Raw genomic sequence first — 72,089 nt, 5'->3', positions numbered from 1 at the left:
GTGGTCAACAGGTTCAACAAATTCAATCAATTGCCTCTTCATTCCAGAAGATGGAATGGTTAACACCAGATTTGAAGTCTAGTAATAGATTATTGAACAGATATATTTTTTGAATTTTTGTCATAATTAACTACACTATATATTTTTGGCTACTATGGAAGATGCATCTCCTCGAGTTTTGAGACCCTTTATGTGAAACATATGTGAAAGATATGGGAGCAATGTCTCGCGTGCTTTCTTGAGGATCATACCACTGATCTATGCAATACCAATAGAATCTACAAAATGCTATGTTGCAATGTTGCACTAGCTTTGGGGGCAAGGGAATCGCGGGGACGAGTTTCCAAGGCAGATAGAGTGCAACCCCAAATTTTTAAGGGGACAGCAAGTTGAGCACAACAATAATAAATATAAATATATAGATATAGATATATAAAAATATAAAATTAAGAAATCTAAAATCCATATTTACAATTTATTAATTACAAAACCAAATACTCAATTGGCAAATTGAAACAAATACATTATAGAGTACAATAAATAGTTTTAGTTTTTGTTGCTAGACCAATCGAAAATACACCATTGTCTCTTTCATTGGAATTATAGTTGCATCATAAAAGAAATAGTTGACTTGCCTTTGAGATGGAAAGAAAATCTAAACAGGGGAACAATGTTATTGCAAGACAACTTGCACTACGCTGAGCATGCAGGCTAATGTGTGCATCAACGTTACTCATTAACAAGAAAACGTATTCAAGCGCACAAAAAATGAACGAACCTAAGTTTTCCATATTGTTGAACTCTTCAATGCTTTGAATGGTGATATAATCATGAAAAAGGGAAACGCAATTGTGCTACATTTGAGCGCGAGCACCAAGTTTAAAAAATAGTGCATTGTAGGAGAAGCCAACTGGTGTGTTGTACCATATTTTAGCACAAACACCAATTTCAAGAAATAGAGCTTTGTAGGAAACACTGACTAGTGTGCTCTAGGAGAAGTCTATTGGTGCACCTATAACCTGTGAGTACCCACAGCAAACAGAAGAGCAATTGAGCATGAGGAGAAGAATTGAAGAGCTAATGAGTTAGGTTTACATTTAGGCATGAAGGTTTAGAAATTGGCCAAGTCTAACTTTTCTACATTTTTTACTTTTTTGTCATAATCAAGCGATACAATTCTTGGTGAGATCACTATTTTTCATTCCTTGAAATGCATTTTTGAATACATAAACAGATTCAAATCCCCAAAAAAAACCCAGGACACTCCATATATACAGATTTAACAATTGAAATCTGCCATTACAACAATTTTTGGCCAAATTTTGAGTATAACTCATCAAAAAAATATGCCAGAAAAAAGCAAAAACATAGAAAGTTTAGACTATGTTTTAGAGTTGAGGTGGGTGAAGGCTTAGATCTAGGTTTTCTAATTTATTTTTTACTCTTAGACGGCAAGTGGAGTCGAGGGGCAATTGACAGCCCCCAATTTCCATAGGGGGCAGAGTGGGAACGACTTAGAAGTCCCTGCATCCCTGATGACGTCCCCAACCATTCTAGAACGTTCCTAACCCATCTAGAAGTCTCCGTAACATGGTAACACAATTTATAAGGGGTTTTCCAGAGGGGGCGCGTACCCATACAACATAGACAAAATGTATATTTTCTTGTCATGGAATTAAGTAATTCCACCTATTTCATATCAAAAGGGCTACGGTTTACTGAATAGAGACCAAGTGGTATTTTAAGGAGTAATATGAGCAAAATATGATATTTTAACTTTGAAGAATTGACCTTCAATCAGAGGTTCTAAAAGTCCATGCATGGTTAACCAGCCTAAGTAGGTTGCAGGTGAATGTGGAACAGGACTTTAAAGCGGCCAGATCCATAGAAGTTTTCATACATCATATGGATATGGATATTGATATAGATCGGATTTTTTATCGCTCGCCGTGGTCTAAATGCCTTCAGTTTTATTATACACACATCATTTTTTTTTTCTGCTGACAATAATATTTCTGTCATTGGGTAGAGTTTTACAGGGTACTAGGCCACCCCTTGAAACTAAAAGCTTTGCAGATGATAGTTTGAATACTTTTTCTCATAAAAGAGAGTCAGAGCACATTGAAGAAATCCAACCTTTAAATTGTAATTATCGATGCGTTTTAGTTTGATGGTGAGGTGGGATGTTTCATGCCCATAAAGGTTAAAATCCCCTATAAACATGTTAACAGTGGAGCGTATCATCTGCAAAAGCAGAATATTCATACAATGTTTCATAAAGTTAAAGCCATGTGAATGTCCAAACGACTTTGGCCCCACCTAGGGGCATCTAATTTGAAAGAGATTCTGTCAATAATCTGGCTAAATTCCATTATAATAATCGGAAAAAGGGCATTCTTCTTGTCCAACATAACCCGACAAACCAAATTTTAGTTCATGTCACACACACCTTCTCTACGCCAAGGGCATCAAGCAAGCCGATCAAGTCCCCAACAATATGGAAATAAGTGTAATTGTGAGCACCAAGTGGGGCATCTGTGTATCCATATCCTCGCATGTCTGGAGCCACTGCATGGTATCCCGCCGCTGCGAGCACGGGAATCTGATGGCGCCATGAATACCACAACTCCGGAAACCCATGTAGCAGCAGTACAACCGGACCACCTGTTCACCATCCATATAGTTTATTTCCATCAGAATTCACAAAAATAGACCTACAGTCTTCCTTCTTCCAGACATAGACATACAGTAATCCTTCTTCCCTACATCCCTGAAGTGCTCGGAGTTACAATGACCACACCATGTATGCAAACAGTATAATAAGCTGGCATCAACGAATGAATTAGATGATGCACCTACCTGATCCTTGCTCAGCAATGTGCATTTTGATGCCATTTGTCTTTATGATCCTGTGACTTATCACCATTATCATAGAATTAGATAATGCTGCATCTGCCACATCCTTGCTCACCGATGTGGTTGTTGCCATATTTGTCTGTATGATCCTGTGAGTTTTTTTTGTAAACTGAAGCGGTATTCTATTACTATTCTATTACTGAAAATAAAAGATATGTATGATCCTGTGAGTTATCTCCATTATCACACTTTCTTTTCGCTAGGAGTATTCCAGGAATACCGTTGGTTTGTGATAAATGCTCACTTACCTTTCTCCGAGGGGTATTCCAGAAATACCGTTGGTTTGCGATCAATGCTCTACGATAGTATCAGTCTTGTCACAAACATTTTAAGTCGGTGGGATGTTATCTTTCTATTTTAAGTGGGTGGGATGTTATCTTTCTCTATTTGTTTTTCTGGTCAGTCGGTTTCTCTATTTGGATCACTTTGTGGTTGGGATATTATTATTATTATTATTTTTTTTTAAGGAAATGAAAATAATGTAAAATTTTAAGATTATAAATAGTTTATTGGATTATTAGTTCTTTTGTTAAATGTTTTTTTTTAATTTAATTTTTTATTATTTAAATTAATGATGAAATTAAGAAATTTTTTTTTTTTTAATTTCTTTAGTTATTTTCATCTTTCAGTTGTTTGTGATAAGATTTAATTAGATTTTTCATTGTTTGTGATAAGGTTTGATATGTAAATTACTATTTGGTTTTTTTTGTTGTTTTCTATTTAATTTTTTGGTAAATAAAGTTTAGTTAAATTTTTAGTTGTTTGTGATAATGCTCAATCTGTAAATTACTATTTTGGTTTTTTTTTTTTTTTTTCTGGTTTGTTATAAGATTTAATTAATAAAATAAATAGATTAGAGAAGTAAGCTCCACCTTCGTATAGTCTCAATTCCAACAACATCATAAAATTTCTCAATACAAGCACTAAATTACCATGATAAAATTTAATGGTCGTTATGTCCTTCAGCTATTTTTACAAACTATGTTCATGTTCGTTTTTATCCTTTAGGTATTTTTACGAACTATTATGTTCATGTTCGTTTTTATTACTAATTTCAGATTTACATTCATGTTCGTTTATATTAATTCCATTTAGATTGACTTGATTGGGTTTGAACATTGTTTAGTATTTTCTCATGATGGTAAGGGAACCATTCTCAACATTTTTTAAATTCATTTGCATCATTTCGATTTTCCATGGGATTTGGGAATGGTAACTAAATGTTTTCAAATGATTCGAAATGATATGATATTAGAAATTTCGAAATTAGTGTTTGTTTTTTATTTGAAATTTTTAAATTAAAATTTATTTTTTAATATTATTAAATTAAAATATAAATATTTTTATGTAATGATGGCAAAATTAAATTGTAAATATTTTTATTATATATTTAAAATATTATTAGAAAATAAAGATTAAAATTTATTTAAATAAAAAATTCAATAATATTTTATAGTTGTAGACATGAATAATTTTTAGTGTAAGTATATTTATTTTTGAGCTTATATTAAATATGAAAAATTAATAAATCATTTTTTTACTAGTAACAAATATTTGTTTCAATGTGTTGTTGTTGTCAACCAATTATATCGTTTTATTATATTTTCATATTCTAATGATGATGGGTGTTGATGACAAAGAAAGTGTTTTAACATGAGCCCAAGGAATGTGTGAAGGTTGTCTCAACTCTTGGGGAGGAAATGACAACTCCACAATCCTCCTCAAGTCTATAGTTGAGTAGGGAACTATATCTACTAAGCTTTGTAGGAGCATCCTCATCCTTTGTATTTCTCAACTCAATCTAAAGTTGGGGTGGCCTATTGTTAGTGGACAGAGGATTTCAGTTGTTGAGTGTGGTTTTTGGGTCCTCTTTCTTTTAGGGTACAATGGAGCTTTGTATGTTTCTAGATTTATGGTGGTTAGAATGAGGACAGGGCGAATGCGGAAGATGAGAGGCAATGTTTGTCCCACACAAGGATCCTCTAGCTCCAAACATATCATGGAAATGATGGAGAAGGAGGCAATGAAAGCTAAGGGTAATTTCAAGTAGTGTCGTTCAAGGGAAGTCAAATGGGAGATGGAAGAAATTGAGGTTGTGGTGAAATACAAAAGATTGGGGATGGATGATTCTCATATTCAAAGGAAGGTTGAAAGGCGGTTGAAGGATCCTTTCCATTCTTGCACCCAAACACCAAGTATTTCAGGTTGTTGGAGACTTATTACTTAGTGAAATCTATGATTGCTCAAGCCCTAGAACTAAGTAGGCAAGAGAAACAAGATATTAAATAGTCGATCTATGTTTCGAAGGGCAAGTTTGAAGCCTTCTTCAAAGGGCTCTTTAAGGTTAGCATCTCAGTGAAGTAGGTGCACAACTAGGATGACATAAACAAGAGTAAGGATGGTTCCCATGACTTCGTAAGTACACCAACCATATTGATCTCAATGAGGACACTCAGCCATCTGATCAAGCCAAAGCTACCCTTGGAACTACCAATGAAGGAAAGTCCACCATCCCCTACTATCTAATTTATGTTTTAAGTTTTAATTTACTAATTATATATCGTTGTCTTAGGCGTGTAGTAGTTATCATTTTTCTTTACATATATTTAAATAGCAGTACAACAACATATGATAATTAGATAGATATCATGCTAGGGAGATGTCGGTTTCTTTGGTGACAGACATCCACTGGTAACAAATTTACCCTATTTTTGTATTAATATAAATTAGTACATTTTCACACACACACACACACATGGAGAGAGAGGAGTAAAATTTTCAATCCATAAATTTTATTGGTTAAAAAGATACCTACCTGCCATCTTCTCCTTATAAAAATAGAAATACCTTATGAACCAACTCTCTCTCTCTCTCTTTCTCACACACATTTAATTTTAAATGTCTCATACCTTTTGTTCTTTTATGGTTTTCTCTTTTGAATTTTTAGTTCATGTATATTAAATAAGAATCTAAGAAGTACGTAAAAGAAGAAGACACACACACACAGGCGCGCACATACACACACACACACATATAGAGAGAGAGTTTTAATTATTTCATGCTTTCTTTGTTTTATGGTTTTTTCATTTGGAATCTTATTTAATTATATTAAATAAGAGTTGAATAAAACTATGAAAGTTTGATATTATTATAGTAATGTGGATTTTCTTCATGAAAACAAATAAATGCTTTTGATTATTTTAAATTATGGTTAACCAACTCTTTGTACTATCTTAATTTTATTTTATCTTATATTTTTTTTATCGCACCATAATTTATCATTAAATGTAATATTAATTTTAATATCATTATTTTTCAAAGCATCATCTGCCTTTGTTCCTAATGATTTAGCCAAGACAAGCATCTTTATGTCACCCCCACTTAAGCTACAAGTGATTTTGATTGGAGTTACAAGCAATCTTGGGAAGCCTCTTATCTTCCATGTTGTTTATATTGTTCTTGTACTTTAAGTACTTAGTCATAGCCACCGTCTCAATGGGCGGGAAACTTGCTTATATGAGGAGGATAGGATAAGGTGTATTGTTTTTTTATTTTGAGTTTACAAGTTATAAAACACTTTTGAATTTGAGTAGACAATCAACAAAAGAAAACTGAGGAAAAGAGCCTCACTAAACATAACTTCACATAAAATGGAAAAAAAGGAAGGTCATCCATAGTAAGAAACAACATGAGCCTAAAGAGAGAAGAGATAAAAATCCAAGTTTGAATGGAAAAACTCACTAGAGAATGCATGATAATAAATCCATCTTAAACAACCTCCAATGTCACTACCATGGGTAAGGGTTTGCATGGAGGAACCAAGGAGAAATTATGCATTCGAGCCAGATGAAATTGCCTTGATTTTGGCATGAACCATATGGTGAAAGAGGTTATCTAAATTCCTAAATGTGTGTCCATAATAATCATAATAATGTTAGTGTGTGAGCGATTTGCTTGTTCGAGGAGGTTGGCAGCAGGTCGTTACTGTGATCGCAAGGATTGTAAAGGGAAGATACCCACCAAGGGGGGATTTGTTTTATTAGTTCCATTTAGATTGATTTGATTTGATTCGATTAAAGTGTGGTTATTAATAGATTAATCTAATTAATTTCACAGTTTCAATGATTTTTTTTTATTTCTTTTCCAAAAATTTTATCAAAAAGTTATAGTTCCACCCGATGTTGAAATTATGTATTTAATTTGAAATTTCTTTATATATTAAGTATATTTTAAATGTGAGGAAGCCATTAACATTTAGGTGAAATAAAATATTGAATGTGAAGTTGTTAACATTGAGGTGAAGTGCCCTAAATTGGGTGTCTGGTCATGAAAGGGAGAATGAAGGGCAAGTGCATCTTGAGATAAACCTACTTTCCATGCATGCCAACATGTGTTCATTCTTTTGGCAAGTAATGCAAGAGGATGATTAGTGTGTTGATAATCTAGTGAAGGTATCCAAGAAATTTGACACCCTAGAGGATACCCATACAAGTGAATCTACAAGTATTAGTGGATATTTATTAATGCAAATGGTGGTGATGGTCACACCGAATGGGCCATCATGCACAAAATTGGCTCCAATATGGTGCAAAACCAATTCAATGCCATAAAATATAGGGAATGCAAGGAGATATTTCAGTGGTGAGTTAATGGATGTTGGTGATAAAGAAAGTGCTTTAATCTGAGCCAAAGTAATGCACAAATATTGTCTTAGCCCTTAGGGAGGAAATAGTGACTCCACGGTCCTTCGAACCTATAATTGAGTAGGGAACTATATTTTCTAAGTTATATTTTTAAGTTATGTAAAGGAATCTTCATCCTTCATATTGCTCAACTTGATCCAAAGTTGTGGTGGCTTCTTACTGGTGGCAAAGGATTTTGGTGGTTGAATGTGGTTTTATGGTCTTCTTCTTTCCAGGATAAAGAGTGGCTCTATGTGTAGGTATATTTTTGGTGGCTAGAATGAGGAAAGAGTGACCGCAAAAGATGAAAGGCAATTTCCACCCCATAATGGAAGCCTCTAGCTCCAGACATGTCATATGAATGGAGGAGGTGATGGAAGCTAAGGCTAATTTAAAGCAACATTGTTCGAGGGAAGCCAAAAGGGAGACAGAAGAAATTGAGGCTACAATGAAATGCAAAAGACAGGAGATGAGTGATGCTTAGATTCTTAGGGTGGTTGAAGGATAGGTGAAGGATCCTTTCCACTCATGCAACAAAACACCAAGTATTTCAGGTTGGTGGAGACTTATTATATAGTGAATGTCATGATTTCTTAGGCCTTAGAATTAAGTAGGCAATAACATTGACATATTATGCATTTGATTATATGTTTTCAAGGGAAAATTTGAAGCCTTTTACAAAGGGATCTTCATGGTTAGAATCTCGATGAAGTAGCTACATGAGTAGGATGACATAAACAAGGGTGAGGATGGCCTCCATGGTTATATGAGTACAAAATTCAATCTTATTGATCTCAATGAGGACACTCAACCGTCTTGATCGAGCCAAAGCTACTCCTGGAACTAACAATGGAGAAAATTCCAGCGTCCCCTATTGTCTAATTTATGTTCTTAATTTTTATTTACTACTCATTATATGGTTGCCTTAAGTCAATAGTAGTAATCCTCTCTCTCTCTCTCTCTCTCTCTCTCTCTCTCTCTCTCTCTCTCTCTCTCTCTCTCTCTCTCTATATATATATATATATATATATATATATATATATATATGGGTAGAGTATATACACATCTATAGCAGTTAAAGTTGTTGCCTTTTTTAAACTATAAAATTTTGGGATTAGAAATTTTACTTCACATCAATATGTGTTAGACATCAAGTCTTTATGGAGCAATTTGACTGCTAAAATCGATAGAGGTACATATACTCTACCCCACTTTGGATTTGAACACATCTTACAAGGAATACATGACATAAATCATTAAGATCACTCAAACTATACATATTAAAAAAGAATCTAAAAATTATATAAAAGAAAAAAAATATTAAACTATAAAAAATAATAATAAACATGATTTTAAATATTTAATATTTTTTCTTTTTATGAAATTTTCATTTAAAATCTTATCTAGTAATTATATAAAATTTAAATAAAACTATAAAATTGTTAATCCATAATTTTATATCTTAAAAAACTATTTATAAGCCATATTCTCTTAATAAAAATATCTTAGGTAATAAATCTCTCATTTTTTATTTTTGTAAATTAGAACAATTAACATTTCATAAATCAAATAAGATTACATAGTTTTTCTTTTCTGATCCCACCCACTGTTACATATCATAAAACTAAAATAACCCAGAAAACCAAGTACCACAAAAACTACTAAACAAAATGCTCAATCCAGATCAACAAAACATAACACCACCAAGCCATTGTCACCACAAGTACATAAATAGCAAAATAAAACCAAATCCACAAAAGACATATCTTCTCTGATCATAGAGCAGTAACATGTACATCTAGTATAGACATATCAAATTGAGATCTACATAATAAGCATAAACTTCATTTGAGACCCAGTGCCATGAAACCAATGTTGAACATGCCACCAATGCCACCAAAAGCATATACCATCACCGTCCAAGATCATGCCCTAGAGAACAACAAAACCTAAGGTGCCTCATGAAGGAAGTCAACATTATGTGCATAGAACCGGAAACAACAAGCAAAAGATCACTATAATGTGCATAGAACCAGACATAAGACCATCCAAGAAATTTAGAACCCATAAATAAAGAGTCAACCATGAAACATGTTTCCCATCATCTACTTACGAAACCATATATAATAACAATTAACCTCCATTTGAATAAAAACATAATAGAGGCATTAGCTCGCCTCCCAAATTCAGAACCAACCATAAGAACACTGACCCATCCATAAATACGTAAAGCCATCAACGAATGCACAACCATGTTCAAAAAGCATACCATCACAAACATTTACTTTTAAATATTTTATAATGGTTTCCTCTTTCCTATTATTTTTAGTTAGTATATATTGAAGAATAATCTAAAGAATACATAAAAGAAGAAGGTATCAAGCTATATACCATATTTCTTTTGTTTTATGGTTACTTTATTTGGTGTCTTATTTAATATATGGATTTAAATAAGTGTATATATAAGTTAAACTAGAAATGGCATATATATATATATAATTTTATATATTTATTTATTTATTTTATTTTTTTCAGAAGAAAAAAAAGCTGTTTTTATTATATAATAAAAATAGTACATATACTTAGTCTATAGCTTCATTCATCTTGTCAAAACATAGTGTTAGATAAGAAAGGTTCTAGAGTAATATCAAATAATTAATCAAACTGTCCAACAAAATTTTTAAAAATGTCCATATCAGCACAAAATCAAATACTATCTAAGTATTGTAATTCAAAACTGCAGCAAAATGCAAATGCTAAACGCCAGAAATTATCAAAATAACTGCGAAACCCACATAGATTCTTGTGTGTGGGGTGACGAGATGTTCAGGGCAAGCTGAGCAATTGCACCATATGTTGTAAAGGAAACGTCGTAAGGCCTAAATTCGAGAAGAATTGTGATATATAGAAGATCACTGAATATAAAAATTAGTAAACAAAATGTCATTGAAAGGTAGAAGATAAAGATAAATCACTTAGATTATGCCAAATTTACAGAGCCTATAACCTTTCCAACATAGATTGTCTCTCAATCTTCAAAGATGCTCTTTCAAGTTCCAATAACAAATATTTGATAAAAAAAGATGCTCTTTTTCAATATTGAACTGTCTCACTTGATCAAAAGCTTATGTTAAGGTACAATGGAGGAGAAGGATTGGTGTCAAACCTAAATTTCATAATTATCTTTAAGTTACTCGAAAAAAATGTTTGATACATAAAAAACAAATAAAAACAAAAATAGAACTCTACATGTGCATTTTTGTACCTTCTCTACTTGAAGCAAATAGTTTTCAATTTTTTCTTCACATTGTTTAATCCACATTCTTTGAAAAAGTTATGAACTTTCACCATGTTGCATGGGGACCCATCTTAGCTAAGATAAGGGAGTCACCCCACGAATGCCTAGGTACAATCCTTTCACAATAGAGTAGTAGCAGTACAATCTTAGGAATGAATGAATCATGAGAAAGGTTACTCTTACATAAAGGAAACTATGGCTCTACCATACCCCCTAAATGTTTTGATAATAAGTTAGGTTTAGTTTTCTAGCTTAAAAAACTTGATGTAATTTTGTAATACATGGTTGATTTGAGCCTAGCAGACTATTAACATACAATATTGATAATTGGTGGAGCGTCCATTTAAAATATTTGTGAGAAAAATTTAATCAGAGTGAAAGAGTATTTAATCTATACGAAAAAGGCTATCAACTGCTCTCATTTATTTTAATATACAAAACCTAGAATAACAATTTGAATAACACAACCAACATCAATTGCAATATAATAAAAAGCTAGAAGTTTGAGTGACAAATCATCAAAAGTGGTTTCTAGGTTCATCTCAAGTAAAAAGCATTGTTTTCAACTATTAATTATGCACCTCAGATTGATGATTGCAACGAAGATAGGAGAAACCATGAACATGGCTCAAACGCTTCTCGATTCCATCAATATTGGAACATTACAAAATGAGTTTGTTGCCCTTGTCTTCTAAACCTACACCTTTGTACTATTGAAGTTCTGGAGAAGTTAAAGATAATGCTTTCCCTTGAACCTTAAGATAGAAAATGTGTTCACATCCATCATGTTCCTCCATTTATGAATTTGTCCCTAAGCCTGAAAAGTGTAGTAATGTTAAGGTGTTGAAATATGAAGCAGAAAAAAACAGTTTGTTTTCTCAATAATACCATAGAAATAGAATTGTTTAGCAAACTCCCGAGAAGAGTGATTATATGCAACATGATGAATGGGTGATTTTTGATGGATTTAGATTGGTTGAAAATGTTTACACTTTATTCCATGATTTCTCAAGTCAACTCAATTGTATTTTAGACACATATGCTTACACAATAAAATCCTCAATTCAGTTTCATCATTTAGATTAAGGAAACTATGGCTCTACCATACCCCCTAAATGTTTTCATAATAGGTTGGGTTTAGTTTTGTCACTTGAAAAACTTGACGTAATTTTGTAATACATGGTTGATTTGAGCCTAGCAAACTATTAACATACAATATTGATAATTGGTGGAGTGTCCATTTAAAATATTTGTGAGAACAATTTTAATCAGAGCGAAAGAATATGTAATCTACACGAAAAAGGCTATCAACTGCTCTCATTTATTTTAATATACAAAACCTAGATTACCAATATGAATACCACAACCAACATTAGTTTCAATACAATAAAAGGCTAGAAGTTTGAGTGACAAATCATCAAATGTTGTTTCTAGGTTCATCTTATGTAAAAATCATTGTTTCCAACTATTGATTCTACACCTCAGATTGATGATTGCATCGAAGATAGGAGAAACCATGAACCTGGCTCAAATGCTTCTCAATTCCATCAATATTGGAACATTGCAAAATGGGTATGTTTCCCTTGTATTCTAAACCTACACCTTTGTATTGTTGAAGCTCTAGAGAAGTTAAATATAATTTTTTCCCTCGAACCTTAAGATAGAAAATGTGTTCACGTCCATCATGTTCCTCCATTGATGAATTTGTCCCTAACCCTTAAAAGTGTTGTAATTTTAAATATGGCCTTGAAATATGAAGCATAAAAAATATTTTAATTTCTCAGCAATACCTTAGTATTAGAATTGTTCAACAAACTACCAAGAAGAGTGATTATATGCAACATGATGCATGGGTGATTTTTTGATGGATTGAGATTGGTTGCAAATGTTTATACTTTATTCCATGATTTCTCAAGCAAACTCGGTTGTATACTATGAAAACCTACCTTTTAACGACACATTGTATTAAACATCATATCCACCCTCTCTTACCTATCACAGCCAAGGAGAAGTGATACTAGAATATTAAATATGTAGCAAATTTCTATACCAAGCAATTAGTGCCCTTATTTATTTGCATGTTTAGTTTTCACTTCTTTATGTGTTTTTTTCCCATTTAGGTCAACCAAATGCCTTGAATGGACACCATGTGGCATGAGCTACTTATTCATGAATTTGTCTTGATTTATGATCATTTCTTCCTAGAAAGAAGTGGGATGACATTAAATGGACACCATGCGGCATGGGCTTATTATTGATGAATTTGCCTTATGATGATCATTTCTTTCTAAGAAGAAGTGGGATTATTACTTTCTTCATTAGTTGGCGAAAGCATTTCTTGAAAAATGGTTAGGAAATCAATCCTCGGTAAATCATCCCTCCCCAATAACATGCTTGTACTCTAAGTATTTCCAATACATAAAAAATAAGTAAAAACAAAAATAAAACTCGACATGCGCATTTTTGTAGCTTCTCTGCTTGAAGCAAATAATTTTCAATTTTTTCTTCACATTGTTCAATCCACATTCTTTGGAAAAGTTATGAGCTTGCACCATGTTTCATCGGGATCCATCTTAGCTAAGACAAGGGAGTCAACCCCACAAATGCCTAGGTACAATCCTTTCACAACAGAGCAGTAATAGTACAATATTAGGAATGGATGAATCATGAGAAATATTACTCTTACATAAAGGAAACTATGGTTCTACCATACCCCCTAAATGTTTTCTTAATAATTTGGGTTCAGTTTTGTCACTTAAAAAACTTGATGTAATTTTGTAATACACGGTTGATTTGAACCTATTGGTTCCAACTATTGATTTTGCACCCCAAATTGATGATTGCATCGAAGATAGGGCAAACCGTGAACCTGGATCAAATGCTTCTCGATTCCACCAATACTGGAACATTACAAAACATGTTTGTTTCCCTTGTCTTCTAAACCTACACCTTTGTACTGTTGAATATCTGGAGAAGTTAAAGATAAATTTTTCCCTTGAACCTTAAGATAGAATATATGTTCACGTCCATCATGTTCCTCCATTGATGAATTTGTCACTAAACCTAAAAAGTGTAGTAATGTTAAATCTAGTCTTGAAATATGAAGCAAAAAAAATAGTTTATTTTCTTAGCAATACCTTGGAATTAGAATTATTTAGCGAACTCCCGAGAAGAGTGATTATATGCAACATGATGAATGGGTTATTTTTGATGGATTGAGATTGGTTGCAGATGTTTATACTTTATTCCATGATTTATCAAGCCAACTCAGTTGTACTTTAGACACATATGCTTACACAATAATATCATCAATTTAATTTCATCATTTAGATTAATATTATTGTAAAGAGCCTGTAGAATGGACATGTCCACCCATAAATATGCCTCTACCTTTGCCGAGATCAAATAATGAAGAACATTGTCACCAATGTAATGAACCCACACCTTTGTACTGTTGAAGTTAATCCAATGATTTATACTTGATGATAATTCAATTTCATTGCTTTAAATTTATACAAAATATTATTTAGAAAATGTTATTTAGAAGTATAATTCAACAATTTCATGAAAAAAAGGTTGAATAGAAATAAAATATTTCAATGTTAAATGATGAAAAGTATGAATAAAAAAATGTAATCAATGCAAAATAGTTTAGAATCTCAATGTATTTTATTCTACTTTTATTATAATAACAACTTTTTTTACAATAACAATCACTATTTTTTCCATATACCTTATTTTCATTTAAAATCATCTAAAAATGGAACTTACAATTATAGACTATGCAAACCAACCTTTTAACGACACATTGTATTAAACATCATATCCACCCTCTCTTACTTGTCACAACCAAGGAGAAGTGATACTAGAATATTAAATATGTAGCAAAAATATGTTTTAAATTTATACAAAATATTATTAGAAAATGTTATTTAGAAGTATAATTCAACAATTTCATGAAAAAGAGTTTGAATAGATATAAAATAGTTCAATGTTAAATGATGAAAAATATGAATAACAATAATATAATCAATACAAAATAGTTTAGAATCTCGATTTATTTTATTCTAATTTTATTATAATAACAACTTTTTTTACAATAACAATCATTAATTTTTCCACATTCCTTCTTTTCATTTAAAATCATCTAAAAATGGAACTTACAATTATAGACTATGCAAACCAACCTTTTAACAACACATTGTATTAAACATCATATCCACCCTCTCTTGTCACAACCAAGGAGAAGTGATACTGGAATATTAAATATGTAGCAAAAATATGTTTTAAAATTATACAAAATATTATTTAGAAGTATAATTCAACAATTTCATGAAAAAAAAAAGTTGAATAGAAATAAAATAGTTCTAAGTTAAATGATGAAAAATATGAATAACAAAAATGTAATCAATGCAAAATAGTTTAGAATCTCCATGTATTTTATTCTACTTTTATTATAATAACAACTTTTCTTACAATAAGAGTCACTAATTTGTCGATATTCCTTATTTTCATTTAAAATAATCTAAAAATGGAACTTACAATTATAGACTATGCAAACCAATCTTTTAACGACACATTGTATTAAACATCATATTCACCCTCTCTTACTTGCAACAACCTAGGAGAAGTGATACTGGAATATTAAATATGTAACAAGAATATTTTTAATTTTATAGAAAATGAAAATGTTATTTAGAAGTATAATTCAACAATTTCATGAAAACAAAAGTTGAAAAAACATAAAATAGTTCAATGATAAATGACGAAAAATATGAATAACAATAATGTATTCAATGAAAAATAGTTTAGAATCTCCAAGTATTTTATTCTACTTTTATTATAATAACAACTTTTCTTACAATAACAATCATAACTTTTCCATATTCCTTCTTTTTCATTTAAAATCATCTAAAAATATAACTTACAATTATAGACTATGCAAACTAAGCTTTTAATGACACATTGTATTAAACATCATATCCACCCTCTCTTACTTGTCACAACCAAGGAGAAGTGATACTACAATATTAAATATGTAGCAAAAATATGTTTTAAATTTATACAAAATATTATTTAGAAGTATAATTCAACAATTTCATGAAAAAACAATTGAATATAAATAAAATAATTTAATGTTAAATGATGAAAAATATGAATGACAAAAATGTAATCAATGCAAAATAGTTTAGAATCTCCATGTATTTTATTCTACTTTTATTATAATAAAAATGTTTTTTACCATAACAATCACTCATTTTTCCATATTTCTTCTTTTCATTTAAAATCATCTAAAAATGGAACTTACAATTATAGACTATGCAAACCAACCTTATAACGACACATTGTATTAAACATCATATCCACCCTCTCTTACTTGTCACAACCAAAGAGAATTGACACTGGAATATTAAATATGTAGCAAAAATATGTTTTAAATTTATACAAAATGCTATTTAGAAGTATAATTCAACAATTTCATAAAAAAACATAAAAAAAATGGAGTAGTCTTTAACGCGACTTTTTGAAAGCCTTTCCGGCCGTTTTTTCCGGTGAAAATCCGGCAGTAATTTATTGGAATCCAAGTTTGATAGCTAATTTCTGCACAATGAAACTGTCCCAGGGGTTTTTCAGGGTGCTGAATCCGAATATGCAGTTAAAAAACCATTTTAACTGCAACAAATCATGATTTCATCTCAATTTCTTCCGCCGGATTCCGTCACCGGAATCTCAAAAAGTCGCATTATAGACAACTCCAAAAAAAATGAATAGAAATAAAAGAGTTCAATGTTAAATGATGAAAAATATGAATTAAAAAAATGTAATCAATACATAATAATTTAGAATCTCCATGTATTTTATTCTACTTTTATTATAATAACTACTTTTCTTACAATAACAATAGCTAATTTGTCCATATTCCTTCTTTTCATTTAAAATCATATAAAAATAGAACTTACAATTATAGACTATGCAAACCAACATTTTAACAACACATTTTATTAAACATCATATTCACCCTCTCTTACTTGTCACAACCAAGGAGAAGTGATACTAGAATATTAAATAGGTAGAAAATTTCTATACCAAGCAATTAGTGCCCTTACTTCTTTATTTGCCTATTTAGTTTTCACTTCTTTATGTGTTTTTTTCCCATTTAGGTCAACCAAGGCCTTGAATGGACACCATATGGCATGAGAAGCTTATTCATGAATTTGTTTTGATTTATGATCATTGCTTCTTAGAAAAACTGGGATGACATTGATTGCAGACAAGTGTCATGTCTTTGGGGTTTGCTTTCTATTTAATATCCTTTTTTGTAAAAAAGTAAATATTATGGAGATTACACTACAACCATTGCTCTATTTCTCTTTAGTCTTTTTTTTTGAGTTTTCCATGTTTTCTCTCTTTTTATCATGCCAAAATATATTAAAAACCAAATTAAATATCAAAAATTCTATTAAAATAATAGAGTTGCCTTTTTACATAATTATTTACTATTTGAAAAAAAAATGAGAAGTAACATACGTTATAGATAATACTGATCGCGCTGCCATCCCTAGGGTTCCCTGCCGCGCAGCCGCTTGGATCTTCAACTATCGATCATGGCCCCTCCGGAGGCTCCACTGGAGGGGGTCGACATTCAACAGGCATTTTCTAACTTAGTGAAATCATTGCCACCACAGCGCCCTCGACCTGTTGTTTCAAAATTTGTCAAGAAGCTAGACGGCCTTCAAGAAGTTCTCTTGCCTCCAGCCCTACCTCGCATGGTTGCTCTATCGTTGGCAGAAAAAGGACTCATTGGTCAGTTCATGGGTCTCTGGCCCTCTCCAAAAACCATCCAGAGATGGGTTGATAGGAACTGGTCTGACAAGATACAAGGGAAAATATCCATCAGATTTTGCGGGAAAGGGTACTACACATTTCACTTTGAATCCAAAGAAGACAAGGATTTAATTTTCAGAAACAGGTGCATGAGATCTTGCACAATCAATGGATTGAGTATGCACATGAGGATTGTGCAGTATATGCCCAGTGAAATAGCCTGTGCTCACGTGATTTTCACCCGGCATTGTACAATAGAGGCAGGCAAAGCAGCGGAGGAGATTTGAACCTGTGACTTGTTCGGATCTAAGCTAGTTTTGTGTGTAACAGGTGAAGATAGTGTTGGATACTTGTGTGGAGTATTGTACTATGTATTGTTACATGTTCTCAATCATTAATATACAGATAGTGTGGGGTTTTCAGCTGTAAGCTTTCCCCGGGTTACATACTATGTTAATGTGTGCATGCGATTGATGTTTCATTGTTTTTAATGCTGCTCAATTGATGATCAACGTAGAGGAGGTTATGTATTATGCATGTATTCCGTAATAGTGTATAATCGGGATAATCTCTATGAATAAGTGTTTATTATTCAAAATTTCTACAAAATTGTTTGGAGACTCATAAAAGGTCTTGGAAATCAAATATTTAAAGTTTCCAAGGCATCAGCTCCTTGATCAAGACATCCCCAACAGAGACTCTACCAAAATCTGGTGCTTATGCAAAAAAGAAATTCCTATAATTGCCCAAAATACTTCCAAAATTACCAAGGTAGGAGCAAGCATCAATATTGGAGCTGACAAAATTATGGGACAACAACCTATTAATACGCAAGTAGGAGTCAATCCTATCCTCTCCTTTTTTGAAAGAGTTGGTATCCATCATTTGGATCAGATCTCTCAGTGGGATCCTTCATCCCTACTATGGTCTGATTGGTCCTTCCCTGTTATACCCAATGAAATCAAAGCAAGTCTGTCAGCCCTCCAACCTCATCTGCATAGTATAGCCCCTGTAAAAAAGAATGCTTTAGATGGGTTCAGATGGGATCCTTCAGGATCTTTATATACCATTCAAGCTGCCCACCAATTCATCTGCAGCAACACTTATCCCATGCCAATCTGGAACCATTGGAAGGTTGTTTGGAAGTTTGAGGCCTTTCCAAAAATCAAATTTTTTATATGGACTCTTCTCAAAGGAAAAACTCTTACTGCCGAAAATCTACAAAGGCGTGGCATCATCGGTCCCTCTCGCTTTCCTAATTGCCTAGTTGCTAAGGAATCCATCCATCAACTCTTTATTGACTGCCCCTTTGCTATCGAATGTTGGGAAAACTTGTCTCAGAACAATCAAATTCCGTGGAGCAACCAAAATACCATAGGAGAAATTCTGCACAAGTGGAAAAAGAATTATCCTTGGTAGTGAAGAAAGAATAGCATAGCGAAGAGGGTCTGGGATATTCTCCCTTACACCATGTTATGGAATATTTGGTTGGCTCGTAATCGAAAAGTTTTTAAGGACAAGGGTTCGACTATTAAAAGTCTCTGCAACAAAGCAAGGGGCCTCGCCCTTGAAACCATATTAACCAAGAATCAGAGGAATATAGACTGTTATATACCTAGGGGGGATAATATGGAGTACCAAGGGAGGTACCCAAGGTAATAATGTAATAATGAGATGGGCCATAGTAATAAATAAGGTGGTTAACCCATTTCATGTAAGGGACCACATGTAGTTAATAATAATGTAATGGGCCCATGGTATTAGTTGATGATATGAGGGAACCATGGTAATGACCCATGGTATTGTATGTATGAGGCCTATATAGAGGCTAGAGACTCCACATGGAGATAGTGAAGGATTATTCTATGAACAGGCATATGGCTTGTGGAGTGTTCTCCTTCCTTAAGGAGTGAGTGTATGGTGTTGCCCTACCTTAAGGGTTTGATCAATAAAGAAGCATTTCTATCTATTTCTCTCTTATTGTTTATGGGTTTGTTTGCATTATCTATAATATTTCTGGGTTAGAGCTACAAATATAGGCCTCATACATACAATACCATGGGTCATTACCATGGTTCCCTCATATCATCAACTAATACCATGGGCCCATTACATTATTATTAACTACATGTGGTCCCTTACATGAAATGGGTTAACCACCTTATTTATTACTATGGCCCATCTCATTATTACATATTACCTTGGGTACCTCCCTTGGTACCGCATATTATCCCCCCTAGGTATATAACATTCCACCCCCCTAAGCATGTTTCGTCCCCGAAACATGGGAAGAACATAAATAATAATATCTACTTAAAAGAGTAGTCCACTGATACCATGCACGTGCATCTAGCCATCCAAGAGAAAGGTGAACCCTCGATCTCGCTGGTGCCTCGCTCGCTTCAGATGGAAGTTGACCGTGGCAGCTCTTCTGTGTTGATGTGTAGTAGGTGGATCTTCTCTGCTCACTATCCGTCATACGTGGTTGTTGTCCTTGTGACTACTTGGTTTCCATCTTGATGGTTGTCTTGCGGGGTGATGTGGGTGATGATATGTTGAAGTTTTAACCCACGATGTCTTTTTCTTTAATTCACCCTGTTGTGGTGCTTGTTGTGGTGTCTTCTTTTCCAATATGACTTCAACCACTGAACCCTCATCAGATGTGTCAGCACCTGTTTCCTTTTCGGCTTCAGCCTCTATTTGTGTTTGATTGTCGACCATCAACTGCTCATCATCTGATATGTCAGTCCCTGGAACATCTTCTGCGTCAACCTCTGTGGACTCTACCTTTTTATTGATGGATATATCCTGTAATGTAATTTTCTTCTTTTTCTACCAAAGCTTCAGGAATTTCTTCTGCACATTAATATTGATAGTACCCACAGATTCCATCCAAGGGTATCCCAAAACCACATCCATGTTATCCATATCTAAAGCATAAAAATCACCATGCAACACATACTTATCCATAGAAATCTTCAAATCCTTATACAATTGAACATCCTCATCATCCACATGTGTGTTTTCAATGTGTTTTTCTGGAACTTGCAATTTTTGTACCAAATTAACATTGATAAAATTATGCTTGCAACTAGGATTTATAGAAACAACGATCTTCTCTTTCTAAATCAATCCATGAACCTGCAATAAGGATATACCAGTAGGAAATAGCCCCACATGTTTCTGCTTATCTTGTTTTCTGGCATAAGACCATCTGTCTAAAAGTAATTTTTCAAATTCTTCATTGGGCAGGTTGGAACACTTCTTTTGGTTAAGTAATCCCCACCATCTGGCTGCCTCATCTTCAAAATTAAACACTACAAAAGTTCTCCAATGATGTGTCCATAATAACTTGTATGTTTTTATGAATTCTTCAATAGTAGGACCATTATCTTTTCCTGTAAAACATTGAACCTTGCTAGAAGCCATGAAGAGAGTTTTGAAAAAAAACACTTACTTGGCGAAAATTTGAAATTGTCACAGTTTAGTCAATATTGCTCAGAATCCCTATTATGACCTGTTTTTGGAAATGGAACAACCATTCTGCATCTGCCCATGTGATAAAAATTTTGATCCAGGCAATGAAATTTCAAATCTGCGCTGCAACTCTCCCGCCGTCACCAAAATTTCTGCAAAAAGAGCTGATTTTAAATCAGCGATATCTCCCTCATCCAGACTCCGATTCGACTGATTTTTTTTTGAAATTGGGTAATTTTTCTCAAACAATTCAGATATACAATTAGATTTTGTAGATCTTGCACCAGGATGTCTAGATCTGCGCCGCAAACTCGCTGCCCCGAAAAATTGTCTACAACACCACTGATTTTTAGATCAGCGATATCTCCTTCATCCGGACTCCGATTCAACCGATTTTTTTTTTTGAAATCGGTTATTTTTTCACAAAGAATACAGATCTACAATTAGATTTTGTAGATCTTTCACCAAAACATACAGATCTGATCTGAAAACTCGCCGCCCCCGAAATCCTGCAAAAATTAAAAAAATTCTCCACTTTTGTGCCCAAGAAAGTGCTCTGATACCACTTGTTATAGATCTAACCCAAGAATATTATAGATTGATATAAACATATAAGACAATGCAAATAAACCCAGAAATAATATGAAATGATTCTTTATTGATCAAACCCTTAAGGTAGGGCAACACCATACATTCACTCCTTAAGGAAGGAGAGCACTCCATAAGCCATATGACTGTTCATACAATAATTCTTCACTATATCTCGATGTGGAGTCTCTAGCCTCTATATAGGCCTCATACATACAATACCATGGGTCATTACCATGGTTCCCTCATACCATCAACTAATACCATGGGCCTATTACATTATTATTAACTACTTGTGGTCCCTTACATGATATGGATTAACCACCTTATTTATTACTATGGCCCATCCCATTATTACATTATTACCTTGGGTACCTCCCTTGGTACCCCATATTATCCCCCCTAGGTATATAACATAGACATTATCGAGCTCAGTGTGGAAGAACGAAGCTTCATTGGACACTTGTTGGACAAAAACAACAGCAGGCAGATAGGCAGCATTGCTAGTAACAGACAAAACACTGTCCCTCATAATTGGAAAATTAGTCTTAAGGAAAATGAGTTTGCAGCTTGGATCCAAAATTGCAACGAGTACTGTCTTTTTTTTTACGGGGCTCCAAAGTCAAATCCTAGGGCTGCAAGAGCTGGAGGAGTGATCTTTAATGCTAATGGGGACATTGTTTTACATATGAATGGGGTCTCGGCCACATTTCCAACAATAGAGCAGAAGCCCTGGCCCTTTACCAGGGACTTATTCAGCTTGGAAAGTTTGGTATAGATGCAGCCTTCATCTTTGGAGATTCGACAATGGTTATTAGTTCAATGGCTCAGAAGAGAAACCCCCTCAATGTTTTCTCCAGCAGATTTTAAGTCGCTGCCACATTCTATCTCATCTTATGAAAGATCTGCGCTTCCATCATATTCTGCGCAACTTAAACAAAAATGCTGACATACAGGCCAACAAGGCATGTGCCAGACCTCTGGGTTGTCTAGTTTGCAACGACATGGAGACTTATCATCATTTGCCATGACAGTGAACATCTTTTTTCTCAATTGACTTTGCAATAAATCTGTAATTCCTGACATGATGGAAGGATTAAAGAATCATAAAACTCTCATTCTGACTAAGATATACAGAGGGATCTGGCGCACTCAAAAAATCCACTTACACGAGATATTAGTCAGGCGATCATTCTTTCTTCTTCCCTAAGGACTTCCCTCCCCTGCATCCTTGTTTCACCTTCAAGATCTCCCCTACCCTCTCGCGATTTCTCCCTTATTCCCTGAGATCGCCATCCTGAGCCCCTTCTCTTCCTTAATCATTCTTTTTTTCCCTTTCTGTTCCTTTGATTGCTCGGAATCTGCGGACCTGCCTTTGTCTCTCATCTCAGAACCCCCCTTCCTCTAGAATATTTGGGCACCCCTCTAGGAGCGTCTCCAAGAGTAGCGTTCCAAGATCGAGCCTCAGGCCTTTCTTTTTCTCGGGATTGGTCCTCATCTACTATTTTGGCGCGGATCAGCTAGGCACTTCAATCAGGCATATCAGGCTTCTCTACAACTATAATAGTCAGGCATATCAACCATCTCAATATTGATTGATAATGTTCTGCAAATGTTGTCTTTTAGCGCTTCAATTTGTCAGGATATATTTCCGTTTAGCTTTTATCTCAAAGCCTAATTGGCGGGAACATGGAGGATTCTGTTGTTGTAAATCCTACTCTCCTAGCACCATTCGACGAATAATTATGTACTATAGGGGAGTAGTCTTCACCTCCTTTTTTCTTTTCGAAACATAATATAGCAACCGATGATGTTAAAAAAAAAAAAAATACGTTATAGATAAAAATTCCATAAATAACACTATGGGATGGGCGTAATGTCCAACACCTCTGCCACAGGTGGCCATTGCCAACTTCAGCTTCAAGATTGTGTTATCTATTTCCTACACTACACAGGCTTGGCTAATAAACCGAGTTAAAATAAATTACACTTCGTATATTTCCTACACTACACGGGCTTTGCTAATAAACGAGATTAAAATATACTACACTTGGTAAATCTATTGGGAAACCCATGTCCATGAAGGAATTATGGTTGGTTTCTTGAGGTGAGCCATTTCTGAAAAGCTGTAAGAGTATTCATGTCTGATCTCTAGTGTGTCTGAGTGAACTCCAAGAACACAGACCACGTGAAATCTGGATATTTTCGAGGATTATCATAATCAAAAAGATATCTGGAGTTTGTACAATTTTTTCATATGGCGGTTTCAGGAAAAATGTCAGTGATTTGTGAGGTGTGCTCTTGTTCACCACTACTCCGTGGATGGATCTCTTGTATTTACCATTGGACAGTGCCTGCAAATCAACAGACCTCATGTCATGCAATTCAATAGTAAATACAAACTAATAACAATAGAATGAGTACAATTAATACTAAGAATATTATTTTCATCTTGCAAATTAGAATTCAGAATTTTAATGAAGGTAATCAATAGGTTGTTTCAAGTTGCAACATACCATAAATGTGTCTTTGATGTTTACAACAATTGCATCAGTGTTGGGTCGCACATAATACCACTTATTATTTATCAAAATCTCTAGACATCCCACTTCATCCTGATGAAGGAGAGTACAGGATGCCAGATCGCAATGGGGGCCAGTCCCAAGTGTTAGATTTGGTTGCGCCTAGGGAGGATAATAGCTCAACCTCATGATTGAATTTCGACCTTCAAAAAAATTCTGAAGATGTAGACGCCCTACCCCGAGACTCATTCCCAACAACTTCATCAATCTTAAAGCCAAGCTTTCCATTGCTTCACAATATTCTTTGAATAAATTTTTGATGGGAATTGGTAACAATATAAAATCAATAATAATATTATAATTGGTTGTATACAAATAAATTAATCAAATTCATTTTACAGTGAAATATAGAAAATAAAAAATACCCCTCGAAATAGTCGTCACCTCCAAACCCTGGTCACTTGCAAGAAAAAGTAGAATTAACCAACCTTAGTCTATCATTGTAATTAAAATCGAAAAAGTAATACAGTGAAAAAACCTGAATCTCAAGTTTGGAAGGGCTGATAAATAAATAAACCAATCCCTGCAAGAGAAACCCTCTTCTAGAACGTCTTCTAGAGAATCAAGAGGGGAATAAGCCTCCACTTTAAACCATCACGAAATTGTGTCTCTGTGTTAACCCACTAAGGAATTGTTCAACAAGAAGCAGTTGTTTGGTTACTTTTTGAATGCCCATTATGTGCCCTAATTATTAGTTTTCTCTTAACTATTATCTATTAACTATTAATCTGACGACCTAAAAATCTTCAATCGTCTAACATTCCATCCAATGGTGCAGATTGTTATAGAGTGGCAGTTGGGAGAGTTGTTCTCAAAGGGAAATGCCTTACGATGTAATAAATAAAAGGCTATATAAAAGGAAGTTCATATATAGATTTTTTTAATAGTTTTATTCAACTCTTATTTTGGATTTTAAATTAATATATAAAAAATAAAAATATATATAAAAGAAGAGCATATTAAACTATATAGAGATAGAGAGAATTTTAAATAATTCATGTTTTATGGCTTCTTTAAATGGAATCTTATTTAACATATATTAAATATATTTTGAATAAAACGATAAAATTATGGGGCACTAAAACCATGTGTCTGAAACTACCACTCTAGACCTAACGAATTTGACTATTTCACCAAGTCAAGTATACCCTAACATTCCCCCCTTTAAACTTGACTTGGGAAATCGACATGTTATCCTTTCATATCACTTAGGTTTATTTCAAGACTTTACCAATAGGGTACGCATGCTTAGCCAAGTCATACATTTGTATGCCAATATACATGTAATTTACAAGTTTGATCTCCAAAGTTTTTTTTGTTATTTTTTTATAGAACTTACACTTCCATTCTCTTTTGTCTACATATCTACTCACACTAGGTGCTCTCCTCACCAAATATTTCTTTTGTGGTTGCATGTCACCCTGTTAGCCACATCTCACCCTGTTGGATCTCTAGTTCTTCTCAGATGATCTTCACTTATGTTAGTCAAATGTCAATCATACTTCTCTATGTTAGCTTCAACTTCAACATAGAATGTACTGGTATTTGCAACCATCACCTCCTTCTACATGCCATTGTCCCTTGGCTCTACTACCACTATTAGAAATAAAGAAATTGCAAGGTATAGCAACCATAACACATAAAACACAAATATTTTAACATGGAAAACCAAAAATGGCAAAAACCAACTAATAGATCTATTATTATCTTATGGCTTAAACGCAACTATGCCTTGACATAAAAGCAACCAAGCCAACCAACATCCTAGCCTAGCCAAGTGAGCCCTCTGCTCAACTCAAGCACATTACAATGGAGAATCCCCAAGCCTTTTAAAGGCTTCATCACATGTAATCCATGGGCTCTAATACCATGGGCCACCAAAACCATGTGCTAGAAACCACTGTTGTAGACCTAACAATTTTGACTCTTTCACCAAGTCTAGTTTACCCTAATAAAAAAGCCCCTAACTTTCTTCATAACGCCTTCATTGTAACTTCTCAAGAAATATTCTATAATATTGAATCTAAGAGCATAGTCGTATTGTGCTCCTTACCTTTCAATCAAAATTGGTTTAGTTACCTATCGACATCATCATTGATGGAGAACCCAGATCCAGAATGATCCATTGATCTCCGTCCACCAATAGATCTTCCATTTTGAGATTCCATAGCACAAAAATATTCCCATTGAATTTCTTGATCCTTATCTTTGAATTGCTTACCTTTTCATTTCACCACAAGAATTGATTTTTCAAATCCTCGCTATAAAAAGGTCTGCAATAGGCCCGAACAAAACCTCTTATCCATAAAAGTGTCTCTTTAAAGCCAAAACTACTCTAATTCCAAATGTAAGGTTTAACCATGTATAGCTAAGTGTTGCAAACAAATTCTTAGTAAAAAACTAAAAATTATGTAATGACACACTCTCTCACACACACACATTAACATAGAGATTTTACTCTAGAAACCCAAAACTTGGAAAACTAGAAAGATTTTCCAGCACATCCTTCTTACAATATTACAAAACAAAATTTATATCGTGCGACATCCATAAATTCCCAATCCATTTACCTTGGATTAAAATAAAACTATGGTTCCTTAACAGAAATTATAAAACCATGGGTTGAACCACCATGCACCACCAAAACCTCTAAAAATGGAAATCATGTGTTGAAAACCACCAAAACCTCTAAAAATGGAATTCATGTGTTGAAAACTACCAAAAATGGACATAAAAAACTGCCAATTTTTTTCAAGGGCATTTTCCCCAAACCCATGGAGGGGGGCTTCTTGCCCCTGTGCAATCCTTGTTACACCTAACAAACTATATAATGTGTGCAAGTAGTCAAGCAAAGAATACACCACACACGAACCAATTTTTAATTAAATGTCTTTTTGTTAAATTAAAATACTCTTGCTGTTTTTTATGCATGATTTTTCTTGTTTAAGGGATTTTTCCATTTTACTCACACACACATACATATAGACACACACACATTAATCTTACCTTTTTAATGATTTTATTTGTAAAGAGTTTAAGTGTTTTAGGTGATGGTCCAAAAAACCTTGCAAGTTTAAGCCCAAAAAGAAACAAATGTATTACTTATAACACCACATTTCAATTGGAAATCGATTTTGTGGTTTTGACTCACAATGATATCAATCATTAAGGTCGAAACCTCCAACAAGTTGTAATACTAACCTTGAATAAAAGGGTTCTATTAGAGGTAGCACCACTTTTAGTTTTGGGGGACTATTTTAAAATTTTTATTTGGAAAGATACTATATGTTGAGACCATGATTTTAACCAAGTTGTAATTTCAATCGTGAAAAAAAATGAGAGTAATGTTGTAAGCACCACTTTTATTTTTCGATGGTTGATTTTAAGGTTTTTTTTCGTAACTTTAGAGATGACGGTTGTAAAATTTTGTAATTTTAACTCTAGAAAAAAAAAGTGCTACTAGTAGCACCATTTTTTGAAATAGAGGTGAAAATAGCCACTAAATGCAACCTCTAAAAAAATGACAACTCTAGAGAGTTCTCGTTAAGTTATTAACTAAGTTAACCAAAATTGGGGGGAACATAGTCTTACTTGCCAATCTCCATATCTTCTACTAATTGATGTATCATGTCATCTTCTTTAAAGTACCCTTGTGTTGAGTTTATTGACATTCTTTGGTTGGATTTTCTTAACTGAGTTCCTTTGTTCAAGTTGACAACCATATTTTTCAACAAAATACATTCAACATCTAGGGTGGCAATTTTTTGCTTCTACTATACAAAATTACTCATAAATGAAGCAAATTTAGAGATGGACTAATGCTCATTTTCATGAACCTTTGTTTATAAAAAATGGATGATTATATAATTTTTCATATCTATTGGTACTTGTTGATCACTTTTTCTTTCAAACGAAAATGACCAACATTGAGAGAAAATACTGTGGGGAAAAATAAAGACTCTCCTTGGTTTTGTAGAGGTGGTACTCCTCCCTTGATAGATGGAAGATTCTTCATTTTGATTCAAATGAATGCAATGGGTGAGTGCTCAAGAGAGAACCCTAACAAATATTCCATGAAGGCTCTCATCTAACAGGTTTACTTAAGCACATCATCTCATTCATAGAAAGAGAAGGGAATGAAAACTAAAATGAGTCTTCTCATGGAAATGGTATTAACAATGATATTAACATCATTAGACTTTTAAAGAGTAAATTAAAGTTTTGGAAAGAATGTTTTCTAGCATAAAAGTAAATATAACACATTGTACCATTGAGCAAGATGGAAAGAAACATATAATATTTACGGATAACTTAACATAATATTTACATTGATATCATAAGGATCAAAAGGAGAGACACACAATATATCACATGCGTTAAATCAAATTCTTGATATCGTAATAGTTAAGAACCCTTGAGAGTTCTCTATGGAACCACACACACACACACAGTTCATAATGCTCAGAAAATTAAAATGAATTAATCCAAAGTGCATTGAATTTGGATCCCATGGACCATGTAAATGAAAAGACTAGGAAGAGAAAAGAGGAAAACAATTAGAAATCAACTCTTGTCATTCACACTGAATTTGAAATTAAAGTCTAGATGTTTTCTAATTAAGAAGAATATATCAAAAGATTCCACTAGGAGGTTACTGCATTTACTATACTGGAAGCAGGTTCTCTCTCTTTTCTCCATCGATGAAGTATCTATTTAATGTCGTTCCTTTGAAAGAAAACCAAATCACTCCAACTATCTTTGTGTTGTTGAAAATAGTTATCCTTCAGCTATTCATTGTATATCACTTTTAACCACTTTCCGATGAAGTACTCCATTGGTGTTACATTTACTTCATGCATCACTTAGATATTAGAGAATTCATCTTTGACTTCATTTAATTTGGTACTTAGATGATGAATCACATTATCCTGGTCATAAAGCCCTGTCGATGTAATTTACGAACCATTTTCTAATATCTTCCTTTGAAAAAAATTTAATTGTTTCAAAGGTTTCATCCCAAGAGATGCACATTTCAATTATTTTTTCTTTCATCATTTCTTGTGATAGTATGGCATCCACCACCATATGTGGGTCATCTAGTTCCATTAGAATGTCAACAAGTCTAAAGAACACACTAATCATTATTGTAGAAACATTGTCACTATCAATAATAAATTATCTGAGAGAATTAATTCTCTCCTTCTAGCAATACTTTATGTGTTTGAGAAAATCATTCTCTCTTTCCTTTGCATTTTACTCATATCAAAGGCCCTGACAATGAAAACACTTAGAGAATTTTTAACAAAATACTCATCAACTTTAAGATATTTTTGTGAAATCTCTTTATAAGAAGTAAGTTGGGAAGTAATAGTAAGTGAACTCCATGTCAATTCCCATGATTATAAGATGTTGATCCCTTTTCCTATTAAGAATAAGATTCAACCTCCTAGAGAATTATTGAGATTCCCTCTTCATTTTTAGAGAGGTGGTACTATTTTTTTTATATGTGGAAGATTCTCATTATAGCCTTAGAGGAATGCAATGCATCGGTGCTAAACAACGAATCTTCCAACAAAACTCTAATACAACAACTTTATTCATTAAGCACAAAATAAATAAATATGAAAATAAAGAATTTATGTAGTGGGGTATCTTTTCGACAAGCATTTTTCCTTCCTATTAAAATAATGTGAATCCAGAATTACCTATGACTTTGCAAGATAAAATAAATAAAAATATGGATGGGTCTTCCTATACATTAGATTCAAGCAGGTTTGTAAAGTTTCAATTGCACAAGAATCAAATAATACATCACCATACAAAGTCACGCCTACAACATGAAACTTGAATACCTTTGTGGAAGAAATTAACAATAATCTTCCAATGTGACAAGTTTAACATTGTCCGAAAACTAAAATTGCCTCCAAAATTACAAATAGATAAATTGTAATGAAATCACATTTGCTTTATTACAAGTAGGGATCCTACTCCCTTGGACCTGAAATACAATATAAGTGCTTGGAAGAGACGATAATACAAAAATTAGACCTATATCTTATTGTAGTCACCAAACATGGAAAAACTAATGGAAATGTGAATGTATAAGAATAGATGAGAGGAAAAGTTGAGCAGGCTAATACATAAGATCTTTTGGAAAGGAAAACTCATCTTCAACAAAAACCCCAACTTCTTTTCTGAAAGTGATTTCTTTCTTTTATAATTTTCTCTTCATCTTTGCAACTACTTGATGGTTAGGTTTTTCTAATTTGTGTTAACTAAATGAAGATCCATTAAAACACGAAGTAGGAATTCAACCTCCAAATTGTATCCCATTTTAGATATCTAGATTTCGTTTTTTTATAAATTAATTTCAAAATAATTTGGTGATATGTCCAAAATGGTCACGGATGTGTAAACCATTCCCAGGTGTTCTTCATGCTTCCAACTTTCCAACAAGCTCTCTTTTTCCCAATTTAGACATCATGAACTCAATTATGGCCTCTGGAAAATAGTGACCTAGCAGTGATTGATCTATTCCATGTGAATCTTGGATTTTGATTATAAATTTGTTTTTTAATCCCACATGCATAGTGGTAATATACTTCACCTTATTTATGAATATTCCTCCACCATATTGCTTATATATTAAGCATAGAGAGTCATGAGACTTTGTGCAATTTGTGCGGTGTAATTTTTTTTCCTTTGTCTACCTGCTTATCATCCAGTCATCAATGTCCAATCAGTGCCTTCCAAATGTCTCCAGGATATGTCCAACTAGATGCCATGTGTCATAGGGAGATATTCCAAAGGAATTTAGGATAAAACTGATATGATAAATAATAATAAAATAATGTGGAGGTAAGATGCATGAATTTGTAAAACATTCTAAGTGTGAAGAAGTAAAAGTAAAGGGCATGTGAGGTGTGTGAAGCTGCAGGGAAGCATGCACCAAAACTTCTACACAAAGGATACTAAAAAAAAGAAATGTGTTATAACATATATGCAAAGAGTGTAGGGTAATTATAATGGTGGAAAATATTCCAAGCGTAAAGAAGTAAAATTAAATAAAGGTAAAATTAAGTAACTAATAAATGGATCCTCACAAGTAAATAAGTGTTATAACATATATGCAAAGAGTGTAGAGGAATTATGAAGGTGTAATTTTTTCTAAGTGCGAAGAAGTAAAAGTAAATAAAGGTTAATTTGTAATAAAGGGTGTGTGGAGTTGGGAGGGAGTATGCACCAAAACTTCCACACAAAGGATCCTCAAAAATAATTATGAAGGTGACAAAATAGCATATATTTGATGTGAAGGAAACTAATTATGAAGGTTGGGGACAATTATATAAATGGTAAAAAGGGAAAAAGAGAGGAAAATGGAAAGTGGAAAGGCTAAGTTTGGAAACATGGAAGTATGGAGAATTCCAAAAAAATATGGGGGTAGATAAAAAATAATGGAAAATGGATAATGGTTGATGGTAAATTGAAAAGGTAAAATAAGAAATGATAAATGTAAAAGGTAAATTATAAAAGGGCGAAAAAGGAGAAATGGTTCAATGGATCAATTTAGGAAGACAAAATGAAAATTGGTAATGTCCTAAGTGAATGACCTTGTTTTTAGATTTTTTAAAGTGTTGGGTGAGCTGAGATATAGCGTTATCAAATGAAAGAATGAATACACATAGTTTATTTCTTTTTAGAAACCTTTTAAATTTTTGAAGTAGAAACCATTTAATTAACCTTATGTAAGGAAGCAACACATCTTGAACTGATTTTAAACTCTTAAAATTTTTGGGTCTTCATGAGGATCAACTTTCACTTTCAAAAAAGAAAAAAAATGACCTTCAAATTGATTAGGGAATGTTGAACAACACAACATTACAACAAGTCTCTTGTAAATATTTTCAACCATATATTTTCTAACCTTCGCCAATATATTTAAGGCTCCTTTCATTTTTTCACTTGGTTCAAAAAAGTATTCAATGGGTATTAATGTATTCAATGGTTCAACAAATAATGGTTTCAGACATAAAGTAGCTTCCAATTCATTAATTCTCTTCTTTAAGATAATGATTCCCATCTCTTACTCATTTATGAAATACTCGAGCATCCCCTGTTGCGTGATGTAACTTTAAAACTTGAGAAGATCTAGTTTCTTTGATGTTGAGGTCAAAATTATATTGTTCCACTACTTTCTTATATTTTACTTTGACCTTTCCAATTTGTAATTTCTTTGAATGCCTATCAATTCCAGCATTGTGTAATGTTAACGATTCTTCTTCAAAAATAATAGGGTACTGAATAACAACTTATTCATTAAGAAATATGTTTTCCAATATTTGTTTTTCAATCCAACTAGGGACTTCAGTGACAACATCAGCCTCCATATTTTGGGAGACAATTTGTTCCTCTTGGTATTCTTTGGAAGCTTATCCTTTATTCTTCCTCTTTCTCTTTAAAACTAGTGAGAGTAATATGTGATATTTCAGTCGACCTTCTAGGAGGGTCAATGCCTCCTCTACCACCAACGTTTTCTATAACAATCCTCTTCTCCTTGAATATTTTTATTTGTCCTTAAATTTTAGAAATGGAATAAATTTTATGAGAATTATTGGGGGACTATGTTTAGTAATGGTTGTAGGTTGTCCCTAGTGCTTTTGTTTTTCATTAATACTAACCAAGATATTAATATCATCATCACGATGATTATCTTCATGTTCTTCTTCTAACTTTGACTTTGATTGTCCCCAAATGCTTCTTCTAATTGTGTACTAATACTTAAAGAACACTTAATATAAGTCATATGTACAGAGAATAATATACATGAATCAAAACATTTACAAGAGTGTACTTTTTTTTGTAAGCTTAGAAGTACCTTTCATTCATTTCTCTAAACAGGCAAGTTACAAATATATAAGTTGTTTGGTGGCCTCAACCTGCCCAATAGGAAACTAGGTCTATTCGCCACCGAATCACATTATAAGCTATCCAAAACATAAATAGTTTGAGTCTATTTAACCAAGCCTTATAAGGTTGATATTATGGAAACCAACTAGTAAGCATAACACTGAAAACAAAAATGCTACCTGAAATATACAACCAAAACTAAGCAAAATTAATAAGCATAACTTCAAGTAACTAATCATTTGACCATTCCAATGGAGCATGATCTTTAGCATTTGATCTTGACAATTCAAATTGCGACAGACATGGGATATGCCGCTCAATGCAACCCAAGTGAGGTTTTGATTCTGCAACTGAAGTTGAATAAGCTAGAGCTCTTTTTGAATGTCTGGGAGGCCCTACTCGGGCTCACTTTATGTTGTTGTGTTGGTGGTCATAGCCATTGCTTTGGCCACTATGCATTTCATTAACCAGTAGAGATGGATGAACTATCTAAATAGGGTGAGACAGATGCGAGTGTACCTAGGGTCCATGATTAGCTCTCCCTAAGCTTTAGCTGATGGTTCAAGCTCAACTTTCAAATCAACTATACCTCTGAGGTCGTGATCAATTGTTTCACCCGTGTCGGGGTCCCTTCGCAGTATGCCTGAATTGTGGCTTGAATAATCTCAAAGTTTGTTTTCCGACCCCTCTGTCGCGTAGTCTGACCAAAAGACAAACCAACTTCTTTACTTTTGCTTTCCTGGTGTCTGCATCCCCTTCCACTTCGGCCCGAGGTTCCAGGCCCCATTTATTCACCCTTCTCCCACCTTCCCGTGCTCATAAACTAGCCCACTATACAAAGGTCGCAAGTGGATACAACGTAGGTGGCCCTGGAATATGATTTGTACAAAGAACCACCTGAAAGACAAGAGTTAATTTAATGTATGACCAGAGAAAAAAAATAAAAATCAAACGTCGGATGACACTACATCCCTTCAAAATTCCACCACCTGAGCCAACAAGCATATATAAACAGTAACCCTCCAGGAGTGGGAGGTACCACTAGAATAAAAATGGTGTCCCCCATGCACCCCTGAGCCCTGAGTCCATAAACTTGGCCCTAAACATTTACCTGAACCCTTACTCTCCACAGGGCTTGCCCAGACAATTCAAGCTTAAAACAGGGAACCTAATTATCAACATGTAGAGGAAACATCATGAGAAAAAAAACAGAAACCAGTAAACATGCCCATGCGACAAAGGATGTTGCCAAAAAAGATAGAAATCGGTATTACATAGTTGAGAAGGAAAATATTGCGAGTCACAAAAACTTCTAATTTAACCAGTGTTTCCTTTCCCCTCCGGATGTGAGGCTTATTACGAGTAGCAGCCCCCAACCCAAAATACAAAGATAGAATTATAACATACCAGACTTTATATGCCAACCTCGAACAAAGACAGGCAATAGTTGGGTATACCTCTTGCGTTCTTGGCATTGCGAACTTGTAAACATCAAAATTAGGCTCCCTAAGAAGCTGAGGACCCGAGTTTATACGTTGGACAGATCATCTTAACTCCACCTCTGCTCTCACCACCTGCAGGTGCCAAGGGTTACCAACCTTCACATCGTGGATCTGCCATGATCTGTGATGCTTCATGTTATCACAGTGAATAAGCATGTGAGGGCGTGGGGGATACCACCCACCATCCCAAACCAACAAAGGCTCCTTCATATCAATCAAACCCAGTGGGCCTCCAACTGTTTCACACCCTGATCGGGGATTTACAAGAGTGTACTTGGATCATGTTGAAAGAGTCAAAATATGAAGCAATTTCATCTAAATGGATAATAAATTTCACTCTAAAATCTCCAATTTTGAAAGGAGTAGGAATGAATTGTTTTATGCTATTTTCATTGGCGAAATGTACCCAATATGTGTATTGTTGGCATACTTCAACAATGAATAATTTATCAGAAACATAATATGGAAAGAGCAGAGGCTTTATTTCTTAACCAAAGAGTCTAATTTAAAAAAATTCCTCTTGGCATAAAAAATGCCCTTTATTGAAAGAGATGCCTTAACATCATTAGAGAGTTTTCCTCTATCATGACCAAAAACTATCTTCCTAAATATTATGACAAAAAGAATTTTGAACTTGATAAAAGTGAAAGGGGGTCTTATGCTTCCACAATAGAGGATACTAGAATTAAGCAAGATTTTTGTCTATATTCACATTTTGAGTAGTAGGAGGGTATTTAAATATATTTACATAGATAAAGTCATAGACCAAATAAGAATCCATGAAAAACCTTTTTCTACTTTCAAAATTACCTAATTGCTAAGATATCTCATTGGAAATAATACCAACCCAATCAAATATAGCTCCCTCATTGACTCAATAGTGGAGAATGCAGAGAATATCCAGGCACATGTTCAGTGGATTCGTGACCAATAATTCTTGCTAAAATCCATGCAAATTCTTTGTATGGGTTATTTAGTGTGTTTACTTGAATTTGAGAAATATATATTGAAGTAGGCGAAGGCTTCTTTAGGAAACTTCTTAGAATTTCACTACATCTTCCCTGAATCTTGATGAATTCATTCGCTTCACTAATTTTGAAAACTTTGTGTGGAGTTTGTAGTCATCACATTCTTCTGAAAAGGCTTGGCATTAGTTGTACACCATTTCTAGCAGTTTCTTCAAGGTGGACCATCATTTTTAGCATATCAAAATTTGTTGTGCACCATGAAACAACATATGTGAAGTTAGATGTTTTAGCCATACATATTGCTTTTACTATTCAAGTCACCCAAGCTTGGTTGGTACTTTGCTTCTCTTCTGGTAATTCAGAATACCAGTTATATGCAATAGACTTTTCAAAGTCAATTCTCCCTTCTAAGCATATTAAGAGTTCCTCCATAATCAGGATCCTTCTTTCTACTCACCATTTTTTCTTTTGGTAACCTCGAGGCACTTGGTGGTAATAAAATATTAATTTCCTCTTAACGAGGAAAGTTATATTGAATTTTACTAAATCCACCAACCACTTATCGTATCATTTCATAATGGTATATTAATGACATTCCTTTCTTGAGGTAATAGCCATGTGATCTCATTTTTGAAAACCAACTAAATTTTTCTTAGGATGTCATGATAGTGAGTCTTTAATTCACCTAAAAATAATACTTTATATTAATTTGATCAGAAAATGGCTAAATATGAAAAAATACGTGAGTCGAGATGGTGATGTGGGCAAGTGTGTAAGTTAGGATGCAGGGAAATCGAGATATCTAGATATATGCGAGTTTAGATGTAAGGAAATCAAGATATTGGGATACATGGGATCCCAAATTCGGGATAAGGTAAATTGAGATATCAGGATTCAGGATAGGGTAAATTAGGATGTTGAGAGTCGGGATGGGGTGTAAGGGTTAAGTAGGGTTTGGGTTGTCATTTCATCTCGACTTTTAGAAAAGTGACTAAGTAAGGAATTGGGGCATCGATATCGAGATATGTGAATGGAGTGGTAGGTTGTCATGCCATACTAACTAAGAGAAACACTAGTACTAATGGGGCCAAAATATGACGGTTATTAGTTGGATATGCGACTTATTGATGTCAATTATTTGCCACATTGCTGTTTATCGAATCGTCACTGGCATTCTTCCGAAAAATCGACAGTTTAGTTATCATTGAATATGCGATGGTTCATTTGTAGATTATACAACACATAAAAAGGATGAAATGGTCATTAAAAAACCAACGTTTATAAGTCAGAGTTGCGATGCTAGAAATCATCAGATATCCGATGGATATAGCGTAGGATATTTGGCAGGTTGTGCACCAGTTCACAGTTAGATATTCGACACAGATATTTTTGTTTGTCAGAACAAACCGATGACGAGGAGTCGAGTTATCGTCAGAATAATTAAATTGTGTTACATAAGTGTTGTCGCTTCGACAAGCCGACAGTGAATCGTTGGATATGCGACAGAAAGGAGTTTTGTTCGACGAGAGTATTCGTCGAATATCTGGTAGGTCGCACACTAGTATGCAGTTGGATATTCAACACATAGGTTGTTTTGTTCGATGGAACAAACCGACGTTGAGGTGTTAGGTAATCGACGAAATAAGTAAATTTTGCGACAAAAGTGTTGTCGCACTGACGCTTTCAAATCGACGATGAATCATCGGATACGCAACGGAAGGGAGTTCTATTCGACGGGAGTGTTATGGTACTAACATTTCCATCATAAAAAAATTTCATCTTTTCTATTATCTCTACATTATACCAGTCTACAAATACAATCAATCCCAATCCATGAAATTTTGACATCTTCCTATATCTTGTCATCTCCTCTTTGAAAAAATTATCTTTATCTTGCATTACCTATGCAATGGAAGGCTAAGTGACAAATTATTTTTCCATAAGAGTCAAATTATGATGTGAATTCCCAACATCACAAGTCAAACCTTGACTCCAAGTAGCTTCTTTAAGTGTTGCAATGAAGCGTATCAAAATTCCTTTAGAAAATTGAAGAAAAATGGATCCCTTCCCACCATATTGACCATCCTCAGGTTGCCAACTTCCAACAAGAGAAGAGTACACTTTCGTTCTCATCTGACCACCTATATCCTCTTAATGAGCGTAACTTGGGAAGTTTCCTTTAAGATACCACTTTTGGAATGATCGTCTTTGACTATAGGATGCATGGATATTTTTTCCCAAAGAAAGAAAAATGAAAATTTATAAGGGTGTTGTCCAAAGTACCATATGCAAATCAAGCTAGGAAAGGATTTTGCACTATTGTTGCATAACCATTTCTTTTTGTGGGAACTGTTGGGAAACATTGTAAGAAACTAGATCATGGTGACTAAAAATTCATAAGTGGCCAATGTGGAATAACATGGAATATTAGTTAGATATCAACTATCCATGTCGTTATGCATGGTGTTCTCGCATATCAAGGTATATATGCTCCAAAACTAGACCTTGTCACCTACAAGATTTTGAAGAATTTACCATGGATGCCCATTGAGTAGTCCTTGTATTTTCTCTTCATATCTTAACATTTAGAACTTTGTCTCCTATAAAAAAAATTTCATACCTACTAGAAATACCTTATATATATATATATATATATGATTTGGGCACAAATGTTGGATATGAACAAACAATGATGTGATTGCTTTATTTTTAGGGACCAATACCTTCTAGTGGAATTCCATAATTGGCAGCTAATAGAAATGATGAGTATGGATCTTGAGCTTACATAGTTTGAGTGTAAGGGATCATCCCTACATTAGTGCCTACAGCTCACAAACATTTTCATATTTTTTTTCCTTTAAATATTTAGATTTGTGGAACTATTCTTTATTGTAACTAGTTTCCATAAAAAATAAATGCTTAGTCGATTCTAGAATGGTGCATGACAGGGTTATATCGAATACATTTAAGGGTATAGATACGTGGTAGCATTATAGGACACAAATAAAAAACATGTTCGTTGGTCCTTCACTTCAAGACATGTTGGCCAGTCCAACCAAAATCACTTTATTTCATAGATAAATGTAATATACACTATAAAGCTTGCTAAGAGACATCAATGTTCTCTTGTTGCACGAAGTTGTAGTCTCATATTGGAGTTTCACTATTAGAAGTTTGTATTCAGTCAAGCATTTTTTGACAATGGCTTCTTTGTTGAATGTTATGGATATGTCTAAAGAAGAGACAGGGAAAACCATGAAAAGGATTGGTACACTTAATGGAACATTTCACTATGATGAGGCACTTGGATGCTTCATGATATGCCTCACTCACAAGTTTGTAGGGGCCTAGATTATTTGCACCACAATCCAAAGTTATTGGAGAGAATGTATTTCATTTTGGATGTTGTTGGAGTATATGGTCCAAGCAATGACCAATATGCTCATTACCAAAGAGGTTTTGATGAAGTGTTTGGACATGGGTTTGTAACTAAGATTAGCAGTGCTTTATATTGCCTTAGATACCATGTGGCGGTGCCCCCTTGATACTCAATGTCATGTGTTAAAAAATTATAAGGATAAAACCAATATAATTCCCAAAGAAGTTTGTTAGGATAAAAGAGGGTTATGAGTCCACAATAGGGGAGGAAATGGATGGTTGAATGGATAAGCATTCCCTTGCAATGTGTGAACTCGTGAACTCACTAGTAATCATACAATATTTGTCTAAATATTAATCCATTGGAATTTTTGTTGAGAACATGTCTCATACATAAACAAATCTATATGAAGCATGATTTTGGTTTCGACCAGGTTCAACTTCCATCCTCCATGACATTCAATTTTTTTCCAAGTCTACAATGTCTCCAACTTCCATCTTGAATCCATAATCTTGAAACCTCATGTCAACCTATAGTGATTGAGATGATTTAGTGGCTAGTAAATGGAAATTCAAAAATTATGATAAGAAATATATGGTTGTAGTGAGAAATGAGACTTGGGCTAAGATACAAACTTGGACACCCTGATCTTCATGATGTGAATTGGTTGTATTTGAGCCACATACTACCACATCATCTCTCCCAAAAGACAATCAACAACTTGGACCTGAGTTGATAACCTTGCTAGGAAGGATTTCCCAAAGGAAGTGAGTGCATTAAGGGAAAAAAATGATCTTGTGTAAGGAAATGGATAAGTAGTGATGATTCCATGACCTAAATTGTTAACTTTTGGTTTGTTCTGAAACTATGCGAGGTGTATGGTGAAACCCTAACTCCTTAATTGTATCTTATAGACCTTTTGGTAGATGAAATTTAGGGATATTTTTATTCATGGTTTCTTGACCTTGGACATGGTGCTAGAAGTGACAATTTGTGTTTTTTTAGGTACAACCCTCGTAGATATGTATGCCAAATGTGGTAGTATAGAGAATGCCTAGCAAGTTTTTAACAAAATCTATGAAAAAAATGTTGTGGTCTGGAGTGAAATGATTAGGGGCTATGGAGTACATGGCCATGGTCAGGATGCTCTTTCCCTCTTTTCAAAAATGCAATTGTTAGTCCTAAAACCAAACCACATCACCTTCACTTCTGTTCTGTCAACATGTAGTCATGCAGGTTTAGTAGAAGAAGGCTGGCACTATTTTCATTGCATGAACCAAGAGTATAGCATCACACCTCAGGTGAAGCAGTATGCATGCATGGTTGACCTTCTTAGCCATGTTGGCCATTTAGATGAGGCACTTGAATTCATCAAAAGGATGTTAGTAGAACTTGATGTTGTTGTTTGGTGAGCCTTACTTGATGCTTGCATAATTCACTATAATATAGAGCTTGGAGAACATGTCATTGAACATCTTTTGAATTGGAAGCCTAAAGATGTTGGATATTATGTATTATTGTAAAACATATATGTAGTGGTTGGAAGGTGGAATAACATAGAAAATGTAAGGTTATTGATAAAGACAAGGGTCTAGAAAAGAAACTAGGATGTAGTATGATTGAACTAAACAATAGGGTACATGCATTCCTTATAGGGGACACATCTCATCCTCAATCTGATCAAATTTATGCAACATTGTAAACCTTAACTAGGAAGATGGAGGATTTAGGGTATATACCTAACACAAATTTTGTGCTTCATGATTTTGAGGAGGAGGCAAAGGAACACATGCTTTTTAGTCATAACGAAAAGCTGGAAATTTCTTTTGGCCTTAACAACACATGGCGTGGGACAACTATCCGGATCACAAAGAACCTTCATGTTTATGGAGACTTCCACAATGCCACCAAGTTCATATCTAGGATTGTCAAGCAAGAAATTGTTAGGAGGGATGCAAATCATTTTCATCATTTTAAGGATGGAGTTTGTTCATGTGGGGATTATTGGTAAGGGCATGCCATCAAGAATTGTTTATATTGTGAGTATAATTTATTGTACGAATAACAAGGGTGTGAAAATTTAGTAATGTATGAGGTATTTATTGGTCATATATGGTGAGACATTATGTGGGACATTAGTATGTGTTGAAGGCATGAAGCTTAAAATTATTTGTAACAACACAAGGAAATGATATTTAGTAAAGGTGATCTAAAAAAGATCTAAATATTGCTTGGGAAAATTATGAGACTCCTTCAATCAAGTTTGTCAAAAACCCTGCATGATGGACATCCTTTTTTAATTATTCAACATGCTATTCTTGCAGATATCCATAGAATTAACACTAGTAGAATGGAGAATGAGTGAATTGAAGCATGTTTCTTGCTCTTTATTAAGTGTTATTGGCTTCTTTTAAGATATAGAAGAAGATGATGCTTCCCTTCAAATATGGACTTCATAAAAATAATTAACTCAAAGTGAAAACCCAAATTATCCAAATTTCCACACCGAACGTTCCACTTCATGATTCTATCCACAAATAAACACTTAAAAGGTATAAAATTTGGTCCCCACATCCCATTCAATAATCCAATTGTAAAGAAATAAGCATAGATGTGGAGGTGACATGAGATCCAAACGTCTCAAACTTTCGTCATCTAGATCTAATCTTCATCGATAGTTTTGGATACAAGAAATTTTAGATATTTAAATTCCCAAATACATTTGTTTTGTACATGATATCTAGATCAAGTATCTAGATCTTGTCTTAAAATGGAAACCCATATTTAAAAAAATTGGATCTATTTAGTAATATAATAAAGGACTTACAAAGGTTACAAAAAGGAATAATCCTACATTTGGATTTTATCCAGTGATGTGAGAGGCTATGTAGGCTTAAGGAGGTTCCAAGACTTTGTGTCAACCTAAGGCTTTGTTGAATCCACAATGGGAAAGTTGGGTGCTCTTGAAATGAGGGCTTGGATGAACATACACTAGTACAAATGGGGTAGCATATCATATTTTTAAAATACATCTCCTATGAAGGAAGGCTAAGTATAATTTATGTTTATCAATTCAAACTCCTATACCAACTAGAAAACAACCACACTTATAACTTGTAGAGACCATAAATGTGCCATACTTCCTCCTACAATCCATAAATGGAATGATTTTTAAGGCAAAAAAGGGGGTAAACATGAGTTGTTATCCCATCATGCGCTCATTCAACTACTAGTTTGCCATATTTTGGATAAGTTGGAGCACATATTCTTTTGGATTGATTTTGGGCTTATACGATTTTCCTCTCTCTTTCCTATCGACATCAAGGGACTAACTAATGGCCTGGTTCTATGTAAACTCTAATAGGATCTATGTTTATAGCTATCCATAGTTTTTCCCCTGCATCGCCCCTAGGAGCATGTGCTTATTCCATATAACTATTTTGAGATTATTGCTTCACATTTCATTCATGGTACCCCAAGGGTGGTTCTGATCAGTCCAATAAGCATTCATTCATGAAAACAAATTCCACATGATAACATTATAAGACATATGTGGTTGTGATCTAAATATCTATATTTCTTTACAAATTTCGAGGCTTTTATTTCATCTTTAAGTTCATTCTGATTTTTTTCTATAGCATTGATTACAACCTTAATAAAGAAATATTTTGGAACCTCTCCATAAGTAAGCAATATGATCAAACATATTGAAAGGGATGTTGTGCTCGAATTATATCTCATTCCACATATTCCTAAGGAGTTGACACTTGCATAACGAACATAATTTTGATCTCTTTCACTTTTTATCATCGACTCTTGAAAATGGATTGTTTTACAAGGAAATCTTGTGTTAATAGACAACATAGCCATTATGGAAAAGTCAACACGGAGTGAGAAAGTGGTAGGCTATGAAATCTATTTGCTTAAATGTTTTCCTTCAAATACATTTTTTGGAAATTGTGAAGCCAAATTTTTGTTGAGTCAAAGTCAAAGTCATTTTTGTAAGAGACCCTTCTTAGGTTCCTTAAGGTCAAGAAAGGAAAATGCTTTTGTGTCTAAATATATCCTCCACCAAATGAGTTCCTTCTCCCAAAAGGATTACCATTCATCCTTCAAAGTTGGCCTCCAAACATAAGATAATCAAGTCGGCCTTCATTACTAACCTACAAGTCGGGTTCAATTCAAATTGTTCATGTAAGATCAAATGCACAATGACCAATAAGTATAAATAGTCTACTATTTCACCATTTGAAGGAGAGAAGTGAAGCATTTGTTCAAGAAGTAAGAGAAACTATTACAGGACCGAGAAATGGAGAGGAAGTAGAGAATCTTAGAATACTATTATAGAGAGGAAGTCGAAAATGTGAATTGCAGAAACAATTACAGGGAGGCTGAAGTTCCTTGTTGTAGAGATGATTATAGAAAGGGTTGTGACTATTGCAGAAGGAAGGCCAAGATTTTTGAAGCAGGAAGGCTAAGATTTATGAAGTAGGAGGTTCGAGACTATTGCAGAAGGAGGGTCGAAATTTTGAAGTTGAAACAAAAGGAGACAAGAACCATGATTGTAGAGATAATTGTAGGAGTAACTGGTATGGTGGTTGGAGTAAGTCTATTTCTTTAGTAAAAGGGTCAAGTGTGTCTCAACCTTATTTAATCTACTAGAGAAAGAGATAACTGGGTTTTCTCCTTCATAGGGGTTTTTCCATGGATGCGCACTTACATCTTGTGTTCTTGTCTTTGTGATATTCATGTTAGCCTTTATTTGATGAAATGAACACTAAGATAATCAACATATAATTTCACAAGTAAATTTCAAGATAATAGAAATCAAATTGAAGAATATAACTCACATAACGCCCTAGATTTCACAACAAAGGAGAGGTATTGGACCCCATTTGAGTAACACAAGTAATTCAGTCTCTTCAAGAAGTCCGAGGAAAATTCAGTGAGAAAGAGGTGAAGGATAACAAGGTAAAAAAGAATGTCTATTTGTTTGGCTTTTGCATCAATTCTTTGTTTGGAAAACTCGCATGTATGGGAAGAAATTTATCTCTATTCATATTTCGAGTTAGAGAAGAACAACAGACCGAATTATAGAGAGAAGAATTGTTGTTTGGGTGGCTGGAATATCACTTGGTGAGTTGTATTGATCAAAGGTCTTGAAAATATTCCTTGAATTTTTATAAGAAGATAAGTTTTTGGGTTTTTCCCATGTGGAGGGGCTTTGGCCTGACCTAGAGCCTATTTCTAGTGTTCTTGTTTGCATTTTGATCTTCTTTATTGGCATTGTCTTGATGATGAACACAAAATAATAATGATGATGATGAACTAACATTATATCACAAGAATTGTCAATATAACAAGAGAAAACATTATAAAAGAAACCCTAATTTGGTTTGCCCTAGTTTTTCTCAACATCTACGGTCTTAGAAGAATTTCAATTTATAAATAAAAAATTTCTTAAAATCAAATGCAACTCAAAACTAAATCGCACACCTAGTAGCCAAGCACTTGGCGGGCTAAAGTTGAGTAGTACTTCAATGATATTTTTCGCGTTTATGACTCCAACCGTAGTTAATCTTTCAAATCCATATATTTGAATGAAAGTACCTGCAGAACAAAGGAAGGAGGAGAAGTTATATGCATTAAATAATTAAAAAAATAGAATAAAAATCATATCAATTCCTTATGCCCAATTTATAGTGTAAGAGTTTATCCTACTACCCTGCATGAAAAATGACAATTTATGGTCTTTCACTCAAATAAAAACACAATTTTCAAAGACAGACAAATATTACCTGATTTTTTTTCATGGAAAAGTTTGTTATTTCTTATAAAATTTTATGTAACTCCCACTCGGCCAAGACATATAAGAAAAATGTCAAACAAATTTGTTGTCTCACCTAAAACCTTATCATTTTGAGCTATTTTCTTCAGATAGTTATTCCACTTCAAGATCTGAATGAAACTAGTTGTCCAACACATATTTATGAGACCAATGAGGCAAACTTAGATTAAATTTGACCAAATATTAAATATAATTGCATGAATAAAGAATAATTAAAATGACTTGTGTGCATGAATACTTGAATGATATCCTCTTAGTTTCGAGAATAAATTGTTGGAGTAGTTCAATCTTGGAGGAAACCTCCCTCTTGTTGAGAAATCTAGGGCATCACGATTAAGTGATTTCTATTCTATTGATAACTGATTGTGAATGTTTTTTACTTCTTAGATTAGGATATTATTTTACTTAATGTTTTTATAGTGTTATTCTTCATCAAATAGATACCAATGCATCAACCATAAGGAGACGAGAGACACAGAATATAGGCTATCAGCTAGGGTCAAAACCTCTCCCACTTGAGAGGAAAAATCGAACAAATACTTCTTCTTATAGAGAATTCAATTGATGAATACCAAGACCAAGAATCTTGACCTATTTCCACTCAAATACCAAGACACGAATCTTCTTAGCTTGAACCTTTTCTTGCTTGAGTCAACGATGGTCAATTTGCTAATTCTTCTTTCCTTCTAAGCTTCTCCTTAGATTTCTGCTTCCTGTAATTCTTGGCTTCCTTCAGAAACCCTAGCACGCACGAATCATCAAGATTGGAACCTTGATTTCATTCGCTTTAGGTGGAGGTTGCTTCCTTGGTAACTTGGCTTGAGATACACCTATGCTTCCTCCTTGCCTTGACCTACCAATGGGACTGTAGCACTTCAACCTCTTTTGCAATAGAGACAGTCCCTTTCTTCGCATGTGTGAGATCAAAGTGACCCAAAAACATATCACTTGGGAAGGAGCCTAATCTGAGCTACCCTATTTATAGTTGTTTCCCCATCAATTAGGCTGACTTGTTAAAGGGTGAGCTGACATGTCATTCGGTGAAGATATTTTATTCCATCTTGTAGAAGACTTGTAGGAGGTGGATTTTCTTGGTATTGGAGGGCCCTCTTATACATTTAATGACTCATACAAAAAGTAACATGCCCAAGAAGTGTCCTTCATACATGACATTGACTCAAATTGACTTTTATGACCAGATGACAAAACCTAAAGACTCATAATGGGAGCCATAAGTAAAAATAAAATTCCTTACTCATGAAACCCATGAGGCAAGCATTACAATAATAATTTTATTTTTCTTCTTTACATCAATTACATAAAATCACTATTACACATGTCATTATGAAGACTGAACCTAGTTACACTTTTCAACACTTCCACTTCACGAAGCAACAACAAAGTCAAAATTGACTTTGTTGTTGCTTTGTTGGATTAAGGGTTTTTTGCTCCAAGATTATCCAAATCCTAATTTATTCTCTATTGAACAGGGCCAACCACGTGGAGGTGGAAGCTCTCACGACTCCCCCCCTCTCCCTGCCTCACATCGCTCTCAATTCCCTAGTACCCAATCTATCTACTATATAGGAAACAGTTGAAAGCAAGACATTAAGATACATAAAAAACAAATAGCAAGCATTCATTCATTCATTCGTAAATCCACAAAATATTTCATCTCAATAAATTTTATCATAAAAAATATGTTTAAATAATATGAAACAAGGTTAGTACATAAAGATACTGTTATAGACATTTTTGTGCCTTACAGCATTGAGCATGAAATGTCCATAATCTAAGGGATCCAAAGTCCCTAAACATGTTGTTCCTACCCCTAGAGGAACAAGGCTAACAAACCACAACAATTCAGAGAAGTTCTCCACCAGAAACTGCTCAAAAACAAGTCAATTCAGGATCATTTCAGTGGCTACACTAGCTGTCTGCGCTAAATGTCAAAGCCAACACTGGCTACCTGCACTGAATGTCAAAGGAAACACTGGCTACCTGCGCTGAGCGAGAGTGGACATGTGGCAAGTTCATTTCTCAAGGTGTCAAGACCCAGGAAGCTTCCAGAATGACACTTGCCTCAGGGAATTCGACTGGTGATGAGTAAGAGGTTCCAAATCTCCAAGTGGAAGCAAGAACCTCCAAGTGGAATCAAGAACTGACAGAGGGAGAGGACACTAGTCAGATCTCAAGCTGACTCATCCTCTCTCCAAACATCTATATATGGATCTCTCCTCCATGAGATCTGGAGGCTGGAATTTTGTTATTGTAAAGAATTGCTGTTGGTTTGAGATTGGAATCATTGGGTTCTTAATGCTTTGAAGGGGGTGAAGATAGGAATTCCATTTGCTGGGAAGGAGATGCTGGATTGGAGCCCTCTGGGTTGTATCTCTTCCTGAACCTTGTTATTCATCAATAAAGATTTCTTGTTTTCTCCTATATACTGATGTATCTTTGATGTATGATTGCATTAATATGTTTAGTTTATTTCTAATCCTGAACTAGTTATGAATATGAATCCATGTCTTGTGTAGTGTTCTCTTCTTGTGATCTTGCAGAAACCTCTTGAAGCTGGGCAAGCGAGAAGGCAAGTAGCTGGGAACTCTCCAAGAGGACAGAATCCGGATCGAGGGACAAACGGAAGACACCGGTTAGTCCATCCATCTCTCTCTTCATTCTTAATTCATAAAGGAAGAATACTAGAATAGCTGTCTCTGTTTGTTGCTAAGGCACTGTCACACCTTAGGTGGATAGGATCGTCCTGCATAGGAATTTTTCCCCACAACAAATTGGCGAATCCACTGGGGATCGAACCCAGAATCTCTGGTTTCGTATTGGCGACCACAGTGGGATATTTGTTTAATCATTTTATTTGTGTCTCTATCATTGTTTGTTTCATAGAGTTGACAGCAACAATGGAACTGCATCTGCTACTCCCAGATGCAAAGTAGACAGTTGCTGCTTTGATCCAATCACTGGACTTGTCTATGATCTAAACAATGGACTCACAAATGATTTGATGATCCTTTGTGATAGATCTTAGTACTCCCTTAAAGAATCCCTTTGATTGCACCTTGCTTGTTGCTTTGATTTGGCCTGAAACAGTAGATTAAATAGCAATCTGTGACCCTGAACCCAGTGAGAAACTCTCGTTTCTCCTTCAACGCGACAGCTGTGAAGAGGTTCTGCATTTCAACGCAGGTCCCGTGAAGGCTACCTGCGCTGAATGTCAAAACCCCTGTGTTGAGGTTGCGCTGAACCAGTTAGGCCTTGTGCAGCTGGGGTTCTCTGCTCTGTTTTGCCTTGTTTTGATCTCTGATTTTTGCAGTCTGTAACCAGCATAGGTACCAGTCTGATAACTCCTTTTCTCTGCTTAAATTCCGCCTCCTTTTGTACAAAAAGACTGTGAGTGTTTTTATGTGTTTGTGGCATCATTTACAGTTTTCCTTTGCATGAGTGAAATAGTCATCCTGTAGATCTTGATTCAGATCTGTTGGTTGTGATCTTAGAAGAGAGTTCATTGGCTGTTTGCAGTTGATTATACATTTACTCTTGCTTATTGGTTTGAGTTTGTCTCTTTTAAGTGTCGAAACAAGTATTCATTTCGAAAATCGTTAAGTGTTGTAATCTCTTCTACCCTCTCTGATTTCGAAAAAGTAAACTTGTTTGTATTTGTCATTTAAAAGCAAATTCAAAGTTGTACAAAAAGATTTCTTTGTAGGCATCAATACTAAGAAAGCGGAAAACAAACACCTGCATTGTGAATTTGCATCTTGATAGTTTGCATGCTTGATTTAGGGAAAGTGCATTAGAGTGTGTTGATTGCTCTTTGAGAAAAGATGGTGTCTTTCTTTTCCCTTAGTAGCTAGGACTTTCATAGTTGAAAAGATATAAAGCTTGCTTATCATCTTTAGACTGCATTTAGGAAATGTATCATACATCTCGTGGTGATCCAGAAAGGCAAACCTCTAAAAAGATCAACCTAAAATAAATTGAATGAACTTAAAAACGCTTTGCAACATAACGCACAACATAGAGGTCTAGGCTAGAGACGTGTTCCGGCGTCGTAAAGCCTGGTGACTGTCGATCTCGTTGATGGTGGGTGATTCCTCCCGAGAGACGATAGCGCCAGTACGGATTGTGCTCCCACGTACCGTCGCGTATATATTGGGAGATCCCTATAGGCATAAAACCTTTATCCTTAGGAAGCCATGTCGGCCGCCCTACTGATCGCAATGCACTGAACACAGCATTCAGGAAGATCGACCGCCCGTACCTTAAAAAGTATTCTGCGGTTTTGCGAAAAGTTTGGCACACCCTCTACCTAGAACTCCAAAGCAGTTCCTTTTGGCCTTTTTCAGACTCTATAACAGAAAAAGTCCATCCGAGTATTTGTCACTTCGGGCTCGTTAAAACATCGAAGGAGACTAGAGTCATCTTTATCTTTTTCTCGACTCTTTAAAAGTGAAAAAGCAAGTTGTGTCCAAGTTTCGTTAAAATTTATTTTAAACGGAATAATCATCATCATTCCCTCGTTGATCTTCAAAGTTAGTCTCTTTTCATCGTAAGTTCTTGTAGAATCACTAGAAAATCTTTTGGATAGACTAAATATGTCTGAACAACCGTCGAAATCCAGGACTGTGTCATCCGACGTAGCAGCGGCAGAGCCTCTTGCTGCTACTCCAGCGATGTTCGTTGGTATACCATCTGTCCCGGCAAATTGTCAACAACAAGCTGGAGTCCATGCAGAGACTGTTTCGACGACATGGTTAGTTCCTATTTCTTCATCCGGATTATCATCTGGTATTTCTTATGTTGAAACTCAACAAATTGATCCAATGTGTCTTCAAAGGCCAATCTACCCTTTAAGTACTGGATTGCCACCATATGGAGGGCAGTATGCCTTTTCATTGTTCCCTCCCGGAGAACAACCATATGGGAGTTTACAACAAAGTTCAGGTCAAACTGGAATTACATCCAGCAGTTGGATACCAATACTGCCTCAACAACCAAGGGTTGTATATTCAATGCAACCAGTCCACCCTGTGTTGAATATTCCCACTATACCTGCTATGGTGACTGCGTCGCAAGTACAAGTGCTACCTGTTGTATGTCAACCCCAACAGCCTCAGGTTGCAATACAACAGCCTCTTGTCTCAACGACTCAATCACAACCTCAGGTTAGTGCCTCCTTATCTCGAGCGACTCAGGATCAAACAAGTACTGTGACTCCTCATCTTGGTCAATCATCCAGTATTTGTCAATAGCAAATGGTTCAACAACCAGAGCTGGTTCAAACTCAACAACCCCCATTCCAGCAATCATATCAAGGACCTGAGCAACAAATCTTTGTAAGTAATGGGCAATCGCATTTCCAAAGCGATAATCAACAACCATATTATAATGGTTATGCCCATCAACCTTGTCAAAGTTGCCAGCATCAAATACATTATGCTAGTATGCAAAGACCCACTGCTCAGGCGATTCCATCTTATCCTGGGTATGCTTCGCCTAACCTGAATCAACAGTTGCCCTTTGTAGCAACTCTAGAATTACCAGATCTAAACCGGCTGACGAATGATCCAATTGCTTATGCCCCTTGGTGGCCAGCAATTCCGCATAAACTTCCGTAAGATATTCCTAAATTTAATGGAAATCCGGGTGAAGATCCGTCGAATCATGTGATGACATTTCATCTGTGGTGTTCATCAAACACCCTAAACGATGATTCGATTAGGCTTCGCCTTTTTCAGAGGACGTTAACTGGTCCAGCGACAAAATGGTATATTGAATTGCCTAGAGCTTCGTTCAACAACTTCAGTACCTTAGCCACGACTTTCTTAACCCATTTTCAATTATCGATAAGGTATGAAACGGGAACGGAACTCCTAACCAACTTCAAACAGACAACGACCACTCGCATATCTGATCATATACATGAGTGGCGACATCGTCGTAGGATGGTAAAAACGTACGTTCCCGATCAGCTATTAGTTGACTGGTTATCAAATCCTTACTTCCTACAATCACGGAAGATGTGGCAAAAGGGGGAGTCGTAACGGAAGAGCAAGTAATCGCTCGTGCGCAATATCTGGACTTGGTCTATATTCAGTCTGGCACGCTCTACGACAAAATACCTGATGCCCCTAGACCGAAATTCTCAATTCCTCCTCCTCCTAAATCAAACAATGACTCTCATGCCATCGATGGCGTGATTGGCACGACAGACACGAAATCGACAAAGGCTACATCTAAAAGGGCCCGTAAGATTTCCAGTCAAAATGCAAATGAGGAACTTCTTGCCTCAGAAGGAAATGCCGCGTCGACCGACAAGGGCAAACAACTGAAGCAACCAGGGGGCAAGAAGAAAAAGAAAGGGAGAAAAAGGAAACCCCCTGCGGGGTGTCATATATGCGATGAGGATCATTGGACGAGAGATTGTCCACATATAGCTGAAGTTAAGAAACTCTTTAAGAGTTCAAAACCCTCAGCGGTATTGACTGATCCGTTTCCAAACCCGGGAACCAAACTGGTTGCTAATCAAAATACTTCCCGATCCCAAGTGCTTATGTTGTCTGTCTCAAAGCAGCAAAATGATGCTTTGACAAGGAATAAAGATTACGGGAATCCACAGCTGTCAAATAACAAGGCTAATGAACAACCTAGTAGTTTGACGACAACTTTGACCGAAGTTGTGCCACCCATCATTCCTAAACCATTGATAAAGTCGCCAAAGGGAGTAGTACACAAATCGACATTTAATCCTCGTGCCAAAGTAGCACAGAATTATAATATAGTAGAGGACCTGGCCCAATCGCCGTCCGCTATGTCAACACTTGAGGTACCGCAAAATTGCCCCTCCCAAAAGCAAGCTTTATTATCAACAATAGGTGGGATTGACCCAATGGACTCCAATCTTGTGGCCTTTGATCATAAAGGATATGACCCTCAGTTACCAGCTCAACTAGCTTTCCTTATTCAAGTGAAAGCCCTCAACAAAATTGTTCATCGAACAATTATTGATGAGGGGGCATCTACGTGTATTATGTCGATGAGTTGCTGGAAGAATTTAGGCTCACCACCCTTGTCGAGATCGTCAACGAAGTTAAAACCATTTGATGGACGATCATACACTCCATACGAGATTTTAAGTAACTTGCAAGTTGAACTAGGGGGCAAAACAGTAGAAGTTGATGTTGAAGTAATCGACGGAAACCTCGATTACAACATCCTATTGGGAAGGCCCTGGATATATGCCATGGCTGCAGTTGTGTCGACCTACTTCAGGAAGATTGCATTTCCCTTTCAAGGAGGAATTACAGTCGTCGATCAACAAACTTTCCTCCCCGACAGTTCACAAGTTACGGGAAGCATTCCAATGATCCATGGAAGCAATCATTCGCTTCAAAATATTGGAGTAGGTCTCCTAAAAGACCCTGCCTTAATGGGTACTTTTGCCCTACCGCCTGCAAGTAATCTGGCGGAAGTGGCCACAGTGGAAACCTACAATATGAAATCTTCTATATCTAATGGATTCAGAAGATTCCTAAACATTTTGTCAGCGTGGATCATCGCCCTAATAGAAATACTGTAAATACAGTGGGCTCCGAGGACGGTTCTAATCTCGTGTCAACCTCGTTAAAAAATGAAACAAGGAGTCATGAGGATAGTTCTTTTACTGTGTCAACCTCATTAAAAAATGAAACAATCTCCTTTCCAAATCTCAAAGGTAAACCTTCATTCCAACCACCAAGTTGAATGCAATGAAGCTTGGGGGGCATGCACCTCGATTTGCGTTGTTATGCTGGGGGCATGCAAACTTATCATCGTATGCACCTCGATTTGCGTTGTTATGCTGGGGGCATGCAAACTTATCATCGAGCAGTTTTAGCACACAGTTCATGCTCGTTAAAAATAAACGCAAGATTCGAGCAGTTTTAGCACACAGTTCATGCTCGTTAAAAAATAAATGCAAGATTCGAGCAGTTTTAGCACACAGTTCATGCTCGTTAAAAAATAAACGCAAGATCCGAGCAGTTTTAACGCGGACTTCATGCTCGTTAAAAAATAAACATAAGCAATGAGCAAGTGTTTCCACCAGCATTTAAGCTCATTTTAAAATAAAAAATGAACCTACCCGGTAAATAACCACTGTGAATGTAATATCATCAGCCATTAAAGCCTTGGTCGTGTTTGCACCGTCACCTCCACTTTTCATTTGGCCGATCGTTCACCTCCATATGATTGTTTACCCATTTTGAGGAACAGCTGCGAAGAGTGATTTCACCTAGCCATCCTTGTGACACTGCCGTGATTGGAAAATTCCAACCTGTACCTGGAATCAGCTGTTAACCCTGTTTATCACTCGTTCCTCAAAAGACGAGTCTTCTTTAAGCTATTTTCAACTGACTCGTAAAATATGAAAAGATTGCCGAGTCCTTGGCCTTCCAGCTCGTTAAAGGGACATGAAGTGCTATCCCTCCTCTAGATTTTAATCTTTTTGGACCTGAGGGATTATTGCACAAAAAGATCGAGCGCTCGTTTTATTCGGCTCATTAAAACTATCGAAAACTCATCCCTTCTGTATTGTTTTATACTTTTTCGGACTTAAGGGATTAGATGACGAAAAAGGAATTTTGGAGTTAACTTTATGTACCTTTTTAGACTCTCTAAAAATGAAAAGGACCGAGTTATCCTTGTCGTTAGACTCGTTAAAATAATTAAATAGCGACAAACTTGTCTTTAGACAAGAACGAGTTTCACTATCGCTAAGCTCGTTAAAACATAGCGATGGGCTTGCCCGAAGGGCAGGTTATAGAACAAGCATATGTTATCCTCCTCAAGCTTGACAAAAATAAAGAGGTACTGGTCAGCAATGACTGGGGAAAAATTGGGAGAAACTCAAGAAAACTTTGATGGTAGCAAGTCGCTCTTGAACATGACACTTTTCCTCCGTACCACAATCGAGTTGGGTTGTTTCAGTCACCGGTCACATCCATGGTCTCGCCATACCATCCATATTTGGGGTAATGCTACCAATCCATCGCATCAGTGTCGCCATATGTTCAAGAGAAGTCGTTCAGAAAAGTCAACCGTGTCCCATCCACTGCCATACATTATCCTTCATCCTTTCATGACTACCACCCTGAATTATATGTCACTGATCGTTTTCACCTCCATTAAAATCATTAGCTCCGTTCTGTGTCACTGATGTGGGATTCATTAAGGCCCTCCTTTGACGGATTGCTTCTTGTCGACATCAGCTCATTATCCAAGAAGTTGATCTAGGAACAACCCCTTCAGTACTTTGAAGCTTACATGCCTCAATGGCAAGTTTCTCACTTCCGTCGACAGGTATACATCAATGACCTTCGACCAAAAGATTTTGCGTGGTGTTCGACGCCAAGTCCTTTATTCACACCACGTGAATTGTGCTACAGTACCTTGAGGGTCATTATCATTATCGGTGATTCCTCTCGCGTTTGTTAACGGTTTACCTCATTGACCGGTAATCAAGCGATGTATTTCCATGTTCGACTTCAGAACATTTCTCACATGGATCGACTTGTACTTAGAGTGAAGATCGAACGAGTTTGAAGACCCCGGATCTAGTTCCATCTATCCAGGATGCGATATATATTCAGGAAAGATAAAGACATTGACATGTACATCATTGCAGCAGATAATCATCCTACTCAAAGGATGATAATTTCATCAAAATTATCAGTCTACCATCAGACGATTGTCTGTTCTATGTACAGAAAAATGAATTTATAAAGCTGAGCATGGGAATGCCCACCTCAGCTAGATCATGAAAGCAGTATGAAAGATAATGTATTGTATTGTATCTTATTACAGGTCTCCTCCTAGCATTGGATGAACTTTGGATCCCCCTGATAAAGCATTTCACCCGATGAACGGCCTCATACTTTAGGGGGCAACTGTTATAGACATTTTTGTGCCTTACAGCATTGAGCATGAAATGTCCATAATCTAAGGGATCCAAAGTCCCTAAACATGTTGTTCCTACCCCTAGAGGAACAAGGCTAACAAACCACAACAATTCACAGAAGTTCTCCACCAGAAACTGCTCAAAAACAAGTCAATTCAGGATCATTTCAGTGGCTACACTAGCTGTCTGCGCTGAATGTCAAAGCCAACACTGGATACCCGCGCTGAATGTCAAAGGCAACAGTGGCTACCTGCGCTGAGCGAGAGTGGACATGTGGCAAGTTCATTTCTCAAGGTGTCAAGACCCAGGAAGCTTCCAGAATGACACTTGCCTCAGGGAATTCGACTGGTGATGAGTAAGAGGTTCCAAATCTCCAAGTGGAAGCAAGAACCTCCAAGCGGAATCAAGAATTGACAGAGGGAGAGGACACTAGTCAGATCTCAAGCTGACTCATCCTCTCTCCAAACATCTATATATGGATCTCTCCTCCATGAGATCTGGAGGCTGGAATTTTGTTATTGTAAAGAATTGCTGTTGGTTTGAGATTGGAATCATTGGGTGCTTAATGCTTTGAAGGGGGTGAAGATAGGAATTCCATTTGTTCGGAAGGAGATGCTGGATTGGAGCCCTCTGGGTTGTATCTCTCCCTGAACCTTGTTATTCATCAATAAAGCTATCTTGTTTTCTCCTATATACTGATGTATCTTTGATGTATGATTGCATTAGTATGTTTAGTTTATTTCTAATCCTGAACTAGTTATGAATATGAATCCATGTCTTGTGTAGTGTTCTCTTCTTGTGATCTTGCATAAACCTCTTGAAGCTGGGCAAGCGAGAAGGCAAGTAGCTGGGAACTCTCCAAGAGGAGAGAAGCCGGATCGAGGGACAAACGGAAGACACCGGTTAGTCCATCCATCTCTCTCTTCATTCTTAATTCATAAAGGAAGAATACTAGAATAGTTGTCTCTGTTTTTTGCTAAGGCACTGTCACACCTTAGGTGGATAGGATCGTCCTGCATAGGCATTTTTCCCCACAACAGATACATATACCAATTATTCATTAACATATAGCATGCATTCATTCATTTATTAATCATAGACACAAAATACTTAATGTAAAAACAAATTATCATCAAAAATATGTTTTCATGATATGGTATGTGATGTTTCTAATGATATAACTATTACAATCATTTATTTTTCTTTTTCTTTATTTTTTATTGCCTGGTCGTGTACTCATGACGTTTTCAAGGCTACCGCAAGAGGGGTGGATCTATATATTGGTTTCATTTTCTAATCTATATTAGTTTAACAAAATTCTAACATATATTAATTGCCAGTTCTCAACAGTTTGTGATTATGATGAAAATTTAAGTACACATGAGTGTAATGTCCATTATGGGATGTATGATTTGTCCTCCGTGCATTTCCCATGAATGATTATAACCTTGAATGGGCTAGCATTGTTATGCCATCACCATCTCAAAATGTCTTGACAAATGAAATTTTTACCATATTTGTAATCATCACTTCACATTGTCTCATAGATGACCCCTTCTACAAATTATAAGCATGAATTTTTGGAAGACCATCCCCTTTACTTGGCCTATGATTAATTGTGAGAACAGGTGAACAAAGTACAATTTATAAGTAGGGTGTCTTGTCAACAAAGATCTGTCAATTGTCCTTTATTCACTTGTTGTCACAATAAATCATAGGATAGGTAGTAGGGATGACCTTCCATAAATTCATGCATATAATCTGTAGAAACTTGCATGGAAAATTTTAGGGGCTAATGTTCGCCCAGTGGGCTAATTTTCCATGATTTTTCCACAAAAAAGATTCGCCAATTTCCAATTTTATAAAAGACGATTCGCCCAAATTTTAGAATATAAAATTATTTTACCTTGAAAATCGCCAACATTATAGAGAGACTATATATAAAATAATTATAAATTTGATTAATTTTACAAATATATCAATAAACATTTATAATTTTCATATTAGGGATTAGTGAGATTCGCCAATGTTTTAAACTTCAAGAAAAATTTCCATCCTTAAAATTTTCCTTGGTAGAAAGGGTCAACCACGAGATAATGTGAAGTGATGATGATAGAGATGGTAAATTTTCACCTGCCGAGTCATTTTGAGATGATGATGACAAACCAATGCTAACCCACTCAAGGTTATTATAATATTTGATGGGAAATTTGGGGAGGACAATTCATACGTCCCACCATGGACATTACATACATATGCACTTAAATTTTCATCATAATCACAATTTATTGTGATTAGGAATTGAAGCAGGAGTATCTAACACCTAAATTAGAAGTGTGGTAGTGTATGGTGGAGTGGCATATATATACAAAATAGTAGATGGTTGACTTAGCATAGGCACAGATTGTGTAAAGGCTTAGTTTAGCATGAGAATCTGATTATAGGCTCTTGGTGTTCATAATAGAGTTAATTGACTTATACCAAGAATTTATCAAATATATGGTATTCTAAACCCTCATTGTATTACAAAAAATATGTTTACACAATATGAAACAAAATCATTCTAATTTATTGCAATGGAAAAAACAAAACTTTTTATTAATATAGTCTAAAGTTACATGTGCACATGCCATGAGGCATTCAACCTCTTAGTAAAAATTGTGGTACTAAAAAAAAACGAGCTCTAAATAAACAAGTTCAGTCATTTTTTATCAGCTTTATTGCTCCTTTTTGACATGTTTAGCGAGGATGTCTTGATCTTGGCCTCCTTCAGTTGTTGTGGTCTCTAGTGTAATATGTGTTGTCATTGACCTAGTCCTACGACTATGTTGCTACAAGTGGAGTCGAGCATCACCTGCAATAAGAAAAAAATGTTAAATTCGTTTTTATAGTTATTATAATTAGAAATGTTTTATTAATAAAAAGAGTATTATAGTGTTCTTTACCTGCTTCGGTAGTGGAGGGAAGCGAAATACTTTCGGATGTGGCCATATGTTCCTCCTCTTCTCTGGCCACATCTTGTACATGCTCTGGTGTAGAAACAAGAAAGGTTATAATTAATACACCATTTGCATTTAAATATTTTTAATTTTATTCCATACTACAATTTTTTTATAACACATGAAATACCTCTAGTACCGAGTTGAACATCAGTCTCAAGATCAAGCACTCCATCGTCAGTAGGCTCATGTGTTGTATGTACATTGCTTGCCTGCTTTTTACAATCAAGCACATTACTTTATGGCCAAAAATAATAACCAATAGATTGTACAAGTAATTGTTTACAATGTTATTCATCGCTTTTATTTCCCTGAGTGTTATGTTCGATTCTGGAAGACTGTGAAGATGCCAAGCTTGTCCTTCGTTCAACCACGACTTGATAGCCATACTTGAAAGCAAGATGTAGGTCTTCCTTCGTGGGAGTCTCTTTGAATTGTGCCCCCTGAAATTTTGCATTAGAACGTGAATTTTTCTTCTTCTGTGATATTAAATTAAAATTGTTAACAATTTATAATTTGGATGCAATTTTTTTTTATATACTTACAATTTTTTAGGTCGGTTTCGAGTAACCACCTGGGCCAAGTTGATGCTGCCATGTTTGGCTATTATTGCTTGTGTGGATTTGGAAGTATCTAGGATCCTATATTTAAAACATTGAAAAACTTAATTAGATGTTGCAATGATGATAAAGCATCATAATTACGTTATTAAATGTGCCTCATACTTTCTTGGTCCAAGTGGATTCTTCCCTGCTTTTCGAAGTACCTTCTCTTGTGCATTTGCCACCGCACTCTTGACTCCATCTCTAGAATAAATGGAGGGAACTCATGCGACCTAGCCATTTCCAATTGAGATGTATATTGGTCCTGCAAATATTTTAAATGTAGGCCTACCTTTGAGGTAACTCCCTCTTTATTGAAGGTATCGTCACCAAACAGGAGAAACATCCAATTAATAAGTTCATCTTTAACTTGGAACTTTTGGATTTCTAGTTTGTGTGAATGGTCGGCCCAAATATTTCCAAGGTTATGTCATACAAACACTTGTAAAATACATCATTTCCTGCAAAACGATATTATCATTAGTTTAAAATAATCATAGACTAAACGTTAATTTCATTTAGGTTATACTTCATATTTAAAACACTTTTTGAATACCTGGAAGTTTCTCTATTTTCATAGGGACATTGTCATCATCTACCAAAAACGTGATTGGTAGTGATATCGTGCTAGTAACACGAGAAGATATAGGAAAACTCATTTCAAATTGTGCAATTGTATCATGCTCTACATCCAAATCATCATGTGTAGATCCTGGCAGATGCTGTTCATAGGGTGAATATCCTGTTGTGTGTGGTTGAGCGGTTGTACTGGTCTCAATTACTAGTGACTCACTCACAGGTGGAGCATCGATGTTTCTACCAACGTTGGCCTGACCCATAATCGTAGCATGAGGATCAAACTCTTCCAAAAACTCCAATAAAATAAATAGTTTTTCTATAAAGGTTGAGATAAATAAATCGTAAACAAATAATTGGGATAATTAAATGAGTTGCTCACCCCATACCAATGAACTTATTGCAACAAGGTTTTGATTTTGCCTTTTATCTCATCTATCTGAGGCTCAATCATAACTAAAGAATTAAGTTTCTTGGTTGCTTTGAATTTGAGCTTCCTTATTGCTTGCATTAGATCGACGGACATCAAAATTACATCATCAATAACCTCTTCCTCACGGGCATCTATGGAATGCTCTAAGGTCGGTGCCTTCCCCTTATCACCCAACTTATCAAATAAGTGTATGTGAAATTCACCCACACTTAGTCATCATTATATTAATAATAAAACCATTATTGACATATGTCTAAATTTATATAGAAACTTAACGTAGTAAATGACAGTCATAACATATAATAGACATTGCTTACAAATTGGGTAAAATTGAATACATATCGCTCCCATAATAACAATATTTGTATTTATTCTATTAAAATTGTAATCAGTGAGTAAATCTTCCCCTGCAGCTATTGATTTAATTCGACATACAAATACACAATTTCCTTCATGTCCCTCGAATATGAAATTGGGTTTCTTATTTGTAGTGACGGGTTGTGTACTATTTATACATCCTGCAATATTCCCTGCTACTTTTGGCCTTCCATCAATTTACATAGTTACGACTTTATTTTCATCATTGTCTTTTAGTTGTATATAATTTATGGCCACTCCATATCTTCACATACTTTTGGTATATTGGACTATTCGTACCCAATCATTGTAGTTGTAACAGGGTATGACATAGTCCATCAATTCAGTTAATCCTCTGTAACAAACCTTTATGCCATCCATGGAAAATAGCCCCAAACCATGTAATGACGATGGGACAATGCAGTATATCCTTTCATTGACAGAAAAATTAGTTTTTATTTCAGGAAGATCCTTGGGTTCCCATTGTTTCACTAGATGTTTGTACCTCAAGGGCAACTCAATGTCATATATTCTCTCATTATCACAAGGACATGACCCTCCTTTAGCGAGAAAAAATTCCATGCGTATATGGAATTTTCTTCTAATATTTTCACCTCTAGTTGATCTTTTCATGATGGATGACATAGCAGATGTTTGGTCGATTTCTTCTATCCTACTTGAACTTCTGTCACTTGATGAATATAGATCTAACAAATAGTTTTTTGGTTGAATGTCTTATAACACTCCATCAAATGAGAGAAATTGTTAGGAAGTGTCATAAGGGATGTTGAGAAATATTTTGATGAAACCATAATAACATTATATTAGTACAAGTGAGTTATAAGGAAGTTCTTTACATTTCAAACATTCAAGAAATATTTAAAAACTTGAGAACTTGGGAACCTATTCATCCTAACCAATGAATTGATCACTCGATAACTTGAGAACTCAACATAATTTCATATCATTTAATCTTCCATTACAAAATATTACGAACATACTTCGATAGGTTTAAGAATGTAACTAGTTTCGGTGGAATAAAAGGAAAAGTTTTTGGGTGTTGAGGTTATTGAGATTTGTAGCCTATGAGGTACTCCAAACCCTAGGCTATAGGGTTTTGGAGGAATTGGCACACAAAAGTGACTTGTGGGCTAAGAACCCAAGTCCTTAGGCTTTGCACCCAAGTGGGTGGGTGTGGAACCACAAGGCATTTCGATGATTTGACACATGGAGGTGTTAGAGGACTTTGAGAGGAACCATAGCCAACAAAAATCATTCAAATCTAAGTTGTTTATGATGAGATTTTCATTTTTCTATATGGTTGTGGGGTTTGCACATGATTTTTTCAATTCATCTTGTGTAATTTTATGAGTTGTCAAGCCCACAACAACAGATTACATGAATCCCTTGAGAAGTCTATAAATTAGAGTGAGGAGAAGCCTCATTATCACCAACCCAAGTGCAATTCATCATAAGTGGAGAGTATCTAAAGTAGTCGTAGCCTAAAGGAGTCTTGTCAAGCGTAGGAGGTAGTTTTGGGTCTGTTTTGTCTCTATTCCAAATTTATGATACCAATCTTGATATATCTCTTTCGAAGGAGCTTCTATAGGAGAAATATAGACACATCAAAATACATTGTCTGAGACTTTTAATGAAATTGTAGTAAAGAAAACTAAAAAAAAATGGTCTTACCACTACCAATAGGTGTTTCAAATAAAACATTATCATCTGACTTATAAATCACTGCAAATACCCAAGTTTTAATAGGATTGAAGTGTCTAAACTGTTGATATAGTGCTTCGTATGAAGGATTTCTTAATGCAGACATAGGAAGTGGATGTAAGTCTAGCAACTCAGTTGGAGGTGGGTATTTCTCTGGGAAAATAAGATGTCTAAATGAAACTAACAGTATTGTTTGTGACCAAACCACTTATCATATACAACACAAATAAATTAAGGGGGAGGAAGAGGTTCATCGTGTTGAAGAATGTAACTAGTGTCGGTCTTCATAATTGTTTTTGTGAAAATAAAGAAAATTATTTTTTTATTGTAAAATAAATTTGACTTATTAACACATGAGTTTCATGCTTGGGTCATTGGTCAACTGGTCAAAGCCTCCATTTTAGGCTTCTAGGTTTATATATTGAGTCATTATCATTATTATTATATAATAGACCCTTCTTGGGATCTTTGTTTTAAGAAAGAAAATTATTTTCTCCTCGTCCACCAAGTCAACTTCCTAATCCTTTAATTCAATCTCAAACAATTTAACAATTCGACCTCAAACAACTTGACAAGTCAACTTTATGTTGAAGATTTGAACCACTATAAATACACAAAGTGAATTCGGCCTTTTAGAGGGTAACACGACATTTTATATTTAGTGTAGAAGCAAGAAAAAAAATAAAAGAAAAGCCTATCTTATTCCTAGAAGAGAAGCAAGCCAAGTGAAAGACTGAAGCTAGTAATCCTCTATCAAAAGTTGTAAATTTTTCTAGAGAATTATAGGGTCGAAAAATATAGGAGACCGAAAATTGTAGGAAAGATGAAGAAAAATATTGAAACTCTAATCTTGATGATTATTATTTTGACTTAATTATGGAAGGTTGACTTAGTGGATTAAAGGTTGACTGAGTGTGAATTTTTCTGGAGTATTGCAAGGTCAAAAAATATAGGAGACCGAAAATTGTAGGAAAGATGAAGAAAGAAATTGAAACTCTAATCTTGATGCTTATCAATTTGACTTAGTTATGGAAGGTTGGCTTAGTGGAGTAAAGGTTTACTCTTGCAATGTAGTTAATCTTTAAGTGCCTCTAATTTATCAGCTGAAAGTAGAATGTTGGAAATTCATAATGGAGTTAAGGGATTAAGATTTATTATTCAAATTACATTGTAGCAAGAGACTTTGACACCACGCTTCATCACTGAGTAAAGTGGGGGGAGGTGAGGGGGGATGTTTTGGGATCCAATCATATCGAGAATGGAGAACCAATTTCATTGGTGGATTTAGTGAATAACTTGGTTGAGAAAGGGAAACTTACATGGACCAATAGATGTCTCATCCCTAGACACATTAAGCTAGACCAGTTATTGGTATATAATTCCTTCGCAGAAATTGACATCTCTCTTTCTTATCAAATTATATCTTATTTTGGATCAGATCACTCAAACATCACCTTTTCTATGATTAAACAAGATGATTATGGTCCTCTTTTCTTTCATTTCAATAATTTTGGCTCTAATCCCCCTCCTTCTTCACCTTTTTCCCTGAGTTTCGAGCAAGTGGGTGGTTAGTTCATTGGTGTGCATCTAGGAACAAAATATTAAAAATATGAAGCTCACTCTAAAGGTTGGGATGGGGGATTGATATCAATTAGTAAGTAAAGATATCGACTACCTCATATATAAACTAGGGGGAACTCAAAGGCTCATGGAGTAGAAATAAGTCACTCATTCTTTAATGATTGAAGAAAAATAGACCTTCTAGTTCTACAAATCTATGATGAGTGAAAAAGAATAAAAATGGATGTAAAATTCCAAGCGTTTGTGGCTATAATTAATGGATATCATCACTATTTTTTTTCACAAACAAGCTAAAGTACAACATTTGTGTAAAAACGTCAAGGAAATCACCACCAATGAAGGAGAGACACTACGTGTAAATAAAAAAATCAAAGAAGTAACATATAACTCCTATGCCACCATATATTCTAAAACTAGGAGCCAAGATAAATTGAGTACAAATATTATGCAAGAAAATAATCCATGTATTATAAGAAACAAAGACAATTCTTGCCTAATGTAGGTTATATCAGAAGAGGAAATTCTTGACATAATCAATAATTTTGAACTTGATAAGATATCAAGTCTAGATGAATTCAACAATCATTTTTGAAACTATTTTGGGAATATTATTAAGTTTGAGTTGGTGTGGATGGTGTGAATTATTCAATGTGTTCATCATCACTTACACTTGAGAGGAGGGACAAATTAATCTTTCTTAAGTATAGTCCCAAAAGAGGTATTCCATCATCCTTTGTACATTCAAGATGATATCATAGTGTAATGTGTCTTACAAGATTATGTCTAAAATCATTGCTAATATATCAAAAAGTATACTCCCTAAGATTATCTTAGAAAGTTGAGGTGGTTTTGTGAGGAAGAGACAAATTGTGGAAAATATTGTCCTTATACATGAAGTTATTAGTAGGAATAATGAGGAAAAGTGGATGATCCTTAAGTTGGATATGGAAAATGTCTTCAATTGTGCCAAGAATAGCTTAATGTTTGGATTCCTTTAGAAATTTGGGTTTAATCCAAGTTTCATTACTTGGATCTCCACATGTATCAACAACTTGTTGGTTTCTTATTTATGCAATGGGTTCTCCTTTGGAGTAGATTTAAGTAGATCCATGTGACTATTGAGAAACATAGGATGATCATCTTCTTTTGGACAATATAAGTAATATAATACAATCCAAATGAAATATGCTAATGTAAGGTAGAGTTGGAACTGATTGGAAGAAAATTTACTTCCTTGGGGAAAATTTTGAAGAGTTTAATTTGCATGAGCACCTGCATGACCAAAAAAAATTCATGAATTTATATGGGCCCAAAGAATCCTTTAAATTCCTCAATGGTTATGTTATATGTGGCAGGAAGATAGAGAATATTTTAAGTGAAATATATACTTTTAGTAAATGTTAATTTTTATCATCTATTGATATCTTAATGAAGTGAAAGAAGTTGATGTTTAGAAGCATCCAAATAATAACTGAAATTAAAATTAAAAAAATGGAAGAAAATTACTTAAACTTACCATTTTGGGTTTGTTAATAACTCCTTCACAGTGTAGGTGGTGTCAACTTATCCTTGGATGGATTTGCAAGTGGGTTGTGTATCCTCCTATAAAAGACAGTAGCAAAATCGAATATAAAGAAACCCTCAAATTAAACTCCAAGCTTGATGAAAAATGTTCACCCAAATTAGATTACCTCAAGGGGGTTTGAAATAATATCCAAGCTAGATGAAAACTGCAGTGAGGATCTGCAACAAGGCGATGGTGATAAAATTTAAATTACAACATCCCAATTCAAGCTTGAAGACCCTCAAAATTTAATGATTCAACTGCAAAATTTCTAAGTAAGGAAATATTTTCACACGAGCAAAGAAGGCATACCTCTTTAGATTTGCGGCTAAGAGAAAATGGCAAAAAACTATATGCGACCTCGATAAGAATTCTTAGTTGAAAATTTTCAAAAACCCCAATCCATTTGTTGAAAAGGAGGTGTAGGCTTCGTTGGTGATAGCATGAGTGTGAAAATGAGTGAGAAGCTAAACAACATGAATAAGAAAATGGAGGCAATTAATAATTGGAAACATTTGATGGGAATATAATTGGAAGAGTTGTGTTTTTGGGACTATTTGTTTCTATTTTTATTTTCTTGCACCAACATCTCTAGTAAAATAAAGACTATACCGATGGTTGACCTAGACCTTTGGACATTCCTAGACGAGAGACGAGCACATGGATATGGGTATCTATGCATCAATATATACTCTTTATGTAAGGGGAAAGCAACCAAGTTCCTTCCTCGATTTGCATCCAAATAACTTCTCTCGAAAGATGTTTTCCATCAATCAATTGCTATCAAGCATCCACCACCTCCCTTTGCTGACTGGCCAATGTCAAGGGAAAAGAAAAATGGGAAAATAAGAAATGTCAAGGCATCATTGAATATTCAAACAGGAGTCAAAATAACATCACGTCACCACCATGGAAAGGTGGGCATATGAAGAAGCAATGTAGAGAGAGGTTGGCTGATTAGAAAACCAACTAGAGAGGGTTTGAACAAAAAATTATTCCCATCCTGGTATGAATGGAATGGAAAGGACTAACTATTATTCCTAAAAAAATATTATTCATCCCTAATACTCCATAGATAGTTCGAGCCGGACCGGATAGGTGCTAACAGGTAGTGATATTTTGTTATCTCTCCAACCATCGGTGGGTTTTGGGGGATTGTATATGATCTCCACAACTATGCCAATTACCCATGTCTGATTATGCTTTATGATCCAACGATGATGCATTTTCTTTAAAAAAAAAATACAACATAACTCTAAGGCCCACAGACTAGGAAAGTAAACCCCTTCATCTGCTAGAAGGACCAAGGAGTGACTCAATCAATGTTGCTCATATATTTCTTCTAGTTTTATGTATTATCATGAGTTTAATGAGCGAGATCCTGTTTGAGAGCGAGATATAGATTGAAATCTTTGAGAGTCGGAGGTGTGGTGTAGGAGGGTTTGAGAGCTATAGGCGCGATGTAGGAGGGCTTGAGAGTGAGATATAGATTCAGATATTCGAAAGTCGAAGGCACAATGTAGCAAGGTTTGAGAGTCGGACACGTGGCATAGGAGGGTTCGACAGTGAGACATTTATTCACATCTTCGAGAGCTGTAGGCCGACGTAGAAGGGTTAGAGAGTCAAAGGTGTGATGGATGGTTCAAGAGCTGGAGGCCAATGTAGTATGGTTCAAGAGTCGAAGGTGCGATGGAGGGTTTGAGAAACAGAGGCAGAGGGAATGAATGGTTTAATCAATAACGTGTTATGTTTTTATTTTTTATTTGGTATTTGTTTTTTATTTTTTAATTTGTAATTATTATATTTATTAATAATGTTAATAATAATAATTAAAATTTAATAATATTTAAAATAATAATTATTTATATTTATATTTATTTGTTGTTAATTTTTATATTTAATTTAGCTAAGATGTAGTGTAATGAAGGGACAAACTTGCCCATAATGTTTGGTTTTATCGGCACAATGAGACTACTACAACCATGGAATAGGTCCAATTTCCTCCCAATAGAGGGTTGTAATCCAAAGGTGAATCTACAACCTCTACTTCCACATTGATAGATTTGCCTCTTAACTCAAAGGGAAACGATGATATGACTTCCTTTTTCTGAAATGAATGACTATAAAATGCCTACAACATGGTGCATGAGGAAACCAAAGAGGGAGAACACAAATTTTTAGAATAAGATGAAGACATGACACAAATCGAGGCTCCTTTATCATCCACACAACAATAAATGTTTATTCAAATGAATCCTAGGTCTTTCTTGGTCTAAGTCGAATAAAATGTGTCAAATATGTCGATGTCACTAATTGCATTCAACAATGACTTCCTTTGTAAAATGAAATTTGGAATACTTCCTCAAAATACATGTGGGACACATGTAATAGGGTCAACGTGTGGCTTCTTTATGTGCAGAGGGAACTTGTTGGGTTGTGTTATATTCTTTCCAAGATTAGCCCACATAGTTAACCGGGGGGTTAGAATGGGGGGGGGAGCCCCCCCTTCATTGTGCCGATTGCGTAGTGGGGGAAGTCACAGGGGGGTTGAGGGGTGCAAGTAACCCCACCCTATGGGGTTTGGGGTAGTGCCCCAAATTTTTTTGTTTTTGGACCCTATATTAGGTTGGGTGGACCTACCTATGGTTTTGTGAATGATTTTTCGCACATGGTTTTGGACGTGATGGCTTTTGGTCCATGGTTTTGGATGCATTGGTTTTTGGTCCATGGTATTGGATGTCGGCATGTATAAATAGGTATTGTAACATTGAAAGGAATATAATGAAAAATCAAGTTGGTAGTCCGAGTTTTGGGATCCAGGGGAAAATCTCTGTGTATATGTGTTTTATGTGTTATGCTCTCACATTGTTTATCTTCTGTGTTTTAGAATTCGTATGCAAGTAATTTTTGTACGGGGTTAAAACCTACAGAAATAGTTTGTGAAGTCAATGGATTATTTGTAATAGGAATCTTTCCTAATGCATCATAATTGCAAGCTTGAGTTTGCGAATTAGTATCTTTGTCACAGAAATAAACAAATTCACTTGAGGTAGAATTCCCATTTTGAGAAATTTCTACATTTCCCCCTTATGGGGGTGGAGGGTTAGCTACCACAAGTTGTTGCTACAGTGAAGGAAACATTTTTTTTTTAAATAGTAGATTCATGCGATGTGGAACCTCATTGAGCTAAGTACTTATGTATGTCATCAATGAATGGAAAAGGGTTGGTGAGATGATCCCCTTCATGTATTTTACCAGTAAAATGGATCATCTTCTTATGACTAGTATCTGTAGTAGCAATAGTCATGTTTTCTATAGTTTAGTGGAACTTTTGACCCACTCATACTTCTAGCTAGTTGTCAAAACCACTAAATGATGCACATGATGTTCCACTCTAGTAATTAGTGCATAAATTTATGCAAACTGTATAACATTTTTCGGGGAACTAGTATTTACTTATAAAAATGTGGCAACTTATGCATTATTGATCAAAACTATGGGAAATGTTTCGTGCTAATTTCCAATTATCGAGGAAGGATACATCATATGTTAGCCCACTTTGGAATATTCATAATTCAAATGGAGCACTCATAGTGTCTAATCATAGGTTCCACAATAGGGGACTCCATAGAAGTATATGTTGCAAAGGTGAACCCCACAAAATATAATCTTGCATAGGAAAAAATACAAAGGGATAGACCACAAAGGGATTTGGCTGGTTAAAAAATACAAAAGCTTTAGACATGAAGGACAATAATTATTTTTCAGTTTCAAGAACCATCGATAATTCATTGAACCAACACATATGATCATTGTATCTTAAAATTCGCATCCAAGATGGATATAGCCACCATGAATATGTTAATTATGAACCAAGAATAGGTCTCAAGGTCTAACATGGTAAGCACCCCATAACATGGATATTTTAGATGGATAATTTCATCTCCTTAAAATTATGTTATAATTTTATCATTTGTTTTTTGAATTCTTTATGTAAGTCTTATTTGAGTCTTCAAGCCCTCCCATACCATGAACACATGTATCTACTATAACCATGTCGAATTTCTATGCATACAAGTACAAACTGGAAAAAAATCAACGTTGGCCCCTTTCATAGGTCACTCTATGTGGGGTCAATTAATTAAAACAAAATTTCAATTAATTGGTAAATGTTAAGTGGTGGACATTTACCATGACCATATAATCCTCTAATTCTTAAGTAGTCCACGTGAACCATTGATCAACAATACCCCAAAATTCAATACATGAGCACCTAATCCGAACTTAAACAGGAACGCAACAACTTATAGATATAATCATAAACACAGAGATGCAAGAGAAAAACACTTCATTTCATTAATAGAAAAATATTGAACTATGCTTACAAATAGAATGGAAATAAGATAGCTCGAGCGACGGTAGCTTCTCTCTGAGAAGATATGTGGCAGCTACATGCCTCTAAACTGAGTTACAATGAGGCTTAAGGGAATTTTTATTATTGAACAATAAGAGAAAACCCTAAACAACCAAAACCCTAACCTGAGGAGATGTAACACCAAGAGTTTATGGGCCCCATTGGGGTAGTTGGACAGCCAACTTCCTGGGGTCGTAACTTGGTCATATTATCTCCGTTTGACGCATATGATACCTTGTTGGAAATATATATTTGAGGACTATAACTGCTGATGCGATTTCCATAGTAATTTCTAAAGCAATTTTTGCCAAGAAAAACATCTTTTAGGGCCTCAAAACGGCTCTAGAAGTTCAGGACCTGAAAAACTACCAAAAAAAGTAAATTGTGCTACAATTAAGGAAACATATGAAACTGACTAGGGGGTCTATGTGGAATAGGTGGGTGGCCACCAATATCCACCTAGATCATTCCTCCCCCCTTAGGAAGAAATGGTCCCCATTGCGTGCAGAGCCTCCATGAGGTGAGGAAATTTCTGTTGAACCTCGTCCCTGGTGAACCACTTGCCCTAGTGAAGGAGTTGGCCTGCTTTGACAACTAGATATAGTTGTATCCTCTATTGCCAAGTGTTCTTGATATGTGTTTCCATGATTTGATCAGTTCTGGGATGTTCCATGCAGTCCGGGTTGAGCTCTATTTGTGCGAGTTGTTCTACAATGTCAGATGTGTCCAACAATGGTGGAAAGTATGGCCAAAGGCGATCTACATTGAACATTGGGTGTAGACCAAGGAACAGTGGGATGTTGAGTTCAAAAGGATTTTCATCGACAGCCTTGGTGATGGTGTATGTCCCATATCAGAGTGGGCAAAGCTTTCGGTGGGGTCCAGCAAGGTACTCCTTCTGCAAATGAAGCCAAACTTTGTCGCCCACCTGGAACTTGTGCGGGACTCGATGCTGATCATGGTGATGCTTGTACTTAGCTTTGGCTCTGTCCAATATATCATGGACCTATTGGCAGATGTGTTGAATGCACTTAATGAATTTGTTAGCCCTTTTAGATTCAGACTGCATGTGAGCCAAATCTACCTGAGTGGTTGAAAATGGTATGGCCACATCAATGGGGCATAATGGCTGAAATCCCAGCCCTACCTGAAAGGGGTTGTGGCCTATTGAGCTGTGGAGAGCTTTGTTGTAGCTATGTTGGACATAAGGGAGACTTTCATCCCTTGTGTGTGGATGCTTCGAGTTGTACATGCGCAAAATATGTACAGTCATCCTATTGACAACCTCTATTTTTCCATCAGTTTGCGGATGGAAAGTTGTGGACGTAGTAAGTTTTGTATCTAGCATCGACTAGAGACTTGACCAAAATGCACTCAGAAATCTACTATCATGATCTCAGATAATGGGCTGTGGGATCCCAAAGTGTACCCACACTCGCTCAAAGAAGAGCTTAGCAGTGGCCTCTACTATGATACTCTTCTTGTAGGCCGCCATGATGGCCATCTTAGAGAACTTGTCGACGACCATGAAAATGCAATCGTTGTCATGCTTAGTAGAAGGAAGGCTCGACATATAATCCATGGAGACAGATTCCCAAGGTCGACTAGGAGTAGGTAGTGGAGTATATAGGCCTTGCTTCTTGATGGTTGGTTTGGCAATGGTGCAGGCAGTGCAAGATCTAATGTACTTCCCAACATCCTGATGAAGTTTCGGCCAATTAAAATACTTCTACAATACCACCATTGTTTTCTGTACTCCAAAATGTATAGCGACCCAACTATAGTGTGCCTCCCAAATAATCTTGGCGCACTCACTTGAAGGAACAAATATGTGTCCCAAGTGGCATAACAATGCATCCTAAAGGTGAAAATTTGGAACTTGCTTTCCTTCCAGGAGTGTCTCGTATATGTTGTCAAATTCTAGATCGCTCTTGTAAAGATGTAGCCACCTCGATGTCTCGTGCCCACAGGAGTTGAGCACAATGATTAGTGCCATGACCAGTGGTCAGCTAAGGCAATCAACGACATTATTGGTGTTGCCCTTCTTATACTTAATGTTCAAATGGAACTATTGCAGATAGGTGGACCATTTCTGATGGCGATCGTTCTGCAACTTCCCTTGTGTTTTTATGAACTATAGAGGCTGGTGGTCTATGTGGATGGATGTTTCCATCCCCAAAATGTAATGCTTCCATTGACGATAGGTCTGCACAATGGAATGCATTTCTTTGTCATAAGTGGGGTACTTTAAGACTGTGTCTAAAAGTGTCTCACTGTGGTAAGCCACTGGATGCCCATGTTGAGTAAGAACCACACCAATAGCATAGTCAAAGGCATCTATCTCAATCTCAAATGGTTGTTGCAGGTCTGGTAATGTGAGCACATGTGTAGAACAGAGGTGATTCTTTAACTCAGAGAACACTCGTTGTTGGGTTTCTGACCAAAATAACTTTTCTTTCGCTCCGCCCCTAGTGACTTGAATTAAAAGCCAAGTGATATGAGAGAACCCCAACACGAACCTACGTAGAAATTGGCAAGACCCAAAACGTTGCGGAGCTCTGTTAGAGTGGTTGGGGCTGGCCAATCCCAAATGACTTGTATCTTGGATGGGTCCACATGTACACCTGCTCATTAATGATGTACCCCAGATATTGAACCCGGGTCAGGCCAAAGGTGCATTTCTCCAATTTAGCACTTAGCTTTTGTTGTCGAAGGGTTTGAAGGACCTGTAAATATGGTGGAGGTGCTCTTCCCAACTCTGGCTGAAGATCAAGATGTCATCTAAATACACCACCATGAATGCATTGTGAAGGGATGTAATATGTTTTCCATCAGTCTCATGAAGGTTGCAGGGGTGTTCGTCAATCCGAACAACATGACCAACCATTCGAAACGACCCTCCTTGGATTTGAAG

The 72,089-nt window shown here is 35.4% G+C and overlaps 1 protein-coding gene and 1 pseudogene across 1 annotated transcript in view; both read right to left on the bottom strand.

Moving 5' to 3' along the window:
- LOC149249990 (uncharacterized) overlaps positions 1-3,224 on the bottom strand; it is a 607,156-nt gene extending 603,932 nt beyond the window's left edge. Inside the window, exons 1-2 of the mRNA XM_089453532.1 lie at positions 2,860-3,224; positions 2,450-2,664 (exon numbers count right to left, since the gene is read on the bottom strand). Coding sequence (XP_089309658.1) covers positions 2,450-2,664; positions 2,860-2,989 — 345 coding nt within the window. The 5' untranslated portion in view covers positions 2,990-3,224. The remainder of the gene's footprint in view (positions 1-2,449; positions 2,665-2,859) is intronic.
- Positions 3,225-23,874: 20,650 nt separating this feature from the next.
- Positions 23,875-59,367, bottom strand: LOC149249989 (gibberellin 20 oxidase 1-like; annotated as a pseudogene).
- Positions 59,368-72,089: the final 12,722 nt, after the last annotated feature.

The sequence above is a fragment of the Pinus tabuliformis genome, chromosome 7 (genome assembly GCF_031772625.1).
Source record: "Pinus tabuliformis cultivar Carrire ecotype Pingquan chromosome 7, CPIR1, whole genome shotgun sequence".
Classification (NCBI taxonomy): Eukaryota; Viridiplantae; Streptophyta; class Pinopsida; order Pinales; family Pinaceae; genus Pinus; species Pinus tabuliformis.
This window is presented reverse-complemented; position numbering and strand designations above follow the sequence as displayed.